At 39.7% G+C, this 72,089-nt stretch overlaps 3 protein-coding genes, 1 non-coding gene and 1 pseudogene across 4 annotated transcripts; all 5 read left to right on the top strand.

The window, feature by feature from the left end:
• The first annotated feature begins 14,940 nt into the window (after positions 1–14,940).
• Positions 14,941–15,047, top strand: LOC130045851 (U6 spliceosomal RNA). Its single transcript, XR_008795621.1, has one exon. It is a non-coding gene; the product is annotated as a U6 spliceosomal RNA (small nuclear RNA).
• Positions 15,048–23,618: 8,571 nt separating this feature from the next.
• LOC130045831 (olfactory receptor 1L4) lies at positions 23,619–24,554 on the top strand. Its single transcript, XM_056138715.1, has one exon. The coding sequence runs from the start codon at positions 23,619–23,621 to the stop codon at positions 24,552–24,554; it is 936 nt and encodes a 311-aa protein (XP_055994690.1).
• A 7,879-nt stretch (positions 24,555–32,433) lies between these two features.
• On the top strand, positions 32,434–35,605 carry LOC130045719 (olfactory receptor 1G1-like). The gene is made up of 2 exons (XM_056138557.1): positions 32,434–32,472; positions 34,670–35,605. Exons 1-2 carry the CDS (start codon positions 32,434–32,436, stop codon positions 35,603–35,605), a joined length of 975 nt encoding a protein of 324 aa, XP_055994532.1.
• Positions 35,606–46,909: 11,304 nt separating this feature from the next.
• On the top strand, positions 46,910–49,789 carry LOC130045718 (olfactory receptor 1G1-like). The gene is made up of 2 exons (XM_056138556.1): positions 46,910–46,948; positions 48,851–49,789. Exons 1-2 carry the CDS (start codon positions 46,910–46,912, stop codon positions 49,787–49,789), a joined length of 978 nt encoding a protein of 325 aa, XP_055994531.1.
• Positions 49,790–55,215: 5,426 nt separating this feature from the next.
• LOC130045717 (olfactory receptor 1J4-like) lies at positions 55,216–61,713 on the top strand (annotated as a pseudogene).
• Positions 61,714–72,089: the final 10,376 nt, after the last annotated feature.

Here is a 72,089-nt window from a genome sequence, read left to right as displayed (position 1 = left end):
TCAATTGGCAATTTTTGTCACTATTTGAATTTTTTAAAGTTATCTTATTCTTCCTTAACTTCTTTGTATTAATTATATATTGACGTATTCAAGTACCTTTTAAAATTCCCTTGGTGAAGCCATAGTACAGTAGGCATGTCATTTGCCTTGTACATAGCCATCAGGGTTCAATCCCCAGTATTCCATATTACCCCCCCAAACTCCACCAGGAGTAATTTATGAGTGCAGGGCCAGGAGTAACCCATGAACATCAAAGGGTGTGGCCCCCAAATTAGCAAACAAATAAATAAATAAATAACTGAGTGTTGAAAGTAGATAAAGGAGAAGGGATATACCTGATAACTTTTCAGTATCTGTATTGCAAACCAGAATGCCCAAAAGGAGAAGGAGACAGAGCGGTGGGGGGGAGGGACGGAGAGGGAAAGAAAGAAGGGGGAAAGGGAAGTTCCTGACATAAAGGCAAGGGCCAGGGTAGGGTGGAGAAACTGGAAACACTGGTGGTGGGAAATGTACACTGGTGAAGGGATGGATGGTGGAAAGTTATATTACTGAAACCCAACCATGAACAACTTTGAAACTGTGTATCTCACTGATCGAATAAAAAATAAAAATAAAGTAAATAAAATAAAATTCCACTGGATAAACAAAGGAAGCAATAGGAGGATCTTGGAATAATGTTGGAGAGAATTAAATCACTAATCACTAGTGGGGTAATTTTGGTAACTCTGCAACTATATGACTTCAATAGTATTGATAGCTATAATGCATCAGTTAAAATTTAATTAAAAATAAATAAAACTTAAAAAACAAACTGGTTATTGTCTAATTGTCTTATTAAAGAGATCTATTTTGTAATTTTTAAATCTTTATTGTTAGCCACCAGAAAAATGACAAGGTAATTTAACACAATTCAAGAGAAACAGAGAAATTAAATTCTAATCAATGTACTGTTGAAAGCTGCTTAATAAAAATTGATTTTTATAAATCAATGCTCAAAGGAGGTAAAATGTTATGCATGATACCCTTTCAGTAACAATATTGCAAACCACATTGCCTAAAAGGGGAGAGAGAGAGAGAGAGAGAGAGAGAGAGAGAGAGAGAGAGAGAGAGAGAGAGAGAAAGAGAGAGAGAAGAGGAGAGGACAGGAGAGGAGAGGAGAGGAGAGGAGAGGAGAGGAGAGGAGAGGAGAGGAGAGGAGAGGAGAGGAGAGGAGAGGAGAGGAGGAGGCAGTCTGGGAGCTGAGGAGGAGGAGGAGGTGGTGGGAGAAAAACTGGGGACATTAATGATGAGAAACATACAGTTGTGAAGGCATGGGTGTTAGAACGTTGTGTGACTGAGACCAGATCATGAACAGTTTTGTAATTGTCTATCTCACGGTGATTCAATTATTTTTAAAAAGTTAAAAACATTACTTCAAAAATTCAAAAATAAATGCATCTATGTTCAAAATTTTAACAAATAAATAAAATTATCTTGGATGTTATAATGAATGCATTGAGTTTTTTAATTTGAGAATTTTATTTTCCAGCTTTATTTATATATGATTGACATGTATAGTTTAAGTTTAAGGTATACATTGTAATACTTGCATATGTTTTATATGTTTTATATGTTTTTATATGTATTGTAAATTTTTGCAACTGAAAGGTTAATTAACATTTTGATTAGTGAAAGAAATTATATTTTTTGTGTGATAAAACTTACGATCTACTCACATAAGTAGAGCATTGCTTACCAGGAACTGAGGTAAGGAAACAAGAGATATTCTGTTTTATGGTACCAACTTGTAAATAATAAATAACTTCTATAGACCTAAAGTACTTCACAGTAGCATAGAAACTAGACATAACAATGTTGAAATAAATATATGCTTCAGAAATGCTAAAAGACTACATCTTAATTGGCTCACCACAAAAATATCACGTAATAAGATGAAGGTGTTGATAATGTCATACTCAAAATCCAATTGCAATATAGAAATCAACATGCATATACATGAAAAAACTTAATTTATAAATTAGGTGTAGAAGAGTTGCAACAATAACATAATAAAGTAGAATAATCATACAATATACCATAATAAAATGCCATATATAACATAATAATACATCATATGTTATATATTCATTCATTCATTCATCATCCTGTTATTCGTCGATTGCCTCGAGCAGGCCTCAGTAACGTCTCTTTTGTCCTATCCCTGAGATTATATTCAAGGCTCTTTAGGAGAATGAGACCCATCATTATTTACTGGTATTTGGCATATTTGGTACGCCACGGGGAGTTTGCCAGACTCTGCCCTGTGGGCAGGCTACATTCGATAGCCTGCAAGATATTAGACTCTGCCCTGTGGGCAGGCTACATTCGATAGCCTGCAAGATATATATTATATATTAATATATAATACTACATATTATATGCTAGAAGAAAATATATGTGAATACTTTCTTTCTCTCAAAATATATTATTGCATCTAATAAGTTGCACTACAATTAATCACCATAACTGAATCACATAAAGAAAATCTTGGATAAGAGAGCCTACTAAAAAATTATCTACATTTATTTAGATCATCATTTTATGTTGTATTATTCTTCCTTCAGATAGACACTTTAGATTTCTTTCATTTTTTTCACTCAGGATTATTCTAAAATATGTTCTAGATTTTCTTGCCATTATCAATTAAGTGAATACTTTTTATAGAGTAATGAAATTTTTTCTCTGTTAAATTTTATTATTTTCTTGGTCTGCGTTGGACAGGAACTGAGGCACACTTTGCGGAAACAAAGCTGAACCACGCCGGGCACTCTCTCCTCATTCAAACAGGAATCCTCCCAGTGCCCGACGCCAGGGACCCTTTCCAGAGCCGTGGCCACTAATGTGGCTATGAGTTTTTCTCCCACTATATATCCCATAGAAACCATGAGTTACCCTCTTAGATGGAACCTTCACTAGGTTAGCTTAACCAACAGAAACACATTAGCCAATAATTCATTAAGCCCAACTCTATTCAATTGGCATCTCAAGCAGAATAGAAACAGTGAATGTGAAGGTCTAAACCACACTGGTCACAATGGTAAAGCAACACAAAAGCCCACCAAGCTTTCTTATTGAAGAGGCTGGCCCAGAAGACACCAACAATATTGGAGTGGTAGACAACCTCTATGACAAGGAATTTAGAAGGGATACTGAGGATGCTTAGGGAGCTAAAAGAAACAATGGAAAGCAACGCCAATATAAGACAAGAGGATTTGAAGATAGAAATGAGGAAAATGCAAATGGAAATGTCAGACCTGAAAAACCTGGTAGACAAATTGAAAAACTCAATGGAGGGACTCAGCAGCAGAGTAACAGCTGATGAGGACAGAATCAGTGAGCTCGAAGATGAAGTCCAGAGACTCTCCAGAAAAGAGCAGAAAAATGGAAAAGAGACTCACAATTGGAGGGCAGATGGCAAGAGAAGATCGTGATGAAGACAAGAGGGGTAACATAAGAATTATTGGAGTCCCAGAGGGACAGAACGAAAACCCTGATGAAGAAGAAACTGTCAAAGACATCATTGCTACGTTTCCAGAGATGAAGAAAACATGTGACCACATTCAGGAGGCCCGAAGGGTACCAGCTAGAAGAAATCCGAATAAAAATACCCCAAGACACATCCTGATCAAAATGACCAAAACCTTAGATAGAGGCAAAATTCTGAAAGCAGGAAAATCAAAGAAATTTCCTACAAAGTAGCATCCATAAGATTCACAGCTGATTTCTCCGATGAAACCCTCACGGCCTGAAAACAGTGGTGGGATATAGTGAAAAAACTCAATGAAATAAAATGCCTCACCAAAAATACTTAACCCAGCAAGACTCTCATTCATAACAGAAGGAAAAACACACAGTTTCACAGACAAACAAGAGCTCAGAAACTTCATAGACTCAAAACCATGGTTACAAGAACAACTAAATGGGCTACTTTAAAACAAGACAGGCTCCTCAAATACACCAAAATTCAACATAAAAATGGGACAAAACCCCATAACAATAATATCTCTCAACATCAATGGGCTAAACGCACCAATTAAAAGACACAGAGTGGCAGGATGGATTAGAAAATTGAACGCAACATTCTGCTGCATGCAAGAAACACATCTCAATAGTCAAAGCAAACACAGGCTCAGAGTCAAAGGCTGGAAAACAATCCTACAGGCAAACAGCTCCCATAAAAAAAGCTGGGGTAGCCATCCTAATATCAGACCACATTGATTTCAGACTGAAAAAGGTCACAAGAGATAGTGAAGGCCATTTCTTATTGATCAAGGGATCTGTACAACAGGAAGAACTTACAATACTAAATGTATATGCACCTAATGAGGGACCAGCAAAGTACTTAAAACAACTACTCATAGACTTGGAGAAAGACATTGATAGCAACACAATACTAGTGGGAGACTTCAACACCGCTTTATCACCTCTTGATAGATCAACCAGACTGAAGCTTAGCAAGGACATATTTCATCTGAGGGAAACAATGGAAGAAAGGGACTTAGTAGATATATACAGGACACTTCATCCTCAAAAAGCTGAATACACATTCTTCTCAAGCATACATGGAACATTCTCCAAGATAGACCACATGCTGAGCCACAAAACATACCTCCATAAAATTAAGAAGATAGAGATTGTATCAACAATCTTCTCAGACCACAATGCGCTGAAATTAGAAGTAAATCACACACAAAAACAGAAAAGTAAATCAAACACTTGGAAATTAAAGAGTGCACTATTAGACAATGAGTGGTTTAGAAAGGAAATCAAAAGATTCCTAGAAATGAATGAAAATGAGGACACGAGTTACCAAAACTTATGGGACACAGAAAAAGCTGTATTAAGAGGAAAGTTTATACTCTACAAGCATTCCTCAGGAAGGAGGAGCGAGCCCACATAAATAACCTAACCTCACAGTTTAAGAGCTTAGAAAAGGAGCAACAAAAGGAGCCCAACCCAAACAGGAGGAAGGAAATAATAAAACTCAGAGCAGAGATTAACGAGATGGAAACCCAAAAAACAATCCAAAAGATCAATGAAACCAAGAGCTGGTTCTTCGAGAAAATAAACAAGATCGATAAGCCTCTAGCAAAACTCACAAAGAATAGGAGAGAGAAAACTCTAATAAATCGAATCAGAAATGAAAAGGGGGTCATTACAACAGAAACTACAGAAATTCAAAGGATCCTCAGGGAGTACTTTGAGAAGCCTTATGCCATGGAACATGAAAACCTCAAAGAAATGGATAAATTCCTATATTCCTACAGACTCCCAAGGCTGAACCAAGAAGAACTGGAATACCTGAACAGGCCTATCCCCATCAAGGAAATTGAAATGGTAATAAAAAGTCTACCCAATCACAAAAGTCCTGGCCCAGATCGATTCACTAGTGAATTCTTCCAAATCTTTATTTATTTATTTATTTGCTTTTTGGGTCACACCTGTCAATGCACAGGGGTTACTCCTGGCTCTGCACTCAGAAATCACTCCTGGCGTTGCTCAGGGGACCACATGGGATGCTGGGAGTCAAACCCGGGTCGGCCGCATGCAAGGCAAACGCCCTACCTGCTGTGCTATTTCTCCAGTGCCTCTTCCAAATCTTAAAAGAGGACTTACTCCCAATCCTCTTTAAGCTTTTCCACGAAATTGAAATATCAAAAACACTTCCGAACAGTTTCTATGAAACAAATATCACACTGATACCACAGCAGACAGTGATACCACAAAGAAAGAGAATTACAGGCCGATATCTCTGATGAATACAGACGCAAAGATCCTCAACAAACTATTAGCAAATAGAATCCAACGACTCATCAAAAAGATCATACACCATGACCAAGTAGAATTCATCGCAGGGATGCAAGGATGGCTTAACATTCAGAAATCGATCAACATAATCCATCATATCAACAAAAGAAAAGATAAAAACATTTGATCATATCAATAGATGCAGAGAAAGCATTTGACAAGATCCAGCACCCCTTTATGATGAAAACCCTAGCCAAAATTGGTACAGAGGGGACTTTCCTCAATATAGTTAAAGTCAAATACTACAAACTTACAGCAAGTTTCATCCTCAATGGGGAAAAACTGAGAGCCTTCCCTCTAAGATCAGGGATGAGACAAGGATGCCTACTCTATCCACTGCTGTTCAATATAGTACTGGAAGTACTTGCAATAGCGGTTAGGCAAGAAAAAGATATTAAGGGATATCATCACCCAATCATATATCATCATTAAGATATCATCATTAAGATATCATCACCCAATCAGAATTAACATTGTCAAAATGGCAATTCTTCCCAAAGCATTGTACAAATTCAGTGCAATCCCTATAATAATACCCTTGACATTCTTCAAAGAAATGGAGCAAACACTCCTGAAAATTCATATGGAACTATAAGCCCCCACGAATAGCTAAAGCAATTCTTGGGAAAAAGAAAATGGGAGGAATCAACCTCCCTATCTTTAAACTCTACTACAAAGCAGTAATAATTAAAACAGCATGGTATTGAAACACAGGAAGAGCTACAGACCAATGGAACAGGGTTGAATATACTGACATCTTCCCCCAAATATATGATCATTTAATCTTTGATAAAGGAGCAAGAAATGTGAAGTAGAGTAAGGAAAGGCTCTTTAACAAATTGTGCTGGCAAAACTGGATGGTACATGCAAAAAACAAAAAGTTGGCTTAGATCTCTACCTAACACCATGTACAAAAGTAAGATCAAAATGGATTAAAGACCTCAACATCAGACCGGAATCCATAAGGTACACCGAAGACAAAGTTGGCAAAACCTTCCATGACATTGAAGCTAATGGTATCTTCAAAGATGTCACGCCACTGGCCGAGCAAGTGAAAACAGAAATAGACAAATGGGACTATCTTAAAAAAGAAGCTTCTGCACCTCAAAAGAAACAATGACCAAAATACAAAGACAGTCTACAGAATGGGAAAGGATATTCGCCGAATTCACATCCGACAAGGGGTTGATATCAAGGATATATAAAGTACTGGTTGAAATCCACAAGAAGAGAACATCCAACCCCATAAAAAAAAAAAATGGAGCAGTGAAATGAACAGAAAATTTCTCAAAGAAGAAATCCAAATGTCAAAAAGGCACATGAGAAAATGCTCTACATCATTAATCATCAGGGAGATGCAGATCAAAACAACAATGAGATATCATCTCACACCACAGAGACTGGCCCACATCCAAAAGAACAAAAGCAACCAGTGCTGGCACAGATGTGGCGAGAAAGGGACACTCCTTCACTGTTGGTGGAAATGCCAACTGGTTCAGCCCTTCAGGAAAACAGTATGGAGGATTCTCAAAAAATTAGAAATTGAGCTTTCATTTGACCCAGCAATACCACTCCTGGGAATATATCCCAGAGAGGCAAAAAAGTATAGTCGAAGTGACGTCTGCAGTTGTTTGTTCATTGTAGCACTGTTTACAATAGCTAAAATCTGGAAAAATCCTGAGTGCCTGAGAAGAGATGATTGGTTAAAGAAACTTTGGTACATCTACACAATGGAGTACTATGCAGCTGTTAGAAAATATGATGTCATGAAATTCATATACAAATGGTACTACATGGAAAGTATCATGCTAAGTGAAATGAGTCAGAAAGAAAGGGACAGACATAGAAATAGTGCATTCATCTGGGGAACATAAAGTAACAAAATAGGAAACCACACCCAAGAATAGCCAAGATAAGTACCAGGAGGACTACTCCATGACTTTGATAACAGCTGCACATGCTAGGAGAAATGGAAGCTCAGATAGAGAAGGGAGCACCAAATAAAGTGTGTTGGGAGGTTCCTCTCAGGATGGGAAATACGTGATGAGAGTAGACTATAGACTGAACAAGATTGTCACTCAATGTCTCTTTTGCAAACCACAGCACTCAAAAGGAGAGAGATAACAAAAGGGAATGCCCTGCCACAGAGGTAGGGTGGGATGGGGGGATGGGAGGTGGGAGGGATACTGGGACTGGTGGTGGTGGAGAATGGGTACTGGTGGAGGGATGGGTATTCGATCATTGTATAACTGAAACCCAAGCACAAAAATTTGTAAGTCTACAACTGTACCTCATGGTGTTTCACTAATAAAAATTTAAGAAAAAAGAAAGATCAAATCATGAAATTTACATACAAGTGGTACTACATGGAAAGTATCATGCTAAGCGAAATGAGTCAGAAAGAGAGGCATAGACATAGAAAGATTGCATTCATCTGGGGAACATAAAGTAACAAAATAGGAGACTAGCACCCAAGAATAGCCGAGATTAGTACCAGGAGGTTTACTCCATGACTAGGAGGCCAGCCACACATGCCAGGGGGAAAGGCAGCTCAGATAGAGAAGGGAGCACCAAATAAAGGGTGTTGGGAGGATCCTTTCAGGATGGGAGAATCATGCTGAAAGTAGACTATAGTCCAAACATGATTGTCACTCAATTCTTCTTTTGCAAACCACAACACCCCAAAGGAGAGAGAGAACAAAAGGGAATGCCCTGCCACAGTGGCAGGGTAGGATGGGGGGAATGGGGGGTGGGAGGGATACTGGAATCCGTGGTGGTGGAAAATGGGCACTGGTGGAGGGATGGGTATTTGATCATTGTATAATTGAAACCCAAGCACAAAAATTTGTATTTCTACAACTGTACCTCATGGTGTTTCACTAATAAAAATTTTAAAAATGTATATAAATAAATTTTATTTCTTTATAAAAATCATTCATATTTGTATAGTTATCTTATATCCAGATACTTCAGAGAATATTTTCTAGGTTTAAAAAATTTTCTAAGTGAATAATTAAGCAACTTAAAATGATAATTCACCTTTTCTAATGTTTATCCCTTTCTCTGTTACTAATTTTTCCTTTCAAAGGATTAACTCTATATTTCAGATACGTATCTTACTATATACAATTTGGTCATATGGCTTGTCTTTTACATGACATTGGTAGAAATAAAATACCTACATTAAAAGTTTGACATTCTTATAATATTTTATGATGAAACCTTAACAGTTTTGTTCAAAAATAATAACAAATATAAATATTTCATTTATGTTTAAATCATAAACACAGTGCATTTCTCTTGGTATTCTGAAACAAATATTGATATTTAGGTTTCCAGACCAAATACTTCCATGTTAGCCAAACATAAATGCTTAAATAAATACTAACTTCGAATCTAATCTGAATATGTGAGTACTAAGGATGCTCACTTTTGTCCTATTCCCTTTGGCACCATCACCATATCTGGTCTATGGGTAATAAAACATCCCCAAGAAAGTTCTTCGTTTATGGAAATCCTTTGTATGACTTAGAGTTGGGACCTTGAAACCTCTTCTTGTAAGACCAGAGCGAATGAAAGTGAATTATGCATTATCTAAAATAATACTAATAACCTGCATAAATAAAACTGAAAAGCTTCAAATATATTAGGCTGCATAAAACTTCTGAGATATAGAAAAAATAATTTCTATTTAGTAAATTGCTTGTAATATTTGAAATTTCCCCTTACATAGTACTACCAGTTTCTCTGTAGGACATGAAGAAAATAATCTTTTAAAAATCCTAAAGCAGAACTGTAATCTTTGGCTGCCATGTGACTAAGGTTTAGTTTTGTGATATCCTATATTAACGTTTTCCTGTTCTGACGCATTAGCCTGTAGTCATGTCCATGACTCTTGTTGTCATTTCAACCATCTTCTTATGCCTCATCTACCTGTGAATCATCACCACTGTGCTCAGAATCACCATCTTTGAAGTGGAATACCTTTACCTACCTGTGATCCCAGTACCCTGGGACCTTGTTATAAGGAAAGTCATATTTTTCTATTTTAGGTCTTTGCCCATGTTCTCAGTGGTAAAAGATTGGACAGCCACAGTTTGATACACTGTAGTGACACCCTTGCTGAACCCTCTCATTTATAGCCTGAGAAATAAATATATAACTAAGAGTTAGAGGAGATAAAGGGACAGACAGAATTCACTCCAAAAAAGACCCTTAAAAATACTGTGGCATAATTGGGATATGATAAAAGAGATGATCAAGTTATCTTTCCTACCCATTTTTCACAATGACACCCAAACAGGTCATGAAACATTTGGTGTTAAATTTCTGTAAGAGTATTGACTTGAAAGATACATACATACTATTGTGCCATTAAAATGATGATAAAAATCATTAATTGAGGTGATTTTCTATTGAAATAACAAAGTGAAAGAAAATTATTGAACGTACTCCTTTGTGGGATATAAATAACTAAAAATGAACTGTAAAATATTACAGAGCTAGAACCAAAACCTTTCCCTCTGGCAGCTACTAGAGAGAAAGAGATTGGGGTGGGAGGGGAGTGGTTGTGAAACTAATGGACAGGGGGATTTTTGATGAGGAGAGGTCATTTGAAATTTTGGAAGTGGGGGTGATGAATATTATATAAATTTAGAGGTATAAAGCTAAATTCTTGAAATACCAAAATATTGCAACGTATGATAAATCAGGGCTGGAGCGATAGCACAGAGGGTAGGGTGTTGGCCTTGCATGCAGCCAAAATGGTCGATCCGAGTTCGATTCCTCCGCCCCTCTCGGAGAGCCCAGCAAGTTACGGAGAGTATCTCGCCCACACGGCAAAGCCTGGCAAGTTCCCCGTGACGTATTCGATATGCCAAACACAGTTACAAGTTTCACAATGTTACTGTCCCCGCTCTAGCAAACCGATGAACAATGGGAGGACCGTGACCCTGATGATAAATCAACCAATTATGAAAATTAAATTTTGAAAGTTTGAATATAATAAAAATTTATGCAAAACAATCCTGTAAAATGGGTCAGAAGCAGCAATAATATGATAATACTTGTTGACATGAGTAATGAAAATGGAGAATAAGTGTGAGGAGAGCCCTTAATTGGAGGTAAGATGAATAAGGAGATAGTGATTGTGATTTGTGTTAAGGTCAGTCCATTGCCTTCTGGATTGCTCGGCGTTTGAAGAAAAAAAAAATGCTATCTACTTTATCATTGTTCAATCTTTGTACAAAGGAATTTTTGGTCTGGCTGATCATAACTTAATTATATTTGTATTTCTGTTTATTCAACTTGGAGTTCATTGAGCCTCATGGACCTATGCGTGTGCATTTTTCTCTTCATATTTGGAAGCGGCATAATACTTCACATATATTTTATACCCAGTTACTCTTTTTTTTGAGGAGGGGGTGGAGAGGAAAGACAAGCCATTAACCTAATACTAGAACCCAAGGATGCAGTGCTGCTTGAACCCTGCAGTGCCAAGGACCACCAGGACCACCCAGTAGTGCTTTGGGACTCCAGGGCTGACTGCTCAGGAGGCCAGGTAGGACCAAACCTGAGTCACCCTAACCACTATACTGTCTCTGGGTCTCTCCCTACATTTTGTCAATGATATGTTTGTCAATGACATGCTTGTCAATGATATGTCTGTGAAGCCTCAAGTGCTGGTTTTGATTTTAATTCTCCTAGCCTCATAAATAGAACAACAAAGCCAGAGAAACAGTACAGGAGGTAAGGTGCTTGCCTGACATGTAATCGACTCCAGTTTTATCTCCAGCACTTTATATGGTTCCCTAAGTACTTCCAAGAGTTATTTATGAACATAGAATCAGGAATAAATCTTGAGTAACATCAAGTATGGCCCAAAACCACCAAAGAGATAGAGAGAGAGAGAGAGAGAAAGAGAGAGAGAGAGACAGAGAGAGAGAGAGAGAGAGAGAGAGAGACAGCAACCTAACTGGAAGATGCAAAACTATGATACTCCTAGAAAATAGGAAAAAAACTACATGACCTTGGGAATAGGAACAACAGTTTTTTAATAATTATGTATTATTATTATAATTAAATTTACATGGTTACAATAGTGTTAATATTAATGATTTTGGTGTATGTCCACCACCAACAATTGCTCTGCATCATATATAATCCCGGGTTATTGCCCAGGAACAGGGACACTTAGTACTTAATGACTTTGGGGAGATCCAAGAAGAAATCAGCCAGAACAAGTGAAAATTGATTCAAAAGTTGTACTATACTTTTGTGCTATACATAGTGGAAAATATAAATTAATAAAGCTAAATAACTCTAAATTCCCCATTTGTAATTAATGTACCCTAATCTAAAATAATTAGGCTGAAAAACTTGAAGCAATAAAGTGATTGCCAATCAAAAACTTCATGACAGCACTTAGAAAGATGGTTCTCAAGCGGGCCCAGTAACGTCTCCATCGTGAGTAACAGGTTGTTACTGTGTTTGGCATATCAAATACATCATGGGGAGCTTGCCAGGCTCTGCCGTGTGGGCTCGATGCTCTCGGTAGCTTGCCGGGCTCTCCGAGAGGGGCGGAGGAACCGAACTCGGGTCCGCCGTGTTGGCTACATGCAAACCAAAAGCCCTACCTACTGCGCTATCGTTCCAGACCAGAAAGATGGTTAAGATGTGAAAGCAACCTAGGTGTCTAAGAACAGATAAATGGATGATAAAGATGTTTCAGGAACACAGGAATACTATAAAACTATAATGAACAATGACATCATGAAAATCACTGCAATATGGATGGAACTGGAAGACATCATATTAACTGAAGTAAGCCAGAAGAACAAACACAGGATAATCTCACTTATATGTGGTATATAGAATAATTGAATGAGGGAATGCAATGTTTAAAAGTGGGAGCACCTAGATCATTCTTGGCCCGAGTATGAGGAGAGAAGGAAAGAGAAGGAAAGAAATTAGGGGGATGGGGAAGAGACTGATGGGAAGCAAACAGGAAGCAGCAGTCAAGGAGGTCCAAGTACATTGAACAACACTGAAAACGAGATCCAAATTTCAACAACTTAACTAAAAATGTGCCTGTCAAGGTGGCAGGCTGAGGATGGGGGTGGGTGGGAGAAAACTCGGGAATTTTGGTGGAGAGTAAAAGACATGAGTGGTGGGATTGGTGTTGTAACATAGTATGTCTAAAACTGAATATCTTTGTAAATCATGGTGTTTTAATAAGACAAAAATGAAAATAAACATATGACTTATAAACGTGAAAGACAAACGTTCATACTTCTTGCAAGAGGAATAGCCAGCATCTGAATCTATTAACACTGACTCCAAATTCTGGAGTAACATTCCCATAATGTTACTCTTGCACCTAGATACAGACATCCTTCAAGTTTAGAAGCTCAAAGGTCACAGGTCACCGCATCTCCTTCCAGGTAGGCTTGCATGTACTTTGCATGGATATTCACAGGAATGTACACACAGATATCACACAGATGTATACATACGTGGTTCACATTCGTGTGCATGAACACACATCCATCTTGCCACTGCCTTCCCTTCCCAGGTGTAAGGGCTTGTACCTCAAGGAACAGGTTCCCAGAGGGCTCCTGGACAATGCTCACTTAAGTAAAAACCTCTCTTGGGAAGACCACTAGACCCATCCCTCCAGGGATCTGCTGCAGGGAGGACAGCCCTTGGGTCTCAATTTCTATCACCAATTCCCACTGTAGTTGAGAGAAGAGTCAGCACATTGCAGAGGCTTGATCTGCACTTCAACCAGCTTCTCTCCTCACAGACACACCCTAGCAGGCCCTCGAGCCTGATCAGTACCCTGAACATAGGGTCTCTTCTCTTGGACCCACGGGTACGCAGTATACAGGTTTAGGTTTGAGGATCTTTGGGAACAGAAGCTGTTGGGTCAGCTCTCTCTCTCTCTCTCTCTCTCTCTCTCTCTCTCTCTCTCTCTCTCTCTCTCTCCTCTCTCCTCTCTTTCTCATACTCTGTCACTCTCTCCTATTGATAATATATTTGTAAAATCTATTCCTGGAGGTCAGCAGACACTGTCCTGAAGGGCACAGCTCACATCCTGTCACCTAAGAGCCATCAAGTTACTCTTGCAGGAAGCAGCCAGTCCTCAGGGAAACAATTGACAAGAAGGTAGGCTGAGGCAGGAGTTAATAGCACTCACTCTGAATCTGGATTCCACCAATAGATAGTTGTGATCTCAGAGAAGTCAGTTAAATTGCCTGTACCTCATACTTACTATTCTCACATAGGGCGCTGTAAAGACTATTATTAGTCAATGGAAGTTCTTACAGCAGTGCCTGACATTGCAAGCACTATGTAAGTACTATTATGTTACCTTGATTCAAAGTCATGGAAGGGTTTACAATTAAGTGGGTATGTCCCTCCTAATAGTCATCTGGGGGTTGTATTGTCAGATTAGCAGAGAACAACACAGAATTTAAATTTTTTCATGGCAATTTTCACTTGACACACCACTGATTCACAAGAGATAACAAAGGTGTGTTATTGTTCACAAGGGGTTTTCACTGGGCATATTTTAGCACTTTGCTCTAACTAACTGAGTTATGGGGTGACAAATGGGCATATTTTCAATGTCTTCTTGTCTTGGAATTACAAAGAGCAGCTGAGGAGGGCTAAGTAAGTTTCTCATGTGAAATGTAAGAACTGAACAGAAGAGACAATTCAGCTCTAAAGAAACAAGATAATCACAAAGACTGACATGAAAACTTCCAATGGAGAAACTTGAGTAAGTACAGAAATTGTCTACATATTTTGTCTGTCAACAATGGTAACAAAAGTACCTTAACAAAGGTACCTTTTAAGATGGGATAGTGAAGTTTAGAAGGCTTCCAAGGCCTCCATGTCACTGATGGTTCTTCCCAAACACTGAAGACAAGCTTCACTAAACATTACTCATCTACCTTATTTTTACCAATATAACTAACTGCAGAAAAGTCAAGTAACGACTCTAACTCAATGGTCAGTTATAGAATAACTTCCATTACATACCACGTAAAAATGTGTTTGTATTCTTTACATAAATTATTGTAAAATTTTGTGCTCACTTCGGCAGCACATATATTAAAATCAGAACGATACAGAGAAGATTAGCATGGCCCCTGCACAAGGATGACACGCAAATTCGTGAAGAGTTCCATATTTTTAAAATTTATAAGTCTATAACTGTACCTCATGGTGTTTCACTAATAAAAAATTTTTAAAAATTATTGTGAAATTTTGTATGTAATTCATACCAAAGTTATGAAGGCACACAATCCAATCACATTTTTTAATTGCATGCTTGAAAGAAATTAAGTGCACTAATATTTTTACCCTTAAATTGGCTCAAAACCTCATGTTTCTCATTAATCATTACAAAACATTAATGAAGCATCACCCTATCTCCACTTTATATGGGTCATGCAGAAAAAGAGAAATAGATAACATCAAAACCTCAGGGTAAACCACAAGATATGTAATAACCTGGCATAAGCTTGTATTTTCCTTGTTCAGTATGATCAAACTGACAAACAGTTATTGCATATAGAGGAAGTCATTTTCATTTGAGACTCTTGAATTGACAACGGGCTGGAGTGATAGCACAGCAGTAGGGTGTTCACCTTACAAGTGGCCAACATGGCCGACCCGAGTTCGATTCCTCCACCCCTCTCGGAGAGCCCGGCAAGCTACCGAGAGTATTTGATATGCCAAGCACAGTAACAACAAAGTCTCCAATGGAGACGTTACTGGGCCCGCTCGAGCAAATCGACGATCAACGGGAGGGCTTTGAATTGACAACAGTTAAAAAAAACATTAAATCTTTCCGTTGTAACTTTACAAATTATTCAGAAATTGTCAAATGAGCATTCCTCCAATTATCTGTGCAGATTTAGTCTACAAACATTCCAGACTCTGTAAATCTTCTTTCTCTACTTTTCCAGTTTTATTGTGGTGTGATAAGCATTATATATTAACATGTACTAAAAAAGTAGATGTTATACATGCGATTTTATGAGAAGACAAAATCCCACTCTTAGAATATATCAACTCTCATTAAGACAGAAAATGGAAGGAGAATATGTGGCATAAATCATCTCCATGTGATTGATGGGTATACTGAACTGACGACAAGGATATTAAAAAATATGTAATTCATCTCAATGGGAATGGGCTAAACATGGCCATTGATATATCACTTAGTTATTGGGGAGGGGGCTGGGGTTTCCAAACTCAAGACAAAGGGAATCACATCTCATCACCTGGGAAACTAATATTCCAGCAATGAGTCTAAAATCTACTTGTGTTGAAATGTAAACCGTATAAAAATATGCAAGAAACTGACCACAACTTAGCTCTAATTAGCTCAAACTTAACTCTGAAAGATAAATACAAATAGATAAAACACACACCACAAAAATACAATGTCCACTGGATGAATTTTTCTTATAAAAATGGAATTCTTCAAGGCTGAAGCAATAGCACAATGGGTAGGGTGTTTGCCTTGCACACAGCAGACCCAGGTTTGATTCCCAGCATCCCATATGGTCCCTGAATTACTCAGGAGTAATTTGTGAGTGCAGAGCCAGGAGTAACCCCTGTGCATCACTAGGTGTGACCCAAAAAAACAAAAAATATTGCAATTCTTCTATCTCCTACATGTCAGACTGTAGTATAATGTCAGACTGTAGTATATGGCTTAGTGATGAAAAACTACCACTCTGCCATCCAAATGCCTGGATTAAAATTCCAGCTCTATCATCTATTAGCTATGGTATCTAATAAATTATTGGATTTTGCTAAAAATTTTTTAATCCGTAGAATATTAGCCATTAACAATAATGCCCAGCTTTCAGGACATAGAGAAGATAAAATGATAAAGGGGACACAGAACACTTTGTCCAGTATGTGATATATCTTAAGTACTAGTAACTATTGCTTAACACTAGACATCTTATTTCTTTAGATACTGCATGTTATTAACTCATAAGAGAGTAAGATGCATTTGCTTAATGATTTGTCTATTTGTGGCTATATAGGTTGTTTTGTCTGGTGATTTTGTTTGCATTTGCTGTTTGGCATTATAAGCAGAGTTAAAATAAAAATGTGTGCATATATTTGCACTAAGTATATGACTATTACTTTATCAAGGCAATATTAGTTCACAACAACGTAGTATGAATCTTCATAAATTTTCCCATTTTCTAATAACCCTCCACCAATGTCCAGTGACCTCCCTTCTACCACACATTCCACCCACTCTCACCATCTTCCCAACTGAAATTCATCATTTTGTTGTTAGAGTCCAAGAGTTGGTCTTATTTTGATTTCTTTACTTATATGTCACTGTTTTTATCCAATAACTATTCCTATTTTGATAAATAATTTGTGCATGTAATAAATATTTGTGTTTGATTTCTTTATTCATAGATGAATGGAATAGGATATTTATCTCTCTAATTTATATTCAAATTCCATCCAAAATGGTACAATTGGCCATATTTGATTATTTTTATACCTGAGTAGTAGTTCATTGAGAATATATACATCTTTATCAATGGACACTTAAGAATTATTTTTTATGCCTTCACTATTGTGAATAAAGCTGCAAGGAATCTATGTGTGCTAGAATTAGTTTTTTCATAATTTTTATATAGATATCTAAAAGAAAAATTGTTATTAATTCTACTTAAATTTTTTTTTTGGAATCTCCATTGTTTTCCACCAAGTTGCACTAATTGTATTTCCAAATACCAGGTTGCACTAATTGTATTTCCAAATTCCTTTTTCTCTACACTTTCACTAAGACCATTGTCTCTTGCTTTTTTGATGCAGACCACTCTCACAATTGTGAAATGGATGACACTTCACTCTAGTTTTAATTTGAATTTTAGAAAAATATTTGATGAGCACTTTTTCTGTGCCAGCTGGACCATCTGTATGGCTTATTTGGAGAAATATCTATTCAGAAAAATTGCACAGTCTTAATTAGGTCATTTGGATTTTGTTGTCAAGTTGTAATAATTCTTTATATATTTTGCATCTTAATCATTGTTGAGTGTATATGTTAAAATAGCTTCTTCCAATCAACCTTTCTTATTTGTGGTCTTCTATGAGACAGGCCAATCTTTTGCTTTTGTCTCCTTTGTCATTGAAGTTTAATCCCAGAAGAGAATCTCAAAGTTGATATGAAGAAGCATATCTCTGATGTTCTCTTCTCAATGTTTTAATGTTTCATGTACATTTAAGTCTTTAATATATTTTGAATTAATTTTGTGCATGTTGTAAGGTAATGACTTCTTTTCATTCCCTTTCCTCTGTCCAATTTTCTCGACATAATTTGTTGATGCTTCCAATCATTGTTTTTATCATAAATTAATTATTCATATACATGTAAATCCATTTCTAGGTTCTCGACTCTATTCCATTGATCTGTGTAAATGTTTTAGCCTAACATCGTACTATTTTGGAACATAGTTCTTCATTATTAAATAGTATGTTTATTTATGTAATTATTGGATCATGAGATATATTTTTATAGTTATAATAGACTATCTAATAGTCCATACTGATTAACCACTCCTTGCCAGTGTATGTGTGGATCTTTTTCCTTTCAGATGTTGTCAACAAAACTGGTAGCTAATTTAATGTGTAAAAAACATTTTGAAATTTCTGATTATTAACATTTCGAGGGTTTCTCATATGTTTCTTCGGTAAATGTATTGTAATATTTTATTTTTGTGTATTAAGCCTTACTTTTGGTCACTTTTAGTGTTTTTTTTTACATTTTTAGTATTTTGCCATGCTTTTCTCTATTTTTAATTTCATGCTTGGGCTGGAATCCCAATTGAGATAATAGAAATATGCTACTTTATTTTAGATAACCCTAACTTAAGTTTGGTATCTTTCACTTGCGCTCACTTTTTTTTTTAATTGAATCTTCGTAAGCTATAGTTACAAAGCTTTTATGTTTTAGTTTCAGTCATGCATACAATAATCAAAGACCCATCCCTCCACCAGTGTATATTTTCCACCACCAATGTCCCCAGTAACCCTCCCACCACATTCCACACCTCCCCCGGCCTCTATGAAAGACAATTTCCCTCTTACTCTCTACTTTGGAGCATCATGGTTTGCAGTGCAGATACTGAGAGGCCATCATGTTTGGCCCTTTGTCTACTTTCAGCACACGCCTCCCATCCCGAGTGGTTCCTCCAACTATCATTGACTTAGTGATCCCTTCTCTATCCCAGCTGCTTTCTCTCCCCGTTTATGAGGCAGGCTTCTAACCAACTTCCTGACCCTTGTCTCTACTGTCCTTAGTCGTTAGTCTCATATTATGTTATTTTATATTCCACAAACAAGTGTGGTCATTCTATGTCTGTCCCTCTCTTTCTGACTCATTTCACTTAGCATGATAATCTCCATGAAAATCCACTTATAACCAAATTTTATGACTTCATCTTTCCTAACAGCTACATAACATTCCAATGTGTAGATGTACCAACGTTTCTCTAACCTGTCATTCATTCTTGGGCACTTGGATTTTTTCCAGGTTCTGGCTATTATGAATAGTGCTGCAATGAACATACAGGTGTAGATGTCATTTCTACTGTACTTTTTTTCACCCCCGGGATATATTCCCAGAAGTGGTATTGCTAGGTCATCTGGAAGCTCAATTTCTAGTTTTTTAAGGAATGCCCACATTGTTTCCAGAATGGTTGGACCAGTTGGCCACCAACAATAAAAAAAAAAGAGTCCCTTTCTCCCCACATCCATGGCAGCACTAGTCGTATACTTGTTCTTTTTGATGTGTGCCAGTCTCTGTGGTCTGAGATGATATCCCGCTGTTGTTTTGATTTGCATCTCCTTGATGATTAGTGATATAGAGCATTTTTTTCATATGCCTTTTGACCATTTTTATTTATTTTTTGAGGAAGTTTCTCTTTATTTCTTCTCCCCATTTTTAAACTCTTCACTTCCCTATATTGATATTGTCAGATGAGCAGGGATCATATACACTAGCTTGTGGTGTCACAGTTCAGCTGTGGTGCTAAACAGGATTCTCATTCGTTTACCTGTGCTACTTCCACACATGCTTACCAGGAGTTACACTCTTTAGTTGTGGTACCCTCACACGTTCTTTAATTCTTAGTGGGATCACAACTTTAGTCTGTGCTTATACATGTGCTCACCAATGGGTCTTGCTCCTGCTTTGGTGATTTCATACCTTTTGGTTGCAATTCTTCTTAGGTTACACCCTTTATGAGCAATACCTACACATAGATTGCTATGATGCATCTGGAAATTGTTAGCAGTGCCGAGACCACAAACAGTAGTGCTGCAACATAAACAGCAGGCTCCACTTCATACTAGTAGGCACTAGGAATCAAACTCAAGACCTCATGTTTGGCCAAACTTTTGCCTTCAAATCAGTTAATGCCCCATTTGTTCTTACTCTCTGATCACGTAACATGGGTTTATTTCTATGTGAGTGTGAGATATAATCATCTTACTTTTTCCAAATTGTCAGCCAATTGCCACTTCTCACAAATCTAGTATTCCATCTTTTCTCCATTGCTATAAATTAAACCATTCTGATACATTATACTCTATATAGATCAAGTCCTACTTACATATAGAAACATAAGTATACAGAAATCTTTCTTTTGAACCAGTAATTTGTGACTTTTGTATGTATTATCATTATTTTATTGTCTTCAACTAACATCTGTATTTTCAATGGAAAGGTTTCAGTCATTATTTTAGTTGTTTAAAATCTTGCCTCAGCCATTTACTATTCTCAATGAAATGTAATGATCTTTTTAAGAACAAGAACATTTTCATGAAATGTTATTATAAGCACAGTGAATTTTGTTAATTTGAAAAGAATTGATATCTTTCTAACTTTATTAGCTACATTTGACACACATATGTCAAATGTAGAAACATGATAACTTGATACACTTAATGTATAAAAAATAATTATTATTATGAGAGATGATACGGGTTTTTAACAGTATATTCTTAATCACATACGAATGCAGAAATAAGCACTGTATACATTAAAATTTTACATGTTGGTGGGGCTGGAGGGATAGCACAGTGGGTAGGGCGTTTGCCTTGCATGCAGCCAACATGGCCAACACAGGTTTGATTCCCAGCACCCCATATGGTCGGTCCCCTGAGCACCGCTAGGAGCTATTCCTGAGTGCATGAGCCAGGATTAACCCCTGAGCATCACTGGGTGTGATCCAAAAAGCAAAAAAAAAAAAAGTTTACACGGTGAATTATAAATAAAATAAATGTTATTAGTAAAATTAATATATTATATAATATTGTTAACTTTATTAATCATGCTATACATTCACTCCCCAAAGTTTATTTATCTAAAAACAGGAATATTGCACCATTTGGCAGATACCATCTATTTCAACCACCACCCAACTCTCAACAACCACTGTGCTACTTTTTGTGAGTTGCATTTTTCAATAGAAAGAGTCCTGGGATTTGAGAGGTTTTGTACTAAAGAAAAAAATGTCAGAAAGAGAAAGACAAATATCATATGATATCACAGATAAGTGAAATATTTATTTTTTTAGTTTTTGGGCCACACCCAGCTGTACTCAGGGGTTACTGCTGACTCTGCACTCAGGTGTCACTCATGGAGATGCCTGAGGGACAATATGGGATGCCAGGGATAAAACCTGGCATCAAGACTGGGTCAGCCACGTGTAAGACAAGCACCTTGCCCACTGTACTATCTCTCTGACCTCATATGTATGGGATCTAAAAGCTGATATTTTAAGTATTGAATATTCATTCTTTAAGAATAAAACTTCTCAATTTTTAACTGATTGTTGTTTTATATTATAGTTAGCACAGCACTGTAGCACTGTCTTCTCATTGTTCATCTATTTGCTAAAGTGGGCACCAGTAACATCTTCATTGTGAGATTTGTTACTGTTTTGAGCATATTGAATACATCACGAGTAGCTTCCCAGGCTTTGCTGTGAAGGCAGGATACTCTAAGTGACTTGCTGGGATCTTCGAGAGGGATGGAGGGATCAAACTCTGGTCAACCACATGCAAGGCAAATGTCTTACCTGCTGTGCTCCAGTTGATTCAAATAATTCTTTTATGGTTATTTTTCTTTCCTCTCTGACATGTTCCAAAGTATTATATAAATTTCTTTTTCTTTTGTCTTTGTCAATTAAAAAAAATTCTCCATTAAATTAGGAAGGGGCATGTCCAGCTGTACTCAAGTCTTACTCCTGACTCTTGGCTCAGGGTTAATTCCACATGTGGTGCTGGGTATTCAAACCAGGGTAAGCCACATGCAAGAAAAGTGTCTTACTTCCTGTGTCATTCCCTTAGCTCCTCCATTAAAATTTTTAGTTTTTTCCATTAAAAAAATTAATAGAGGGGTCTGAGAGATAGTAAGAGGTAGAGAGAGTACTTGCCTCACCTGTGATAGACTGTGGTTGAATCCTGGCATTCCCACTCCCCACCAGGAATGAACCCTGAGCACAGAGTCAGGAGTACGCCCTGAGCAGTAAACTTTAATTGGGGTGGATAAGAAACAAAACAGCTGAAAAATTCAAATAGGGTGAAGTATTATAGCTTTTACAAGGTTTAAACAATTTAACAATTTTCATGACTAACTGGATGCTTTTAGATAACAAATAGCTTACAATTATCATAATTTTATCTTTTTAAATGTTATGGTTTCTAATTCTTTATTTTTCCAGTAGATCAATTACCATACTAGCAATGTATCTTAATAGAGATAATAGAAATCACACTTTCCCTGTCTCATCCATGAGACTAGAAACAATGTCTCTCTTAAACGTAAAGTTTAATCTTTTTGTAATTTTGAGATGTTTAGAATGCAGACTGTCAGTTTTAATGAGAAAAAAATTAATGTATCTAAAGAATTCATCTCAGTAGCATTGGCTATTCCTGAAGTGCTTCTATTAAAAATGGCATCCCTCAAGCAGAATTCAAAATTAAGATTACAAGGGGCTGGAGTGATGATACAGCAAGGTCTTGCATGTGGACAACCAAGGTTCAATCTCCCACACCACCATATGGTCCCTCAAGACCCCCAGGAAAGAGCTCTTAGCACTTAGCCAGAAGTAAGTCCTGAGCACTGAGAGGTGTGGCCCCAAAACAAATAAACAAAGACTACAGATCATTTTAGCAAAATAAAAATGCCTACATAAACTTTAAGGAGGTTTGTCTAGCCAGGAAATCTCATCAAATCCTTCAAATACCAAGAAAGTGATTAAATCATGATTTTTATTTTCTGTCTCCATTACGACTGCCACCTCAGGACTCACGTGTGACGCCCTCTTCCATGAAAGCAGCCAGACTAAAGGTGGGACCCAAATATCCCTTTTCCCAGGACAAGCGGAGAAAGAGGCAAAGGAATTTATTGAAAAGGCAACAAAAGAAGAATCTCTATGAAGATTACTGAGAAGAATTCAGAGGAACTAGGCAAGGTACAAATCCTTAGAACACAGGTGAAAACTTTAGTATAATGTCTTTTAAAAAGGAAACTTGGAATTTTTTCACTCACCCTTCACTAAGTTTTATTTTCTGCTTCCTGCAGTGTCTTGAAAATATTGTTTTAAGTTCTTTTTGAAATGCCAGATTTGTTTGTTTTTATAGGTGCAAAGTGAGGAAAGAAGTGTGCCTCTCACTGCTTCTCCAAACCCTGCCAAGAATCTAACGCTATGGAAAATCAAAACAACAGTAATAGCTACTCAGACTTTATCCTTCTGGGCATCTCTTCCAACCCCAATCTCCAGACACCCCTCTTTGTCATCTTCCTTATCATGTACCTGGTCACCGTGGTGGGGAATGTACTCATCATCCTGGCCATCTACTCTGACACTCGACTTCACACCCCTATGTACTTTTTTCTCAGTAACCTTTCCTTTATGGATATCTGCTTCACAACAGACATTATGCCCAAGATGCTGGTGAATTTGCTATCAGAGACAAAGTCCATCTCCTACGTGGGCTGCCTGGTCCAGATGTACTTCTTCATGGCGTTTGGAAACACTGACAGCTACCTGTTGGCCTCTATGGCAATAGACAGGCTGGTGGCCATCTGCAATCCCTTTCACTATGACGTGGTCATGAATCCGCGGCGCTGTCTCCTAATGCTGGTGGTGTCTTGCACCATCTCCCACCTGCACTCCCTCCTCCGGGTGCTGCTCATGTCCCGTCTGTCTTTCTGTGGCTCCCATGTCATTAAGCACTATTTTTGTGACACCCAGCCTGTGCTAAAGCTATCCTGCACAGACACATCCGCCAGTCAGCTTGTGGTCTTGACGGAGACTCTGGCGGTCATTTCCACCCCCTTCTTGTGCATCCTCTTTTCCTACCTGCGAATCATTATCGCCGTGCTCAGAATCCCCTCTGTAGCTGGAAAGTGGAAGGCCTTCTCCACCTGTGGCTCCCACCTCACTGTCGTTGCCCTATTCTATGGGAGTGTCATTTATGTCTATTTCAGGCCCCTGTCCATGTACTCAGTGGTGAAGGACCGGGTAGCCACAGTTATGTACACGGTAGTGACCCCCATGCTGAACCCCTTCATCTATAGCCTGAGGAATAAAGATATGAAAAGGGGGTTAAAGAAATTATGGAACAAAATTCACTCATAGACAAATATATTCACTGATACAATAAGATATGACTTATGAGGAAATCATCTTGGCTACTAGCTTTTCACATAGCATCAAAATGGTCATAAAGCATTTGGTGTTGCTTTTAACAACCGTGACTAAATATTCATCTTCAGTTCAGATGCCACACGGAACTCAGATCTCAAGAAAACACCTACTAGTTCCCATACAGTGTGAGAAAGATTACCCCCTTAATTTTGTAAATTAAGCATGATCAGTGCTCACAGACATATCAAATTCTATTCAATTTGAGAGTAACAAATTTCCTTCAGGAATTCTAAAGACTCTTGGAAGAATGACCTTAGATTTTTCTTAAGGAGAGGCTGAAAATTGACAGAAGTTCAAACAATAAGAAATAGGCAGAGCATTTCAAATAGTGGAAATAGCTTGGGCAGGGAGAATAATTAACACTGGGCTATGTGTGTGGGACAGTTAAAAGTCCTGTGGGACTAGCTCATTTCGAGAGCATGCAAAATACATGAGAAAAGACAGATGAATCTGTGTATCAGTTATTCCTCTCCCAGCACTAAAATGCAATGGCTGTGAGAATTAGCATACTCAACTCCTTGTCCCGACCCTCTTAATTGTTCATTTTTTTCCCCACATGTCCAGACTTCTCACTAAAAACTCATTTTATTCTAGAAAAATAAAGGGCATATCAATGGTAATAAATAGGTCGTATTGCAAAAGCAAATAATCCAAATAACACTGGACTTTAAAATCAAATAACTTCTTTATTACATTACAGATTAGTCACAGTAAATGATAGAAACACTGTCCATTTTTAACATTCAAGAATTATATGATAAATAGTCACCATTTTAAATATTGATCATCACCTCTCAGAACCTGAGGGGATTTAGTATAGGCAAGCATTTTAGCACAGAAGTTATCCATAACACATGTAAACTCATTGTCCAAAATTAATCTCATGATGCCACCCAAACAAAAGGGAGCCAAGAAGCACATGCAATACTATATCTGTAAATTGGAGGGCCAGAAGTATTTGGTGAACAAAATTAAAGACTAGAATGTAATTCTAATAACACATAATGCCTAAATGTGAATTTATTGTTTTATCAAGGCTTCCTTGATTACATCATTTGTCATTAACAACAGTAGTTTAAGGTATATATTCTCTAGGATCCTTTTACATCAATTATTTATTTTTTATTTGGGGTCCACACCTAATAATGTACAGAGGTTACTCCCAGCTCTGTGCTCAGGAGTTACTCCTGGTGGTGCTCAGGAGACCATGTGGAATTCCAGGGATAGAACATGGGTCAGTCACATGCAAGAAAAGCATCCTGCTGTACTATCTCTCTGTCCCCTACATCACTTATTTAATCTAGTTTTAATAATAACTAACATAATACATTATAAGCTTGTATAACATTGCCTGAATTTAATATAAACCTTTAGCCTTACATATATAATTGGTACATAAAGTCCTAATGGGACACTTGGGCAGGAAGAATAATTAACACTGGGATATGTGTGTGGGACAGTTAAAACTCCTGTGGGACTAGCTCAATTCGAGGGTAACAGAGTCAAATCAAGTTTTCTGCTATTGCTGTCAGTAGGTCCTCTTTCAATCATCAGGAAGCAACCAAGAATCTAAGAAACAAGCTCAATTCGCAAGAGCCTTCATGACAGTACAGGCACTGAACTCACCAATCAGAGCCACAGAGTGGACAGATGGGTCAGAAAACGGAATCTACCTCTGCTAATCACAAGAAACATACATGAATGATTGTGGCAAACACAGGCTAAAAGTAAATTATTAGGAAAAAAATCCTACAAATAGTAGCCTAAAAAATATTGTGAACTGGAACTATGCAAGCTTAGCTTTAGAATAAACTTTAACTTATAATGCCTTAAAAAAAAACAACAATATTGAAATCACTATATTTCAAATAAAATGGTTAGGAGAGGAAAGAGAGAAATAGGATCTAAGGTGCTTGGTTTCCTGGGACTGTCCTTAATTTGGTCTCCAACACCACATGGTCCCTCAAGCACAGTCAGGAGTAAGCCTTGGGCATCAACCAAGAAATAAAAGTGAGACTCAATACACACCCCCTAAAAAATAAAACAAAAAATTTGCTTGCCTCTGAAGATATTGGACATTTGGATATTAGATATTTGGATATTATATAATGTCCAAAGGATCAGTAGATCAAAAAGATTTAACACTCATTAACACAGATGCACCAAATGAACCATTGAAATACATAAAGCAGCTGCTAACAGACTATAGAAATATATTAACAGCACAATGATGTTCGAGCAGGCCCAGTAACGTCTCCATTGGAGACTTGGTTGTTACTGTGTTTGGCATATCGAATACTTCACGGGGAGCTTACCAGACTCTGCCATGCAGGCGAGATACTCTCGGTACACATACCTCTCCCTCTCAGTTCTGGATAGGTCAACTAGATAAAAAAAAAATTATAAGAAAACATTGGTCTTCGGGAGGAAAAAACGGAAGAGTTGGGCTTTATAAACATGTATAGGTTTCCCCACCCTGAAAAAGTGAATTATACATAATTATCAAATGTACATGGGACATTCTCCAAGATATAACACATGTTGGGACACAGAAAATTATAAAATCAAGTATCTTCTCAGACTACAATCCCTTGAAGGTGGAGATAATCCACAATAAAAAGAGAAAACTTGAAACACTTGGAACCTAAACAACATAATATTAAACAACTAGATGGTCAAAGAGGAAATATAAAAGAAGATTCCTAGTAACAAATATGGGACACACCGTTAACATTGTTATAAAAAGGAAGTTACAGAACTGCCAGAATCCATCATGAAAAAAGAAAACCCTCAAATAAATAGCATAATTTTACATTATAAAAAATTAATAAAAGGTCCAGGCAGACTTCTCAAAATTCTAGAACACATGCTTTGCATATGGGAGTCCCAGATTAGTTCCCTTTTACTACAGGATCCCTCTGAACACCCTTTAGAATTGCCCCTCAAGCATCTAGTGAGACATAACCTCCAAGCAGCACAAAATGTAACCCAAAACACAACAAAAAGAATAGACTAAGAATAACAAAGCTAGCCCCAAAAGAAAAATAATAAAACATAGAGTAGACCAAAGCAGAGACATCACTTAAAAAAAAAAGGTTAGTATTTATGAAGAAGGGCTCAAGCGATAGCACAGAGGGTAGGGTATTTGCCTTGCACGCGGCTGACCAGGGTTCAATTCCTCTGCCCCTCTCAGAGAGCCCAGTAAGCTACCAAGAGTATTCTGCCCACACAGCAAAGCCTGGCAAGCTACCCATGATGTATTCGATATGCCAAAAACAGTAACAGCAAGTCTCAGAATGGAGACATTACTGGTTCCCGCTCAAGAAAATCGATAAACAACAGAAGGACAGTGCTACTTACAGGGTCATATAATTTTAAAAGTCAGCAGGATTCATAGAGCCAACTTTTATTTCATGGTAGAATACATTCATTTTTTTGGTTTCTGGGGCCACATCCAGCTGTGCTCAGGGCTTACTCCTAGCTGTTTTCAGGGACCATTCCTGGCTATGCTAAGGGAATGTGGTGCCAGGGATCAAACCCAGATCAGCTGCATGCAAGACAAGCTCCCTACCCATTATACTATCTCTTCAGTATCAAAAATATAATACTTTTTAATGTGACTAAATACAGTATTCTGTTGAGATAAAATTATATAACTAAAGTGCCTCTCTATAAATTCTTCTCACTTTCTTCAACTATTTCTCTCAATTTTATGTTGCATAACAATTGGCAACTATAAGTGCCAATAAAGACTCTGGAGTAGCCAGATCATAAAATATTCCATCTTGTGGTCTGAGCACTGATGATGCAAGCATGCTTATTTTGAAAAAACTCTTGACACAACACTTATGTATTTGTACACTTTCCATATGCTTCAAAAATATGTCTTCAAGAGTTCGCTCTAAAAGCATAACACATACAGAAAGACTGACAATAAATAGTTGTCAGTTGTCAAATACCTCATGCCATAAAAATATTGGCATAGCTCCATTATTTGGGGATGGGCTTCCCAAGTGGTACTCTGGAGGCCTTGGGGGTCCCACCAGTAATTCTCAGCCAACCAAGCCATTGGTTCAATGCAAAGGCCCAAGGGTGCTGTTGCTACTCTGATTCTGAAGTACTAGGTGCCTCCAGGGAACCCCCAGTCGTGTTGGGGGGCCTCTTGAAAGGTCTTCTCTAAAGTGGGAGAACAGGAAAATGATTCAAGAATGGTACACAGGAAATTCAAAGGGAATGAACTATAAACTACTAAAAATGAATACCAGGTGGAATAGAGAAGGGATCACTAGGAAAATGATGGCTGGAGGAATTGGTTGGGATGGAAGATGTGTGCAGAAAGTAGATAAAGGACCAAACATGATAATCTCTCAGTGTCTGTATTGCAAAAGTAGAGAGATTATGTGAAATAATGTCTTCCATGGATGCAGGGAGAGGGTGGGAAATGGGGGTATACTAGGGATATTGGTGGTGGGGAATGTGCACTGGTGGAGGGATGGGTGTTTGATCATTGTTTGATTGTAATCCAAACATGAAAGCTTGTAACTATCTCATGGTGATTCAATAAAATTTTAAAAAATTGAACACCAGGAGAATGGGCAAACATTTCATTAACATTCCTTAACAAGCAAGATGAATGATTTGTACCCTCTTTTATATGTTTTAAATAAAATAAAATAGACTTAAACACAATATTAAAATAAAGGAACTAGAGCAAATTTTATACTAAATAGACAAAATTCTAGAAATGTCTTACTGTAAACCTTTTCCAAAAGTGAAGCTGCATTATACAAACTTTAGAGATGCAAGCAATACCTGAATGCAAAATCATTATTTAAGGAAGCTTCTCACAGCAATGGAAAGGAAAAAACTACCATTAACACACCTTAATCTATATGAATCTCACAAAAAACACTAAAACATAAAATACTAAAAGCAAAAACTGTCAGGATAATGAAGCATAATGTATGAGTGTATTTACATAAAGCAAAACTAAAATAAGCAAAACTAAAATCAAATGGCAGAGAAAGAATAGGGATTATTTTACTTCAAGAAGAGAAAAAAGCATTGATTTATCAAGGCACACAAAAGAAGATCCAGAAATGCAGCTAGGCTCTACCTCTAAACTCGGGAAGTAGAACATAGACAACTGGTTTCTAATTATTTGTTGGGGGCAAAATTATGTTTGTGCACTTTTCCTTAAGTATTATGCACTGCAGCACTGTCGTCCCATTGTTCATCCATTTGCTCGAGCAGGCCCAAGTAACATCCCCATTGTGAGAATTGTTTTTACTGTTTTTTGCATATCGAATATGTCACGGGGAGCTTGCCAGGCTCTGCCGTGCAGGCGTGATACCTTCAGTAGCTTGCCGGGTTCTCCAAGAAGTACAGAGCAATCGAATCCTGGTCAGCCACGTGCAAGGCAAACGCCCTACCCACTATGCTATCGCTCTAGTTCATCATCATTGTGGAGAGGAATGAATTTACTACGCAACCTCTGGAAGTTTTATTAAGTATTATACTTCACTCTATTTTTTTTGGCTTGGAGGTAATACCCACCAATGCTCAGGTGTTACTCCTGGCTCTGCACTCATGGATCACTCCTTGCTGTGCTCAGGAAACAGTATGGAATGCCAGAGTTGGAATCAGCATCAGACACATGCAAGACAGGTGCCCTTCCTACTGTACTCTGGCCCCCACTGCTCTAATTTTTTAAAATATACAAAATTAGGGACTAGAGCCTTAACACAGCAGGTAGAGTGCTTGCCTTACATGTGGTGATATGTGTATGTTTTTTATGTTTTTTCTTGGGAGGGGGGGAGGTTCTATCACCAGTACCCCATATTGTCTTCTGAGTTCTTCAGGCATGATCCCTGAGTGCAGAGCCAGGAGTAAGCCATGGGCACTAATGTATGTGTCTCCCACAAAAAAATAATGAAATATAATAAATAAAATAAAATATACAATGCAATAAACTACATGGCTGCCATAGTGTCTTTCTACATTTTCTAATATAAAATGCTTTGACAAGGGGCCGGAGAGATCAAACATAGCCTGGTGCTGCTTATGGTCCCTTAAGCACCTTCTAAGAGATCCCTGAGTATAGAGTCAGAAGTAAGATTTGAGCACAGACAGGTATGCCCCAAATCCTCCACCCTACCAGAGAAAGCTTTAACAAGAGAAAGATCTCTACCACATGGTGAACTCATTAGAAAAACATGATGTGAGGGGTCAGAGCAATAATTCAGTAGTGAGGTATTTGCCACATACCTGGTCAACCCCAGTTCGATTCCTGGCATCTCATCTAGTTTTCAAGCATCACCGGGCATGTTTCCTGAATGCAAAGCCAGGAGTAAACCCTGAGCATTGCCAGGTGTGACTCAAAAACAAAACAAACAAAACAAAAAATACATGATATGAATTTACACAAAATTCACATTTATAGCAGTCATTCGTCATACACAGAATGGCTGTAGGATTATACTGTGAAGAAATACTACACATTTCATTATGGCATAGTGCTCTCAAAATAGATGTGTGAACCATAGGCATCATACACATGATTCCAACTACACAAGTTCTTGAAAGTCCAGGAGGTAGCCTACACAACTGTCAATGTGATTGCCCCTATGCTCTACACATCCCATCAGAAAATTTAAAACATTAACATGGGGACAATACAAGCAATTTATGGAAAAGTACAATTCCATTCACACAAAGGAATACTGTTTACAGTTCAGACATATGAGCATAAGTAGCATAGTATGGGTAAGGAAAAGTTATAGCTAAAGACCCAAACCAAAGAGTCAACTGCAATGAAAACATGAGACCCAAACTTTAACAACCAAACTTTAAAGGGTTCCTGTCAAGATTCAGGTTGGTATCAGGGTGGATGGAAGTGGGGTGCAGGGAGAGTACCTGAGGACACAGGTGGCGGGAAATTGACACTGGTGGTGGGATCAGTGCTGGAACACTGTATATCTAAAACTTAACTGTGAATGTGTTTGTCAATTATAGTGCTTTAATAAAATTAAAATTTAAAAAAGAAAATAGCACAATATTTACCCTCTTAAGTAGGAAGGCAAATTAATCACACTGGCTTCAAGTGTATTGAACCCCAAAATATTGAAAGTAAATGAGGGGAGAGTGAGTATCTATTTAATTAACGTGCTTTAAATATATTATACATATTATCTTATATATCTTGATATCCTTAAAACAAAAGTAAATCTAAAACAAGACAATAATAGCCTAATTTAGAGCATGTATTCCAGTCATCTCTATTGTCTAAGGTGACAGACACAAATAAGAAATGCTCACTTTTCTACATGGCATTTGAAGGCAATAATTCTGAGCTCTGATGATCTTGCCTATTTTTCACTTATTTTCTGGAACATGCTCTCTTCATGAATGAGGACTGGGCACTAAATAGGAAGTGTTAACTCCATGACACTGGCAGGGCCAGCTCAGGGTTAGGATTGGGAAAAATATATTAATTCACCATTGGATCTAAGTCCTGGTCACTCTGAAGAAGATTATTACTGACACTGCTGGTCTCAGGGGGCCATAATTCATAGGGAATAGCCTCGTTGTTGGACAATTGCCCCCTCCTATCTTTAACTAGGAGATCTGGGATTAGATCTCAAGAGGCATTATCTATGAAAAGTCAGCTACTCTGACAGGTCCCTATGCCTGAGTTACCATGAAAGCCCTGAGTACTTGCCCTTTGTTTTCCTACAAATTGAAAAAGGCTCGGTGACTCCAGACATGTCTTTTTGGGTTGATACTGAGCCAGCAAAACCCAACCTCCCTCATGGAAGTGTCAGAGACAGAGGATGTCCAGCATCTGCAGGTAAGAATTAGGCATAGAGGGGGCTGGAGCGACAGCACAGCGGGTAGGGCATTTGCCTTGCACACAGCTGATCTGCGTTTAATTCCCAGCATCCCACATGGTCCCAAGAGTAATTCCTGAGTGCAGAGCCAGGAGTGACCCCCTGTGCATCGCTAGGTGTGACCCCAAAAAGAAGAAAAAAAAGAATTAGGCATACAGATGGGGTGAGAGAATACAGTCTTCAGTGTCCCAGGTGAGAGCACCTGCATACAGTGTACATACAGTGTACATACAGTGTACACACACACACACACACACACACACACAGTCACTAAGCAGAAATTCTCCGTTTTTCTGTTGTCCTGGCCATTCTTACATCCTTGTCTCTCTATCATTTTCTAGCTTTCTGATCCAAATGAAAATTGCCTGCCCTGGTGATTTTACATCACCATCTCCTAATCATCCAGCCTGAAGGTATTGTGGCTGGTGGGCTTAGATCACACTTCCCCAAAACCCATCAGTGACAAGGACCTCACTCCTGTGCAATACTAATGCATAATTCACTCTAAGTTTATTCTGACAGCATGGATCCAAGAATTATTCTATTCCCACAACTATTCTCACTCTACGTAGGTAACTTATTCATTCATCTACATCCTTCTAAAGTATAACCAAATCCACTCACATACTTTACCTTAATATTGAAATAGCAAGGACAATTTAAGACAGAATGATTTGCATCATATAACCAGTACTTTGGGAAATCTGATTAACTTAGTGACCAAGTTTACACTTGGTTTACAAGTGCCAAAGCTAAAATATATTTTGCCACTGACAGTTCTGAGTAGAATATTAGCCATGGCGATGATCTTGAAGATGATGGTGAAGGTTATAAATATGAATATGAGATATGATACTGGTAATTTATAATATTCAAGTCCAACCTCTCTCTAGGCAGTGGCAAAGACACAGTTCCAAAGTGCTGTCATTTTATTTTAAAATATAATTAATATTCACCGAACACATGCATATAGTAGAAATATTTCCAAGACACTTCACATGTTACAGATTTGACCAACAGAGAACAAAGTCATCTTTTATTTTAATCCTCATAAATTCTATACAGAAAACTTTGATTATTCTATTTAAGCTAAAGTAGGCAATGGATTTCTCAAAATCACTTTCTCACAGTCTCACTGAAAGTGAAAAAGGGGGAAATTCTACCAGATCAGAGTTGATTTTAAATCTCAATACTAGAAAATTATGATTAGCACGTGTTGCCACTAAAGTCACTCATTCCTCCAAACCATCCAATAGAAATTAGAGTTTTGAGCTTCTCGTTTGATGGTACATCACAGTTGATAAAGAGACTTCAAAAATTCTATCACTTGTCCCATTCAGCAAAACTCTAAATTGAGATTTTTTTATCTGCATCTTAGATACCGGAAAAGCAAGATCAAAAGAAAGTAATAATTTCTCAAATGTTAGTGTTGTGGAAGCAACAAAATTCTGAGCCCTCATCCAGAGGAGGATTGAGACACATGTGTCCCAGGCTCACAATTAGAGTAAGACTGATTGTCCTTTAATGATAAAGTACTTCTCAGTTTGCAATATTCTCATATTCACATAAACACATTGTAGTGGTATTCAAAGGCAAAGTGGCCACAGCATTGCCTACACATCGAGAGACCTCTCAATAAAAGTTGGCTTCTCTGAAGAAATGAAGTCTTCTTCCATATGCCTCCATCTGCATTCACAGACTCACACACACACACACACACACACACACACACACACACGCATGCTGGATTACTCACACAGTCACAGCATCTCCATAAATATACAATGTGCTCCACATCAGACAATAAAAATAAAATTGTTGCTCTAAAGTTTTTTGGAAAGAACCTAAATGTAATTCTTCCAGCTGAACTCCAGAGCATTTTCCTTAAGATTAGTCTCCTAACATATATATATATATATATATATATATATGTGTATATATATATATATACTCAGTGTACTGCATAATTTAGAAATAAAATTACATTTTCAACCATGATGTCTTATTATCACAGTCCATGTTTGTGCATATTTAGAAAAATGTATTTATGCCACTAGCAGAAGTTTTCGAAAGAAAAAGGTCAAACTACTTGAAGTGTGTAAAATTTAGACTATTTCCTTCAAGCAAGGATCTCCTATAATTTCTCTCCCTCAAAAGGAAATAACAAACCTAACAATCATCTCTGACTTCCTGCTCCTGGGCTTCTCTCAACACCCCGAACAGCAGCCACTCCTCTTTGGACTTTTCCTGGGCATGTACCTGGTCACCATAGTGGGGAACCTGCTCATCATCCTGGCCATTGGCTCTGACCATCACCTCCACACCCCAATGTACTTCTTCCTGGCCAACCTGTCCTTCATCGACACCTGCTTCTCCTGCACTATTGTCCCTAAAGTGCTGGTCAACCTCCAGACACAGTATTACACCATCTCTTACACCGGGTGCCTCCTGCAGATGTATTTCTTCATGGCACTGACCCTGCTGGATGACTTCCTGTTGGCCGTCATGGCATATGACCGCTATGTGGCCATCTGCCTTCCTCTCCACTACACCCTCATCATGCATCCCCAACGCTGCCGGCTCCTGGTCACCACGTGCTGGCTCTGCTCCCACCTCCTGGCCTTTTCACTCACTCTCCTTATGTCTCAGTTCTCCTTCTGTGCCTCCCATGCCATCCCACACTTCTTCTGTGATCTCCTGCCCCTCCTCAGACTTTCCTGTTCAGACACCTGGAGTTTTCAGCTCATGATGTTTGCCGAAGCAGCCCTCTCAGGAGTGGTGCCCCTCACCTGTGTCCTGGTCTCTTATGTCCACATCATCCATACTATCCTCAAGGTCCCTTCAGCTGGGGGGAAGAATAAAATCTTCTCCACCTGTGGATCTCACCTGACCGTGGTCACTCTCTTCTATGGGGCACTCTTTCTGGTGTATTTTCAGCCCTCATCCTCTTACTCAGCTGATACTGGGATGATAGCATCTGTGATATATACAATGATTACCCCCATGGTCAACCCCTTTATCTACAGCCTGAGGAACAGAGACATGAAAGGGGCTTTGCGGAAACTCTTTGGCAGAGACAAGGCCCTTCTATGAAATATTATCACGACTGGAAGATCTTTAAGGAACAACTTCCTTTGAGGAAGGACCCTCTCTCTGGACCTCCCCAGTAAATTTTGATATGGCCAATTTAAGGATAGCTGTGGACTGGAAATCATATAGATATTTAATGAAAGAAGTATGCCTATTTTTGCGAAATTAGAATAGGACCAACTGGCCAAGGAGAGAGCTGCAGGATGAGGGAGTGCCCTCATAACGACTTGGTATTAAGTGTCTAAACAATTTCAAACCTGCAGGTGACAACCACCAAAAAGATAACATCAGACAAAAGTTAGGTCCTAGGAAACAATACAGTTCATAGCCAGTCCTTGTTAACATATTCTGTTTAACTAAACACAACGATGGAAAGATCTGAGTCAATTTTTCAAAAGACCACTTTTCTTTTTTGTTTGTTTGTTTGTTTGTATGCTCTTGTTTGTTTGTTTGGGTGCCTACATGAAAGTGGACAGAGTTTACTCCTGGATAAATACTCGGGGATCATTCTTGGTGGGGTTCAGGTGACATATGTGCATATGTGGCTTGTGTAACCAAAAGCATATCAACTGCATGTAAGACAAGCACCCTACCTACTACACTGTCTCTCCAGTCTTCCAATTCCAATTTGAAACCCGATTGTAAATAACTCATTCTTAGTAGCTTACCTCCACACAGAGAAGAAAAGTGGTACCAAGAAGAAGTGCCTTTCACTGGTACTAACTGAACAATAATTCTAGGAAAGGAACTAGGCACAGATAGATCAGAAGACTGACCCCCATCTCGAAATATACTCTAAAAATATGAGTGAATGATTCTTCTTGATTCAACAAATCCTTGATTTTGTAGTTTTTATCTCTAGTTTAATTTTGTTTGTCTCTGCTGAATTTTCATCGTGTTGAATGTATAAAACATAAACAAATTGAATAAAGAACAGTCACTATCCCCATTTAAAAGACAAACACTGGTGATATTTCATATCATTCCCTCTTGCTTATAGTTCTTTTATGTTCTCTGTTTTGTTGCAAAAATGCTTAAGGTACAGTTGTATATACATCTTGTTTACCCTTGAAATATAAGCTGTCTCTATTTTACCGACTCTGACATTCAAACATTCGTCTCTCAAAGAATATGTCGAAAGACTGTCCATGATTTACATTAACTTTCCTCATTGTTGGGTGATGGAGATTTTTGACCTTCACAATTACACTTAACAGAACAGTGAGAGTATATGAGTAAGCAGCAGATCTTTAGGATTATTTTTGATGTTGCCAAAATGTCTACATGTAGACCCCTTTGTCTACCTACATCTTTTCCATGTTCTTAAATCTCCTTCCAATATTGAAATCAGCATGCTATCCAAAGGAGTCTCCTCTTGACATAATTTTAATATATTTGATTGCTGATGAGAATTCACTTCTTTTAGTCTGTTGAGTATTTTGAATTTTCTTGTTTTTTCTTAATTGCATTGCTGTTGTATTGCTCAGGAAACATTTCAACCAGTATTTAGAAGGCCACTAATTCAAATTCTGTCGTTGTGTTCAGGGCACCACGGAGACTATTTCAAATGGTTCTGGAAGTGGGTGACAAGAAGTGATAAGAGTAAAGGACATCTGGTGGCATGTCCTGTACCACTTAGGTCATATGTGTTCATTGTTTTTTTTATGCAGTCTTCTTGCTCTTATAATTTATTGTATTATAGAGATATTTTATATTAAAGCTATTGTATCTTTATCTTCTTTGTTTTTAATGTTCTCAATTAATTCTTTATCACAACTTTATATATTGAATAAGGAAATTGTTATTTAAAAAATTCTCTGTAACATCTTTAACTTGAGTTATAATTTTAATTTCCTTAATTCAGGCTTGGTCTTCAAGTCTGTGTAATCTCTTGAACATATTCTTCCTTTCTGTCTCTCCCCTCACATCTTTCAAAGTAAGTTTCAATAAAAACGATGTTGCTTGCTCTCTGGAAAGAAAGATGGCGGCCGCACGGGAGCCTTGTGGACAGCAGGTTTGAGCCGGGGGCGGGGGGCGGCAGGGGCCTCATGGGAAGGGGGGGCGTTCTGGGCCGTCCTTCATGCCCGACCGAGGTCACCAGCTGCCCCCCACGAGCGGCTCTCCGGCACGGCCACGACCCTGGAGGCACAATGACTTAGCACAGAGAGCCACCCGCTTGGAGCAGAAAAGCAAATGAACTATGTGTTAAACCGCACCAGCATGCCTGCCCGGAGGGGGAAGGGTGTTGACCCACCCACCCACTCCTCTCTGGAAAGAAAGATGGCAGCCGCACCGGAGCCTTGTGGACAGCAGGTTTGAGCCTGGGGCGGGGGGCGGCAAGGACCTCATGGGAAGGGGGGCGTAATGGGCCGTCCTTCACGCCCGACCGAGGTCACCAGCTGCCCCCCACTAGCGGCTCTCCGGCATGGCCACGACTCCAGAGCACAGAAACCAATCTCTTAACTATCTAACTTTTAATAGAAATACTTCCAGGGTTAATAAGTAAAACAGCAGAAATCCAAAACCGCGCGGCTGCAATAGCGGCCGCACGACATCATTTTATTCTTAAACCCAGCTGTAGAAAGCAAATCATTTCGGAAGGACCACATGGAGGGTGCGGGAACCACAGATCCCGGAGGGGAAAAAAAAAAAAACAGGTTCCAAAAAGAGCCGAGATCACCGGCAAGTTCCAGATGGGGTAGGTGCCGCATCCCGCCTCCCCCAGATGGAACCCCGGTGACCAGAAGCCTCTACAAACACAGCTCGAGTATGCGGGAACGAGGACTTTTTCTCAAAACCGCGCGGCCGCTTATCCGGCCGCGCGACATCTCTCTATATACAAAGTGATCAATGAGAAGTAAACCACCCAATCTTTCTCCCTGAAAATCAGAGTTAAGTTTGGAGCACGGCCACAGCCCCAGAAACACAAGGACTTAATGCAGAACCCAGCAGCTTAGAGCAGAAAAGTGAACGGACGATGCGTTAATCCAGGCCATCATGTCTGCCCAGAGGGGAAAGGGTGTTGCTCCCTTCCGCCCTCCTCCCTCTGGAAAGAAAGATGGCGGCCACATGGGAGCCTTGTGGACAGCAGGTATGAGCCGGGGGTGTGGGGGCGACTAAAACCTCATGGGAAGGGGGGCGTTCCGGTCCGTCCTTCACGCCCTACCGAGGTCAACAGTTGCCCCCCACGAGCGGCTCCCCAGCACGGCCACAGTCCCAGAAGCACAAGGACTCAATGCAGAACCCGGCAGCTTGGAGCAGAAAAGTGAAAGGACTATGCGTTAATCCAGGCAATCAAGTCTGCCGGAGGGGAAAGGGTGTTGCCCCATTCGCCCTCTCTTCTCTGGAAAGAAGGATGGCGGCCACATGGGAGCCTTGTGGACAGCAGGTATGAGCCGGGGGTGTGGGGGCGACTAAAACCTCATGGGAAGGGGGGCGTTCCGGTCCGTCCTTCACGCCCTACCGAGGCCACCAGTTGCCCCCCACGAGCGGCTCTCCAGCACGGCCACAGCCCCAGAAGCACAAGGACTTAATGCAGAACCCAGCAGCTTGGAGCAGAAAAGTGAACGGACGATGCGTTAATCCAGGCCATCATGTCTGCCCAGAGGGGAAAGGGTGTTGCTCCCTTCCGCCCTCCTCCCTCTGGAAAGAAAGATGGCGGCCACATGGGAGCCTTGTGGACAGCAGGTATGAGCCGGGAGCGTGGGGGCGACTAAAACCTCATGGGAAGGGGGGCGTTCCGGTCCGCCCTTCATGCCCTACCGAGGCCACCAGTTGCCCCCACGAACGGCTCTCCAGCACGGCCACGACTCCAGAACACAGAAACCAATTTCTTAACTATCTGACTTTCAGTAGAAATACTTCCAGGGTCAATAGGTAAAATAGCAGAAATCCAAAACCAACATTTAATTCTTGAACCCAGCTGTAGAAAGCAAATCACTTCACAATGCTTTTTCAGCATGTCTGATTTGGGGGGGGGGTAAACTCTAAATAATAGTGGTGAATCTTTTATTGAAACAATGAATCTAATCAAAGCAGATAGAGTGTTAACTAGAATTCATCTGCCCCACAGGGACTGGGAGGGGTGGGGGGTGGGGTTTTATTGGGGTTCTTCATGGTAAAAAATAAGTTTTGGTAAAGGGAAATGTGCTTGATATTTGCATGACTGAGACCTAAACCTGAAAGCTTTGTAACCTTTCCCACAGTGATTCAATAAATAAATTAAAAAAAAAAAGAAAGCAAATCATTTCACAATGCTGTTTCAGCATATCTGATTGGGGGGGTCATAAACTCTAAACAATAATTGTGCATCTTCTATCGAAACAATGTATCTAGTCAAAGTAGATAGAGTATTAACTAGAACTCATCTGCCTCACAGGAATTGGGAGGGGTGGGAGGTGGGATTCTATTGGGGTTCGCTGTTAAAAATAAGTATTGGTAAAGGGAAATGTGTTTGATACTTACATGACTGAGACCTAAACCCGAAAGCTCTGTAACTTTTCCCACAGTGATTCAATAAAGAAATAAATTATTAAAAAAAAATGATGTCGCTTAACAAAAAAGCAATTAATTAAAATCATTCATTCAGTAAATGTTATTTCTTTTTAGTGGAATATAGTACTTTTTATATGGCAAAGTACAGTATTATGTTATAGTGAACTCATGTGAATAAAATATCTCTCCACATATTTCTCTCATTTTTGCAAATATTTATTCTAATTTTAAATTACACAGTGATTAAGAAATATAAGTGTGTCTGAGCAAGGATGTGAAGAAGGATTTTGGGGTTGCCAGTCATGTTGCAGTTCATGACTTGACTATGATCATGTAAGAGTGTAGAAGCAAAGTATCTATTAACTACTAGAGCCAACACTACTGTAATCATGGGACCCAAACTACAACAATCAAGCTTAAAAATGTGTCTGTCAAGGAGACAGTGGGGGTGGGAGAGGACCTGGGGACACTCGTATAGGGACTTGGACACTGTTGGTAAGACTGGAGTTTGAAAAGAGTGTACCTAAAGTTCTATTGTCAACAACTTTGTAAATAATAGCAGATAAATAAAAATATAAAATAAAGAGAAATGGAGAAAATATCTGAGATCTATGGAATTGTCTGAAGAGAAATAACTTCCAAATTAAAAAAGAGGAAGAAGAAATTGAGGCAGATTTGGAGAGAAAAAAATAATGGCCCAATGCTCCCCTATCTGAAGATCAACATAAGTCCCAGATCCAAGAAGCTCAGAGTTCCAAATAAGAATAAACCCAAACACAGAAACACCTTAAGACACATCATAATAAAAATGGCAAAAGATACTAAACTGAGAGCTGCAAGAACAAAGTAAAAACTAATACCTATAAGGGATCCCCCATAAAAATCAAACATATATTTCTAATAAAACCCTCATGGACTGAAAGAGAATGGCATGATATAACCAACACACTGTGGTATACATCAAAACAATGATACATTATTGAACTCGTAATACTTTATTTTGAATACCTTATTCAAAATATCATGCAAATTTTATGGTGCAACAGGAAACTTCAGAGACACACAATTAAAGAAGTTCTTGGTCATTAAACCAATACTGTAAGGTGCACTAAATGACCTCATAAACGTCTACAGAGACAAATATTAATTACTGAAACATTCAAATTCCATATAAGAAGACAACATTAAATTCCATCCTTTCAATTCTTTTGTTTTATGTCATGCCCTGCTATACATGTAATCATCAATGAACTTGTATCTGGAACACTTTTAAACTTTCCAAATTAATCAGAATAAAACATAACTCAATAAAAGATTGAGGGGCTGGAGTGATAACACAGCGGGTAGGGCGTTTGCCTTGCATGCAGCTAACCCAGGTTCGATTCCCAGCACCCCATATGGTCCCCTGAGCACTGCCAGGAATGACTCCTGAGTACAGAGCCAGGAGTAACCCATGTGTATTGCCGATGTGACCCAAAAACAAAAATAAATAAATAAATAAAGTAGACTATAGACCAAACATGATTGCCACTCAATGCCTCTTTTGCAAACCACAACACCCAAAAGGATAGAGAGAACAAAAGGGAATGCCCTGCTACAGAGGCAGGGGGGGGACGGGGTGTGGGGGGGTGGGAGGGATACTGAGATCCATAGTGGTGGGAAATGGGCACTGGTAGAGGGATGGGTATTTGATCATTGTATAATTGAAACCAACTGGCCCCCTGGTGCCGTGTAATCCCATCAACGGCCAAGACTCAGAGACTATAAAAACCAGCTCCTGGAAGAGAACAGTGCAGTCTCCTGCCCCTGCGCCTGACTGTCCTCGCTCGCCGGGATCCCTTGGAGGGGAGCAGGTTGAGCTTTCCTCCCCACCCCCACCAGGTCCCGGCCCCAACCATTGGCGGCCGCGCGACATCTTATTATGACATCTCATTCCTACTTTGACAAACTGGCAGCCTACCGAATATAGCCTGCCCACACGGCAGAGTCTGGCAAACTCCCCGTGGCGTACCCAATATGCCAAATACCAGTAACAATGATGGGTCTCATTCTCCTAAAGAGCCTTGAATATAATCTCAGGGCTAGGATGAAGGAGACGTTACTGGGGCCTGCTCGAGGCAATCGACGAATAACAGGATGATTTGTGATTGTGTGATTGTGATAATTGAAACCCAAGCACAAAAATTTGTAAGTCTACAACTGTACCTCATGATGTCTCACTAATAAAAATTAAAAAAGAAAAAAGTAAAAAAAAAAGATTGAGCAAAAATATTAAGGAAGCATTTTCAAACTTAGGAAACCAGAGTGCCAAGCATTTCAAAGTTCTTGAACTCTTTATTATTAACTACTGAAAAACAAAATCAAAACAATGTAAGTTTCCACCGGCCAATAAAATAACAATAGTGACAAAGATGGACACCATAAGATGGTATCAATATTGTAGTATGTGATGGTTATCCTCCCAGATGAAATCTCTGGGTACCCTAGGGAGGGGTCTGAGGTTGAGTTCCCACCCTGCAGAAGCCCCGGAAGCTGCACCCACACCCCACCACTGCAGTCATACCAACTACTCAACTCCACTACTTCACTAATAATCTCTGAAGAAAAGCCAGACCACAAAAAGATTCAGATATTCCAGTGTCCAGGCTGAGAACTCTGGGGTCTTCTTGAACTGGGGACCGGCAATCTCCCCCTCCCCTCTCTACTTCCTGAAGCCCCAGCAGCCACATCCACCTCACACAGCCACCACCATGTCCACTCATGGGCCAAGACTACAGATTCTGAAGTCTCTGGACCTCTTGGCACAAATTCCACAACACTGAAATTCCAGTTGGAGCACATCAAATTAGATGAAAAAGTAACATAGAAGCCAATTAAACTCAATAAACAAAAACGATTAACACAGGAGGCTCAACTAACAATGAACAGCTTAGTAAATTCTTAGGCAAGGACTTAACTACTCTGTGGTGAGACATAAAAATTTTCAAAAATGTTCTTTCACTGAACTATTTTTTATAATTCCTTGAGCTATTTAGTTGTAAGCAATATAAAGTAAATTATTGTGCACCTGTGAATAAAGGTAAAAGGTAAAGGTAAAGGCCCTCCCGTTGATCATCGATTTGCTCGAGCGGGCCCAGTAACGTCTCCATTGGAGACTTTGTTGTTACTGTGTCTGGCATATCGAATATGTCACGGGGAGCTTGCCAGGCTCTACCGTGCGGGCGATATACTCTCGGTAGCTTGCTGGACTCTCCAAGAGGGGCGGAGGAATCGAACTCGGGTCGGCCATGTTGGCTGCATGCAAGGCAAACGCCCTACCGCTGTGCTATCGCTCTAGCCCTGTGAATAAATAAAAATAAAATATTTTTAATTATTAAAAAAAAGATTGTAGCATAGCTGAAATTCTCACCTGCTGCTGGTAGAAATGCCAGATCCTTTGAAGCTGTTTTGACTTTCTTTACTAAAACAGAAACTCTGGATATCCTGGAAGTCAGCACTCCTAGTTATGAAGAAAAATGAATAAATATGTATGTCAAAAAATAGCAAGAATGATCACTATTTCTAACAGCCAAAAATTTAAACAATGACCTGAAGAGATATCACAGAGGGTAGCACACTTACCTTGCACACAGCCAACTTGGGTTCAATCCCCGGAATCCCTCATGATGTGAGCACCGCCATGAGAATTACTGAGTGCAGAGCCAGAAGTAAGTCCTGAGCACCACCAGGTGCTCAAAACAAAACAAAACAAAACAAAAAAATTTTGCAGTAAACTATTGTTTCAGCAATAAATAATATGGTAAACACTGGTTTTCCTTACTATTCAGAAGTCTATATTTCCAACTAAGCCATTCCAAGCAGAAATTGTATAAAACAAAGAAGCAATTCCATTAATTTGATTTTTATTTATCTATTCTATAGTGTCAGGGATGGAACATAGGACATTTTTGAAAGACAGGTGATTTATACCACTGAGCTTTATTCATAGCTTTGCCATTAATTTATATGGGGGGAAAAATGTAACGATTACCGAAATAATGACAGCACAGTTGTAGGGCATTTGCCTTGCACGCAGCCAGCCCGGCCGAGCCGGGTTCAATTCCTCCACCCCTCTCAGAGAGCCCGGCAAGCTACCAAGAGTATCTCTCGCACATGGCAAAGCCTGGCAAGCTCCCCTTGACATATTCAATATGCCAAACACAGTAACAACAAGTCTCACAATGGAGACGTTACTGGGCCTGCTCGAGCAAGTCAATAAACAACAGGAGGACAGTGTTGTTGACAATCCTACCAAATCATAAAAATAACAAACCAAAACAAAGACACTAGTCCATAGTACAAACAGGAGTGATATGATACACACAACATTCTAAAAATGGTTATCCAGGAAGGATCTAGGTGGTGCAACTCTTGTCCCGTAAGGCACATTGCCTCTAGAATGACCTGCCATAAAACCAATGGTGAGTGCTGCTTACACAGTTCACCATGTATGAAAATTAAAACTCCTTTCCCAATTTTTCTCATACAGCTAATTCTGGCACTAATGTAAGATTTTTGAGAAAATTAAACAGCAGAATGTGCACTTTCAGAAAGTAGGGGACATCTGGGTATGGCGTCATGCTATAACAGAGTGACTCAGAACTTGGAAATGAACAAACTAACACTATGCACTGCAATCAAGAAGACCCCACAAACAAAATACAGAACAAAATAAGAAAGGGGAAGCAAAAAAGCTAACATAATGGTGAGTGCACATACATAAAATTCAAAAACAGGCAAAATTAAGACAGAGATAAAAATGGTGAATGAAAAATGACAAAAAGCTTCACATGCTAACAAGTTTGTCTTCTAAAGTTGAAAAACTATACAGAGATAATCATTTAAAAATTTTCTCTTCTGGGGAATATTTGAGCTTTATATAGCTATCTGTGCCATTTTTTAAAAACTTTAGCAGATTGTAATTGATTTCTTCCAATTGTTGCATTTATTTCTTTAACATACAAAATGAAATAATACTAAATACAGAAAAAAACATGCTGTGGATTTATACTGGGCTATTGTCAGTCTTTAATATGTGTATTAAAGTAGTATTGTATTATTTAATCTTTTTAATTAAAACAAAATTAGTGAATATACATTCTACCGATTGTGGAAATACTAAGCATTTTACTGTAAAGTGCTACCCTAGAAACTTCTGAGAGAATCATAAACATTATACACATGATTCCAAATATGAACTTCTAAAATTTAAAACTCAATGGAAAACAAGAATGTGGAATGAAAAGCAAAGTCCACCATAAGTACGTCAGCAGGAATGCCCCTGGACTTTATGCAGCCTATGAAAGAACTGAAGAGCTACTTTGAACAAAATAATCAATTTATAGATGGATGCAAAAAAGTAAAGTTCCTTGTACAGAAAGGACAAAATGTGCAAAATCAAAGAATACTGTACACATTGAAGACAGAAGAGCATAAGCAGCAAACTACAAACACAACAAAATGGCACATTACATGCAAAATATTGATTTATCTAAAGGAGAAGGAAAGGAATATGAAAAGAGGTTCACTCAAGGAATTCTAAAGGAGTGAAACCATCAGCTCTTTAAAGTGCATGGTGTGGGAGACTAACACCCAGGAATGGCTGAGATTAGGACCAGGAATTTTGCTCCATGACTTGGAGGCCAGCCACACGTGCTAGGGGAAAAGGAAGCTCAGATAGAGAAGAGAGCACCAAATAAAGGCTGTTGTGAGAATCCTCCCAGGGTGGGAGAAGCATGCTGAAAGTAGACTATAGACCAAACATGATTGCCACTAAATTCCTCTCTTGCAAAACACAGTACCCAAAAGAAGAGAGAGAGAAAACAGGGGAATGCCCTGCCACAGAGGCAGGGTGGGATTGGGGAGTATGGGGGGTGGGAGGGATGCTGGGACCGGTGGTGGTGGAGGATGGGCACTGGTGGAGGGATGGGTACTTGATCATGGTATAACTGAAACCCAAGCACAAAAATTTACAAGTCTATAACTGTACCTCATGGTGTTTCACTAATAAAAAAAATTTTAAAAAGTGCATGGTGGGAGAGTGGACATCCATTTCAATCAAGTTCCTTAAATAATACGTGTTATTTATATTCACTTTTATATATTGATATAAAAAACTTAAAGCAAAAATGAATCTGAAACTCCAAACATAGCACCTTATCTAGAGCTCTGTGGGTAAGTCAGCTCTATCTCTAGGGTCATAGCACTACGCTGTAGCACTGTGCTCCTGTTGTTCATTGATTTGCTCTAGGGTCATACAAATGAACAATGCTTCCTTTTAGACATGGCGTTTGAAGGCAATAATTGTGTTCTATTATGGCTTTTGTCTATTTTTCACTTATTTCCTGGAACACACTCTCTTCCTGCATGAAGAGTGTGCTCCAGTTAGAAAATGTCAGGTCCATGACAGTGGAAGGGACAGTCCAGGATTGGAAATATGCATCCAAGCTGCCTTCTCCCAAGAGAAAAAAATTCACGACTGGATCCCAGACCTGGTCGTTCTGATGGAGATTTTCACTGACAGTGCTGGTTTCAGGAGACCACAGCTCAAAGGGAATAGCCAGGTTATTGGACAATTGCACCATCCTTTCTCTAACTAGGAGGTCTGGGATTGAGTCCCAGGGGACACTGTCTATGAAAAGCTGGTTACTCCTCCTGGGTCCTGTGAAAGCCCTGAGTCTTCAGTCTATGCTGTCCAATAGATAGGACAGGGCTGTGTGCCTTCAACTATGTCTTCCTGGGTTGACAGTAGGTCAGCAGAGCCCAATTGTCCTCATGGACATGTCAGAGATTCAGGCTGCTCAGCAACTCCAGGTAAGAACTAGACACAGAGATAGTTAAAGAGCATAGAGGCTACACACAGAGACATGCTTAAAGCCCAGAGAGCATCTCCATTCTTTTTTTTTTATCATTTAATTCCTCTATCCCTCTTTATTATTATCTTTCTGTTCATTGTGAAGAATGTCTATGTCTGTGATCATCACATCCCTCACAGCCTAACCTAAAAGCATACAACTCATTCTCAGGTCACCTTTCTGAAAGTCCATCAGATACATGAACCCATGTTAAAATAAAGCTAAGGGCTGGAGCGATAGTACAGTAGATAGGGCATTTGTCTTGCATGCGGCCAACCTGGGTTCGATTCCCAGCATCCCATATGGTCCCCTGAGCACTGGCAGGGGTAATTTCTGAGTGCAGAGCCAGGGATAAATGCTGTGCATCGCCAGGTGTGACCCAAAAAGCAAAAATTGATTAATTAATTAATTAAATAAATAAAATAAAGCTAATCTTTCTTAGTCCATTCGGTGCAGTTACCAGAAACTCTCTCAGGAACCATGTTCAGTTAATACCAGTAATATGCTCCTCCACATATATTTATAGTTTACCTATATTTATAGTTTACCTATTATTTAACATTCTTTTAAAAAAAAAGAATGGAAATGTATCTTATAGGACTGAAAGGTATGCTTTGCATGCAGATGCCCTAGGCTCAATATCCACCACTGCATGGTCCCTCATTCCCACCGCCACCCCCTGACCCCCACAGGAATAAGTAAGTCAGGCACTGCAGATTTGACCACAAATAGAAAATCTCATTTATCAATAATTTTTAATTATTAACAAAAGGCTACTCCATATTTAATATCACAACTAATTATTTGAAACATCTGATGAGTAAGTTGTTTAACCAAGTTTTTACTTGCTTATAAAAATGTCACTACAAATACTCTGCCATTGGCAGTTCTGAATAAAAACATGACCACATAAATGTGATAGCAATGATGATGGCTTTGGGTACTAATTCCTCCATAGTGTGCAAGTCCTGGCAATGATTTAGACATGAAATAATTTTGTCCTCACTTTTTAAAGCAGCAATAAACAACAATTATACAAAATGATGAGCACTCACTATATTCCAGGCATAGTCAATATATAATAAAAATCATCATTTAATTTATTCCTCATGAAAAACACTATAGAGTACATGCCATTATTGCAAATGAATAAAGACACTGAAGCCAAAATGGTTAAACGGTTCCTGGGCCATGCCAAGAAAGAGTAAAGAGGGTCAAATTAGGTCAGATAAGAAAGATATATTGAGAACTTGTTGCAATTGTCTTCATGGCACTAATTCAAAGTAATGTTTGGAGTCTCTCATTTTGATTATACATCATGCTTGATGAAGAAACTTAAAATGATTTGAGCGATTGGCCCACTCAAGAAAACCAGCGGGTGAGGGAAACAACTTTTATCTTAGAAAAGCAAGGAAGTCAAAAATTATCTTAGATGCCAGAAAAGCAAGGAAGTCAAAATGTTAGTGTCATGTGAGAGCAGAACAGTACGCACCCCATCCAAAGGTCTGAAGCTACACTGTGTTCCCTAAAGTACATCTCATCAACTCTTATGCACAATGACAATAGTAATACAACCCTTCACAGTAGCTGACCGGTATCTGTTATCTCAGTAAAAATGTCATGATTCTGTTAGGCAGTTACACATGCTGCCAAGTGGCAAACACTCAGACCAGGTGGCTTGCAACCTTGGGAATTTCTCTGGGTAAATATAAAACTGGCCTCCTTACACTGAGGGCAGGGAAGGACCAACCAGGATGCACACTTCTCTAGAGCAGAAGATAGAGAAAACTCAGAGTGTGTTATATTTAGACGCCCAGCTTCCATAAATTAACAGACTCCTCTCATCTCTCTGCCTTGCAAGGAAACTACAAACTTCACCCCAATCTCTGACTTCCTCCTCCTGGGCTTCTCTCAACACCCTGAACAGCAGCCACTCCTATTTGGGCTCTTCCTGGGCATGTACCTGGTCACCATAGTGGGGAACCTGCTCATCATCCTGGCCATTGGCTCTGACCATCACCTCCACACCCCAATGTACTTCTTCCTGGCCAACTTGTCTTTCATCGACACCTGCTTCTCCTGCACTATTGTCCCTAAAGTGCTGGTCAACCTCCAGACACATCATTACACCATCTCCTACACTGGATGCCTTCTGCAGATGTATTTCTTCATGACATTGGCATTGCTGGATGACTTTCTGTTGGCCGTTATGGCATATGACCGCTATGTGGCCATCTGCCTTCCTCTCCACTACACCCTCATCATGCATCCCCAACGCTGCCGGCTCCTGGTCACCACGTGCTGGCTCTGCTCCCACCTCCTGGCCTTCTCACTCACTCTCCTCATGTCTCAGTTCTCCTTCTGTGCCTCCCGTGCCATCCCACACTTCTTCTGTGATCTCCTGCCCCTCCTCAGACTTTCCTGTTCAGACACCTGGAGTTTTCAGCTCATGATGTTTGCTGAAGCAGCCCTCTCAGGAGTGGTGCCACTCACCTGTGTCCTGGTCTCTTATGCTCACATCATCCACACTATCCTCAAGGTCCCTTCAGCAGGGGGGAAGCACAAAATCTTCTCCACGTGTGGATCTCACCTGACAGTTGTTAATCTTTTCTATGGAGCTGTCTTTCTGGTCTATTTCCAGCCTTCATCCTCCTACTCAGAAGACACTGGAATGATGGCATCTGTGGTATACACAATGGTTACTCCCATGCTGAACCCCTTTATCTACAGTCTGAGGAACAAGGATATGAAAGGGGCTTTGTGGAAACTTCTTGCCTGGAATAAATGCTCCAATACATGAGGGGTTTTCTCCAGAAAAGACTTTTCCAAAAGCCTTCCGTTTTGGGTTTACTTATTCAATAACTAAAAGCTAATTTCAAGGCAGAATGAATGATGAGTGTCTCACACATAATTAGCAAGCAAAAGGTGGATGGACTGGAGTAGGATCAATGATCATGGACCGGGTTGCAGTCTAGAGAGATGGAGTGGTCAACAACCCCTATAGGGTATTAAAGCACAAATTGCATCAAAGTATAGAGACAAGGAAAACTTCAGATTCAAACTATTGCTATAAGGTGAGAGACCAGAGTTGAGTGTAATCTGCAGTGCACTGAAACAAGGGTGCAGAAAGCATAGGCCATCTGCATTTGAAAATTGACTCTAAAAAAAAGAAAGAAAACAGAATACCCAATTTTTATGACAGTAGGCCTTTTTTTACAACTTGGAAAAAAATTGTTGTCTTTTAAAGTTCCTACTTCCTCCCCAAAGCCTGGGTTTAAAGTGTGCATCTTCCCCGATCCTTACTTTCATATGCCTCTTCGGGGAGGCATTCCTAAGCTGTTCACCCAAGTGTATTTCTGAAATATTTGCATCTCTCTAATCACACAGGTTTTGGGGGGTTTTTTATGCATTTTTTGGCTGTTGCTGTTTTTTGAAATTACACAGTTTTTATTTGGAGGTTTTGAAGGGAAGGAGGAAGAGAAAGTGAGAGAGAGAGTGACCTACTTGAAAGAGAGCCTTGGCTTCTCCAAGGGCAGAGAGAGTCCCCACACCCATCCCAGCATTAGACATGAAAACATGAAAGTACACATCTCAAGAGGGGAGATGCAGGCAACACATGTGCTCAGGCAGCATGTGCACCAAATCACAGTTTTTATTTATTTATTTATTTATTTTTCTTTATTTTTTTCTCTGCTAGTCTATTTAGATGCTTTGCACTCTGCCATCTTTCAATTCTTGAAATTAGCTCTTATTTTTATTTTTTTATTTATTTATTTTTTGCTTTTTGGGTCACACCCAGCGATGCACAGGGGTTACTCCTGGCTCTGCACTCAGGAATTACTCCTGGCGGTGCTCAGGGGACCATATGGGATGCTGGGAATCGAACCCGGGTTGGCCGCGTGCAAGGCAAATGCCCTCCCTACCTGCTGTGCTATCGCTCCAGCCCCTCAATCACAGTTTTTAAGTGAATGTTCTAAGATGTTAGAGATAAAGTGCCAAGGAACAGGAAGATAATCAAAAGTTGAGAGACGTTGGGGTGGATGTGGGCAAAGGGAACCTTAAGAAGGAAGTAATGTTTTCAATAATTACTTCCTTAGTTGGTAGGGGTCTCCAAGAAGATTCCAATGAGACAGTGGAAAGAACTGAGAGAATGAACTCAAACAGATTCAACAACACAGTTCAGTGAGTCTTTAACTGACAGGTCCCACCCAACAAGCGCTGACAAGACCTTCAAAGGCACTAAGATTCAGGAACCTTTCCAAGATCAGCTTTGAAAACAACTCACCCATGGGTACTAACCTCTACATAGAAAAAAATGAACCAAGAAGAGACACACTAATTTGCTTGGATTCGTGAACAGAAAATATCAGTTGTAAAAGGCACAGATGGCTCAGAGCTTGTTCTAAAATCACACAACTAAGATTAGATCAAAGACTCTAACAGTGAGTAGGGTCAGAGATTTAGCTCAGTGCTAGAGCATCTGTCTTGTATGTGTGAGACCCTGGATTCACTCCCCAACACCCATCTGCCAAAATACTCTAAGATTCTGACAATTTTGGCAGTAAAAGATTATTGATTGGGGCTGGAGCAATAGCACAACAGGTAGGGCATTTGCCTTCCATGTGACCAACCCAGGTTCAATTCCCAGCATCCCATATGGTCCTTCGAGCACTGCCAGGAGTAATTCCTGAGTGCAGAGCCAGGAGTAACCCCGGTGCATCCCCGAGTGTGACGACGAAGAAGAAGAAGAAGAAGAAGAAGAAGAAGAAGAAGAAGAAGAAGAAGAAGAAGAAGAAGAAGAAGAAGAAGAAGAAGAAGAAGAAGAAGAAGAAGAAGAAGAAGAAGAAGAAGAAGAAGATTAAGGGCTGGAGTGATAGCACAGTGGGTAGGGTGTTTCCCTTGCACGTGGCCTACTGAGTTTGGTTCCCAGCAACCCATATGGTCCCCAAGCACCACCAGAAGTAAGGAATTACTCAAGAATGAATGCAAAGCCAGAAGTAACCCCTGAGAATCGCTGGATGTGACCCAAAAAGGAAAAAAAAAGATTGATTGACAGGACAACTCCTTGGTTCTTGGTTTTTGATTTCTAGCTAATTTCTTTTTTCCTCACTCAAAATAATATATGTTGCATTATAATAAGAATGTAAAATGTAAAGAAATTGAAAGGAAAAGAAGAGATCTCTATTTAAAGACAATCACTGATGAAATTTTTCACAATTGCCTTTCTGTCTTCAATTTTTTTGTTGTTGTTTCTCCTTTGAGTAAAAATGCTATAGTTGCAATTATAGATACATAAAAAGATAGATAGATAATAGATATTTTACTTAATCTAGAGCCTGAATATCTTTGTTTAAATATATCTTCCATTGTTTTTTTAGAAATATTAAGAGGACAATGTGCAATATGACCACTCTTTTATTGAGAAAAATGCTAAGCAAACCAAATCTTTTTTGAAAAGAAGAAACACCAGCACCACCACGTAAGCATATCTACCAGCCTTGCTCAAGAGACTCATAAATAAATCTCAAAAGAGATCAACTAGTCGCAAAATTTCTTGAATACCCATTCCTGGTTGAATATCTGAGGCACACTGGAGGGGGGCAAGCCAGCATCCACACAAACAGAACCCCCACAGCTGTTCACTGCAACACTCCAATGTCATCACCATGCTTCCAGCCAGCCCCCAATGTCTCCAGATCGAGCCTCACAGAGAAATTAACCTTTCAAGAACTCAGGTATATGACAGGTCCCTGTGACAGAAATTTCCAGGCTTTCTCAGAGTCAGAATGAGCTACCTCCCTCCACCTCCTTGCACTGCTGGGAGTCCAGCAGTCATGTCCACATCCAAAAGCCACCACCCAATTAAAAATTTAACTCCAGTTGTACTGCCCAGTTAAATATTTTGGATATCCTAGAGTGCACAGCCATTACTCTACAACTCTTATAATCCAATAATAGCACACCAGACTGGATAGGATATAACATGGAAGCCAACCAATCAGCTAACAGAAACATTAATACAGAAACCTTAACTTTTAGCAACATCTTATTAAGCCCTCATACAAGGACTTGTTTCCATGGTGAGATACAATAATTTATACTTTCTTCTAAAGAAATCACTGTCACTGTCCTCTCGTTGTTCATTGATTTGCTCAAGAGGGCCCAGTAACATCTTCAGTGTGAGACTTGCTGTTACTGTGTTTGGCATATCGAATACATCCTGGGTAGCTTGCCAGGCTTTGCCGGGTGGGCAAGATACTCTTGGTAGCTTGCCGGGCTCTCAGAGAGGGGCGGAGGAATCTAGCCTGGGTCGCCGGGCCAGCTGTATGCAAGGCAAATGCCCTACCCACTATGTTTTGATAATTTCATTAGCAATTTATTGGTAACAAGCAATATAAAATAAATTATTGTTGTGGGTCTGTTAAGGGGCCAGGTTTGAGGGATGATTGGGAAAATTGAAGACAATGGTGGAGGGAGAGTAATAGTGGTGGTGGGGTTGGTGTTAGAATAGTGAATGCCTGTAACAAATCATCATGAACAACTTTATAAACCACAGTGTTTCAAAAAGTGTACAGGAGAAATTTGCATACATAAGTCTGACCTATTTCATGTAAACTCCAAAAATTATTAACAGAGAATTTTTTGTTTTATTAATGACAGGTAAGACATGATGATATCTAAGTGCAAAATAAAATTTAATGCGATATATTTTAAATACCAGAGTTGAAAACTTACTTATGCAAATGAGAATAGGCATTTCATTTTATTGTATTAAATGGTTTTAATTTCCTTATCAGTTAAAATCAGATAGCAGTCACAAAGTGGCTTTACTGAATTATTTTCTGATCATTTTATTTGCCATTTAAGTTTATTTTATTGTATTAAATGGTTTTAATTTCCTTATTTACCTAGGTTAAAATCAGATAGTAATTACAAATTGGCTCCTACTGATTTATTTTCTGATCATTCTATTCGCCATTTCAGTTTTGTTGGAGCAAGGAATACAAAGTAAAATTTTATGTGACTCGCGAGTGGCTCTCCAGCAGGGCCACAGCCCCAGAAGCACAGGGACTTAATGCAGAACCCGGCAGCTTGGAGCAGAAAAGTGAAAGGACTATGCATTAATCCAGGCCATCATGTCTGTCCGGAGGGGAAAGGGTGTTGCCCCAGTCGCCTTCTCCTCTCTGGAAAGAAAGATGGCGGCCGCATGGGAGCCTTGTGGACAGCAGGTATGAGCCGGGGGAGTGGGGGCGACTAAAACCTCATGGGAAGGGGGTGTTTCGGTCCGCCCTTCACGCCCTACCGAGGCCACCAGTTGCTCCCCACTAGCGGCTCTCCAGCACGGCCACGACTCCAGAACACAGAAACCAATTTCTTAACTATCTGACTTTCAGTAGAAATACTTCCAGGGTCAATAGGTAAAATAGCAGAAATCCAAAACCAACATTTAATTCTTGAACCCAGCTGTAGAAAGCAAATCACGTCACAATGTTTTTTCAGCTTGTCTGATTGGGGGGGGGGGGGTAAACTCTAAATAATAGTGGTGAATCTTTTATTGAAACAATGAATCTAATCAAAGCAGATAGAGTGTTAACTAGAATTCATCTGCCCCACAGGGACTGGGAGGGGTGGGGGGTGGGGTTTTATTGGGGTTCTTCATGGTAAAAAAAAAAGTATTGGTAAAGGGAAATGTGTTTGATATTTGCATGACAGACCTAAACCTGAAAGCTTTGTAACCTTTCCCACGGTGATTCAATAAATAAATAAAAAAAAAATTTATGTGACTAAGAGGGCAGGTTGGTGTTGGGAGAGAAACTGGGGACATTGGTGGAGGGAAGGTCACACTGGTAATGTTGGAACTTAAATCCTGGAACAACTATATCATGAAAAACGTTGTAAATCATCGTGTTTTAACAAAAAAAAAATAAAGATTTAAGTATATTTTAAAAGAAATAAAGGTACATAATCAGAAAAAAAAAATGAGCCAGATAAATAGTCCAGTGGGTAAGGTGCTTGTGTTGCATGTGACTGACCTGGGTCAGATCCCCAGCTCTACGTATGTTCCCTAAACACAGAGTCATGAACAAAGTCCAGTTTGGCCCAACCACTCCCTCAAAAACAACCCAAAGAATCAGAAAAAAATAGAAGTGGTTAAAGGAGGTAGTACTTTTTTTACTTTTTACTTTTAAAGGAAGTAGTGAAGAGAAAGTTGAGTAGAAAGCAGAAATGGAGGTGGGATTCATTTTCTTCATTAAATTCTCTCAGTTCAGAAGAAGGGAACACAGACAGGTGAGTTTCTCTGGACAGGAAGGGGCCACCGATGAGAATAGTACTAGCATAGCTGAAACACAGGATTAGGAGTGGTAAGAGCCTCACCTGAAAGTCAACTAGTATCAATATTACCTTATATTAAATTGCATTGGCTTTTCATAGGTTAAAATATACATTATAAGGAAGCTATAGTAACTTAAAATTAAATTGATTTTAAGTATAATGTCCTTGATCTCTTTATTTTTCTGACATTTCCAGTTAATTTGCCTTATAAGTTTTATTTTTTTTATGTAGGAGTACTGCTATTTATTCAGCCACTGATTAGCTAATTGAATTGGGCATGAACTCCACCTTACTTTTTTTTTCATAATTTTATTTATTTATTTTTCTTCATATATTTATTTATTGAATCACTGTGGGAAAAGTTACTAAGCTTTCAGGTTTGTCTCAGTCATACAATGATCAAACACCTTTCTCTTCACCAGTACTCATTTTTCACCACCAAGAACCCCAATATATCCCCTCCCATCCCTCCCAATGCCTGTGAAGCAGATGATTTATACTTAACTCTTCTCTACATTGATTACATTCATTATTTCGACAAAAGATGCACCATTATTGTTTAGAATTTCCCCCCCAACAATCAGAATTGCTGAAAAGGGATTGTGAAATACTTGTTTTTGATAGCTGGTTATGAGAATCATATAATGTCATGCGGCCACAATTTTGGATTTCTGCAAAGAGCCAGATAATTCCGAGATTGGTTTCTGTGCATCTGGTGTTATGGCTGTGGCAAGAGCCACTCGTAGGGTGCAACTCATGACCTCGGTAGGGCGTGAGGGAAGAGCTGGTACCGCTCCCCTTCCCATGAGACTGCAGTTGCCCCATCACCGCCAGCTCATACCTGGCTTTCCTATAAGCTCTGAGGCGGTGGCCATCTTGCTGCTGGCGGCGGGGGAGGGGGGAAGGTAGAAGGGAGCAACACACTTTCCCTCCCTGGGAGGCATGGCGCTGTAGTTTAACACATGGTCCATTCACTTTTCTGCCACAAGCTGCCGGGTTCTGGATTAAGTCCTTTTACCTCTGGAGCCATGGCTGTGCCAGACAGCCGCTCGTGGGGGGCAACTCGTAACCTCGGTAGGGCATGAAGGACGAACCGGTACTGTCCCCCTTCCCATGAGACTGCAGTTGCCCCGTCACCGACGGCTCATACCTGGCTTTCCTATAAACTCTGAGGCGGCGACCACCTTGTATGTGTTAGAGATGCATTTCTGTTAAAAGCCACTGGGTTTCGAGATTTGTTTCTGAGTCTCTGAGATCATGGCCATTAATCAGCTTGATCAGTAGCCAGAGAGGCCATTTGTAGGCGGCAACTCGGGATCCCATTGGGATGGGGAGGAAAGGGCCAGTTCCACCCCCATCTGGTGAGGCCCCGTTTGTCTCATCACTGCAGGCCCAAACCTGACTGTCCAGTGGCCTCTGGAGGATGGCGGTCACTGGGCCGCCAAAAGGAACAGGCCAAGGCACGAAGCCTATTCCCACCTGGAGTGGCCCAGCGCCAGTAACCTACTGCAGGAACAGGACGCATTTCTGCCAAACGCCTTTGGGTTCTGAGATTCGTTTCCGAGTCTCTGGGATCATGGCCGTTAAGCAGTTCGATCAGGAACCAGAGAGGCCATGCCTCCAATTATATAGCTGAGCCGGAGGTGATTTGTGGGTGTGTCGCCCACATACCTAACTTTTGGCTGTTTACTTTCTTGGTAAACTTTGCCCCAAGTTTTTGGAGTCTGTCCAAAGTCATAGCAGCAATTTTGGGGTATCTGAAAGTCTGACAGTACCATCAGGATGCTGATGCACTTGCCTCACAGGTACAGATTGACCTGTTGGCGGCATCATACCCCCAGTTTGTGATTTTTTGATGGAAAAATGTTGGCAATTTCTCTATTACCAAATACTGTCTTTCTTTATGGCCTTTTCCACTAGTAAGATTCTGGGGAAATTCTTCTGTATGAAGGGAATTGCTTGAACAATAAAGTTCCTGTTGGTCATCATGATATATGACCGCTATGTGGCTATCTGCCTTCCTCTCCACTACACCCCTCATCATGCATCCCCAACGCTGCCTGCTCCTGGTCACCATGTGCTGGCTCTGCTCCCACCTCCTGGCCTTCTCACTCACTCTCCTCATGTCTCAGTTCTCCTTCTGTGCCTCCCGTGCCATCCCACACTTCTTCTGTGATCTCCTGCCCCTCCTCAGACTTTCCTGTTCAGACACCTGGAGTTTTCAGCTCATGATGTTTGCCGAAGCAGCCCTCTCAGGAGTGGTGCCCCTCACCTGTGTCCTGGTCTTTTATGCTCACATCATCCACACTATCCTCAAGGTCCCTTCAGCAGGGGGGAAATACAAAATCTTCTCCACATGTGGATCTCACCTGACAGTTGTTAATCTTTTCTATGGAGCTGTCTTTCTGGTCTATTTCCAGCCTTCATCCTCCTACTCAGAAGATACTGGAATACACAATACACATTGTGATACACACAATGGTTACTCCCACACTGAACCCCTTTAACTACAGTCTGAGGAAAAAGGATATGAAAGGGGCTTTAAAACTGGGCATTCAAAGATGCCACACCACTGGCCGAGCAAGTAAAAACAGAGATAGATAAATGGGACTATCTTAAACTAAGAAGTTTCTGCACCTCCAAAGAAACAGTGACCAAAATACAAAGACAGTCTACAGAATGGGAAAGGATATTCACCGAATACACATCTGACAAGGGGTTGATAACAAGGATATACAAAATACTGGTGGAACTCCACAAGAAGAAAACATCCAACCCCATCCAAAAATGGGGCAATGAAATGAACAGAAACTTTCTCAAAGAAGAAATCCGAATGGCAAAAAAGCACATGAGAAAATGCTCTACATCATTAATCATCAGGGAGATGCAGATCAAAACCACAATGAGATACCATCTCACACCTCAGAGACTGACCCACATTCAAAAGAACAAAAGCAACCGATGCTGGCGCAGATGTGGCGAGAAAGGGACACTCCTTCACTGTTGGTGGGAATGTCGACTAGTTCAGCCCTTTTGGAAAACAGTATGAACGTTTCTCAAAAAATTAGAAATTGAGCTCCCATTTGACCCAGCGATACCACTCCTGGGAATATACCCTAGAGAGGCAAAAATGTGTAGTCGAAGTGACATCTGCACTTGTTTGTTCATTGCAGCACTCTTTACAATAGCCAGAAACTGGAAGAAACCTGAGTGCCCAAGAACAGATGACTGGTTAAAGAAACTCTGGTACATCTACACAATGGAGTACTATGTAGCTCTTAGAAAAGATGAAGTCATGAAATTTACATACAAGTGGTACAATATGGAAAGTATCATGCTAAGCGAAATGAGTCAGAAAGATAGGGATAGACATAGAAAAATTGCATTCATCTGGGGGATATAAAGCAATAAAATATGAGATCAATACCTAAGAATAGCTGAGATCAACACCAGGAGGATTACTCCATAACTTAGAGGCCAGCCGGATATTCTAGGGGAAAGGGCAGTTCAGATAGAGAAGGGAACACCAAATGAAAGGTGTTTGGAGGATCCTCCCAGGAGGGGAAATGCATGTTGAAAGTAGACTATGGACTGAACATGATTGCCACTCAATGCCTCTTTTGCAGACCACAACACCCAAAAGGAGAGAGAGAACAAAGGGGAATGCCCTGCCACAGAGGCAGGGTGGGAGGGGGGGTGGGGGGAAATGGGCACTGGTGGAGGGATGGGTATTTGATCATTGTATGACCGAAACTCAGGCACAAAGATTTGTAAATCTACAACTGTACCTCATGGTGCTTCACTAATAAAAAAAAAATACTATGATCAGATATGTGCTTGATAGGGACCTAAAAGTTAGAAAGCATAGTTTTCTAGAGAGAAGACAGACTTTCCAAGTCATATAAGAAAGGCACCGTTTATTGGCCAAGACTTGAGCTATATGTCGAACATATTTAACATGGGGAAAATGTGTAATCAATAAAGTTTTAATTATCAAAAAAAAACTGGGCAAGTTATTCCACTCCATAAAAGTTCACCCTTGGATTGAATCTAAGATTTCTAACATGCCTTCTTCCCTGGAACTTACTTGTTATAAAATTAGGAACTCACCTGGAGTCAGAATGGATTCTTAGGCTTAAAAATAGTTGTAAGGAAATGAAGTCTGCTAACATTAATTGGAAATGATCATTCTGGACAGGAACTGAGTGTTGAAAGTAGGGATATACATGATAACCTTTCAGCATCTATATTGCAAATCATAATTCCTAAAATAAGAGAGAGAGAAGAGAGATCAGTTGAGTTGGAAGCATCCCCCAAAACCTCAGAAAATGTACAAGGAAGAAGCTCCATTGAAGCACAGTACATGACTCTAAATTCTTCATCAAAAGAAATCTAATGCACAGGACAGTGACTGTGGTTAGCAACATGTTTTTGTATATGTACTTCAAAACTGCTAAAAGATCAGAGTTTCAAATGTTTTATCAACACACAAAAAGGACTTAACAGTTAATTAACCTGTTAAAAGTGACGTGATAATAGGGTGATACACAAATGCACAATGCAAAGCATTGCATACCTACACAAACATTGTATGTCAGCTCTATATCTCAATTAAATGTGTTTTCTAAGTAAAACAAGAAATTCTGGCAAGATAAGACAAGTTAAGTCTTTGGGTTTCGGGGACCAATTTTGATCCTATTTTGGAAGACACTCATTTATGTGGATTGACCTCTTCTAGAAAATAACTACAGAATCTGTGTATGACCAAAGAGGGTAAGAATATTCTAGAAAAGGAAATACATGCAGAAAGATAAAGATTTGGTTTTGTTGCATATTTGGAATCAGATTAATGTCTCTAGCATGTAAACTGGCTTTATTTGTAAACTGCAAAAGGTAATTAGAATTTACTTTTAACCTCCGATTAAAACTTTATTTTTTTCCATCTGAAAAATTGTTCCTGTCTTTATAGTAAATGTCTAATATATAAAGAAAAATGTGTAATCCCTTTATAAGAGTAACCACTATAAGGACTGGAACTATCGTAAAGTGGCTAAGGGGTTTGCCTTGCATTCAACCCATCCAGGTTTGATCCCCAGCATCCCATGTGTTTCCTGAGCCCATCAGGAGTGATCCCTGAGTGCAGAGCCAAGAGTAAGCCCTGAACACCACTGGGCATGGATCGCCACTAAAAAAAAAGTGTAACCATTGTGAATATGTTAAACAAATTCTTTTTCTCCTTTTCTCTTGGTATGTAGGTTTAATTTTAAGGTGCTGTGTTTTGCGTAGTCTTCTAACTGTTTTGAATACTATGGTTATTAAATTTTCATTAACATCTTGTAATTAATACAGTGGAAGACGGTACCACATTTATACATCATCCTTCATTTTGGATGATTAGATTTACTAATTGCTCTTACTCTTATAAATAATGATGCAATTAAGATGTTTGTGAATAAATCATATTATAGGTTTCCCACATTATTAGAGTAAATATTAAGAGTAAAGTTTCTGGGTGGTACATTTTTTCAGCCTTATTAAACATGCTTCCAAAATAGCTCCAAAGCTGTTAATCATCTCTATTTCAACCGACTTTGTGTGAAGTTGCTCCTTTCTCTGCATCCTATCAGTACTACTTTATCCAAATTTTTATCTTATTATTGCAAACATACTAAGACAAAATCCTTTTTCTGAATCTTTTCTTATTAAGTTACTACTTTCTTCAGACTAAATAACATGAATGGAGCTAGAGATCATCATGTTAATCAAAATAAGTCAGATAGAAAGGACAAATGCAGAATGATCTCATGTGAGGTATATAAAGAAACAGAGTGAATGGAAAGTGTCTGATAATACCAAATACTTGGAGTTTGACTACAGACCTGAGACTACCAAGTGCTGAGGACCAGGGTAACTGTGTAGGGGTAAGAGGCAGAGCAGAAGTGAAATAAGGATACTGATGGTGATTCAGCGAAGGCTCAGAGGCTCACTAGACAAAAAGTCTAAATGCTAACATTATTGTAACCATGTTACCTCACCTACAATAAAATTAAAAATACGATTTTAAAGAAGTGCTATTATTTTGTTAACTATTCAGATCATTTGACTATTACCTCTTTTGTTTAAGAAAAACCTCATTTGAGTGCAGAGCCAGGAGTGGCCCCTGAGCATTGCTGGGTGTGACCCGAAAGACAAAAAGAAAAAATGAACAATTATTTTTACTGTAGGTGTGAGAAAAATGCTTAAAATGTCTTTGCCTGAAAGTAAGGATAAAGTAATTAAACTATGCTCTAACTATGAGCCTTAGGTTAAATCAAACACTAAAAATAGTTTAAGACTGTAAGGAGGTTCTTCTCTTTCTAGGTCAATGAGCAAGACCTTAATGAAAATTAAGGGTGAAAAAAAATGTTCCAATACTCCAGTATCCAATCTTCCAATACTACCCACTTAATGCAAAGTCAATGCGAAGTACAGTCACTCTGAAATACAGGATGAATATGAAGACTATGATGAACACTGCAACTAACTACAGCAACTAGTAGCAGGTATGATTTAATAACCCCCGAGCAATAACCTTATAGAAAAAGACGTGGAGCCATTCCCCAGGATAAATATCTACCTTAATCACTAATCGTCTGTTTTACACAGTGTATACAATAAAAACATTCTAAAACTCAACCTGCAAATAACAAGAAGCCATTGTCAGAATATAAACAGTAACAGAACAAGATACAAAGATGACCAAGATGTCAGAATAACAGAAATATATTTTTAAACAACTAAAATTATAAACAAATGAAATCACTATAAATAAATTGTACTTATAAAAGGACAGTTTAAATACAGGCATGGGAAAAACATGTGAGATATACAGAATCTTGAAAATAAACTTCAAGATATACATTTTTTACTGAGAACTGGTCTTCAGTAGGAAGCTTACCACAGAGGTGGGGTAGGAGTCATATGATGTGGGGTTGGCGGGACACTGGAACAATAGTGAAGGGAAGCAGACACTTTGGTGGAGGGTGTGGTGATGTTTTGTACTGGAAGCCCTACCAATAATAGTATTGTGAACTGCAGTGTATAAAATTTTATATATATGTAAAATATATATGCAAATATATACATATATATTTCTTTCTTTTTTTTTTTTTGTTTTAGAATCACACCCAGCAATGTTCTGGGTTACTCCTGGGCTCTGCTTTCAGAAATTACTCCTGGTAGTGCATGGGGAACTGTATGGAATGAGGTGAGGCATAGAACCCAGGTTGGTCACAGGCAAGGTAATAGCCCTACCCACTGTACTATTGCTCCAGCCTCTACACACACACACACACACACACACACACACACACACACACTTCTTTAAAATATATTTCAATAAATGCGAAATATGCTTATATGTGTGAAATAAACCCTCTAAAATAAATCTAGGTGGGGTACAGAGAGATAGTAAGGTGTTTGCTTTGCATGCAGCTGACTGAGGTTTTGTTCCTGACACCCTATAGGGTCCCCTGAGTACCACCAGGAGTTATTCCTGTGTGTAGAACCAGAAGTAAACCTTGCACATTGTCAAGTATCGCCCAAAACCCAAAGAAAAAAATCTAGAAATATGCTGAAAGGCTCCTCTACAACAAGAGACCAACAAAAGGATCACACCAAAATGGGTAGGAAAAAACAGAAGTGTCAACTGACCAACTACCCCCAACACAATGACCCACAATGAGGAAGTATTACATCCGGGTGAACTTCTCCCTGCTGATTGAGGAGTCTGTGCCCTATGTTAGCATTCCAACCCATGAGACATGCACCAGAGAGACAGCTCCTTCCCACAAATATCTAACTCTGAAAATCACAGGAACTTGTGACTAGGAGACTCCAGAGGTAACAGGTAATAAAGTTTATGCTTTTTTATTATTATTTTTAGGTCACACTTGGTGATGCTCAGGGGTTACTCCTGACTTTGTACTCAGGAATTATTCCTGTTACTCCTGTGATGCTCAGGGGACCATATGGGATGCTGGAGTCCAAACCTGGGTCAGCCACCTGCAAAGCAAACGCCGAACTATCACTCTGGCCTCCAGAGTTTACTCCTGAAGCAAAAAGTTAGCACTATTGTAAACTTGTGACACAAACCATAATAATTAAATGTTTAAAAAAGTGATTTGAAAATGGGATGGGAATTGGAGGGTGAGACATTGGCTGACACGGGTAGGTGTGCAGCTGGAACTCTGTAAACTTGGGAAGTGTACTTTCCTCTCTGGAGAAGCCCGTGTTCTCCTTTGAGCATGACTGTCCTATCTCCTTCCCTCCCTTTATTTCCAAAATAATTTTTTTGCTTTGAAAAGAATACAAAGTATGGTGGGTGGGTAATAAAAGTGTGGTTTGAGAATAAGTACAAAACTTCAGAGAGGGGTCCCTCCACCTGCTCCAAATGAACCCCTTGCAGCCGCAAGCCTCCAGATCCCAATCTCTGTGACACTCATGGCCAACCTTCACAGGCTCGTCCCGAGCCCACCACTCATGAGAATGAATCCATTGAAAAACCCAGGTAAGTGGGACTAGTAACTGAAAACTCCAGGCTTCATGGAGTTGGAGAATGAGCTCCTCCCCCCATCTCCCTGGCCTTCTGGTTCCCTGGCAGTCATTTAGAACTGCCTCTGGGTGCCATTTAAGCACATTTACAACCATGATTCAGAGACTCACAAATAAATCTTGGAAGAGAACAGCACACCACAGAGATGCCTCTGAACCCCAAATATTTAAACAATTTTAGAATTTCAGGCGCGTGCAGCTGCTTTTGTGGCCACACAAAATCTCATACTATTTATAACGAGCCAATACAAAATAAATTAGTTAGCCTCTGTCTATGAGACAGACTTAGGTGGTGGTGGAAAAATTCTATATAGTGGTGGTGGAATGGTAGAATGGTCGTGGGATTGGTGTTGAAATGTTGAGTGTAAACAATTATTGTGGACAACTTTACAAAAATAAAATTTAAAAATTTTAAAAATGAATGAGTACAAAATTATGTAGCTATCAATTTAAAACATAATGTTATACATGGTCACAGAAACAAATATCATCGAGAACCAGATAAAATATCTTTCAAAATGAAGATGAGATAAAGGAAGATAAATTTTTATTAGTACAATAAAAACTCACTGGAACAGGGGGGAATGCCCTGCCACAGTGGCAGGGTGGGATGGGGGGGATGGGGAGGGAGGGATATTATCCATGGAGGTGGAAAATGGGCACTGGTGGAGGGATGGGTATTTTATCATTGTATAAATGAAACCCAAGCACAAAATTTGTAAATCTACAACTGTACCTCATGGTGTTTCACTAATAAAAAATAAATTAAAAAATAAAAATATAAAAAAATAAAAACTCACTCATCACTAGGTCTGCTTTTCAGACAGTAAGAATAGGCTACCAGGAGAAAATTTGCATCTTCACAAAGAAATAGACTGCCTGATGTCAAAAGACAGGGTAAGTAAAAAGGATACAGCCCCAGATCCACAACTGAACCTAAAGTCTCCAAGCCACCAAATCAACCCATCTTCACAACTTAGCCCACGATCACATACACATTCTAGGTTTCACCCCCAATTTTCACAGTTCTAACAGCCCAGTAGGAGCACAGCAAATTTAATGGGAAAGTTGCATATAAGACCACCAAGGTCAATGAGTTAAAAAAAAAAAAAAAACACAGAAGACTCTACTAGCAACAACCAGCTTAGTAAATCCTCAATAATGACTAGTCATGCCATTGTGAGATATAACAATTACCACAAATTGATTTTTTACATATCTTTTGATAAGTCCATTTGCCTTCTTGTTGTAACAAGCAAAATGAAGCAAATTTGTTTGTACCTGCTAAGGGGGTAGATTTGGGAGGGGGAAGAAAACTGAGCATATTGGTCAAGGGGAGGAAGGTCACACTAGTGGTAGAACTGGTGATGCAACATTGAATGCCTGAAACAACTGTATCATGAACAACTTTGTAAATTACAGTGTTATAATAAAAATAAATAAAAGATAATGATTATTTTTAATCCTTTAATAAAGTTGATTATCTATTGTAACACTATTGATGCTATGTCTGGAAACTTAAACCATATATAAAAATATAATTCCAACAACCATAACACAAGGGATAGAGCGAGGAAGTAGAAGCATACTTTTGTAAGTTTCTTATGTTGCAAAAATTCCCACCACAGCCAGTGAAAAACCAAGCAGCATGCCTTGAGAAGTGGGAAAACGCTGCTATATTATGCAAGCAGACCCAGTCAACTTGCACTCTAGAACTGGGTTCAAAACAAAGGCGAGAGCTCTGTTTTATAGAGTATGAAGTGGAGACTTTTGCAGGCAGCTGACAGGAGTACAGAAGTAGACATTCCAAAGCATGTTAGTTTGCAAAGCTGGACCCGGACCACCTCAAGGACATGAGCACATTTTGCGTACGTTCCCAGGTAACCAAGGTTACAAAACAAAACTCTGACCCTCTCAAGGACATCCCAAACACACTTTATGGTTATGTCTCCCAGATTCAGCTGCTCTTTGGCAGGTCCTGCTCACTGGTGTTCGCCTGCTTGAAGGAAGCTTGCTTGAAATAAAGAGGTCTCTTTTCCTCATCACTTAAACTATATGTAATGTGTGTCCAAGGCACTCACCTTAAATATAAAGTCACAGACAAGTTAAAAACATATACCTGCAGAAAGAGTGAAAAGAAACATAGAACAGCATTGTTAATATCAGGCAGCGTTGAAAGACTGAAGATTCCAAGATAATTATTACACTCATCTCAGTAGATTCCATCCCACTAGTCATCTTTCAACTCAGTTTTCCATAAGCATTCCTACCTCCAGCTCTTTGCATATTCCATGGCTTTTACCTGTGTCGCTTTCCTCTGTGTTTTTAATTCTGACTCTTTTCCCTGCTTACTCCATGAAAAGGAGAGAAGGGACTGTGACTATTTGTCTCGTCATTAAGCTCTTAACATAGGCCTAGAACACAGTAAAGCATGGTCAAGAAGTTATCTGAATGAATGAAAACAGTGATAAATGTCAGTAAAACACACGGTAAATGTGATACTGGGTTGCAGTTCCTCAGAATCAACCTACTCCCTGTAGTCTGAGCTACCAGCACCAATATGAGGCTTTGTCTCCCTTGTGATCACTTAAGGAGCAGCTCTCATTTTTAGATGGACACTCAAGTGGTTTTCAGTCCTGGTACTGTTCAAAAATCACCTATGCCTGGGTGCACACCAAGAGTGCTGATTTAATGTCTCATACCTGGCTGGTGTTGACTCCATTGCCTTAGGATGCTCCCTATCCATCACAGTATTAGACTCAAGCCTGTATTTCCCCTGTCTTGGATCCATGCTCTTGCATAAACATCTCAAAGAAACATGCGGGGGGTGTGGGGGAGAAGCAGTTTTGCTGTAGAGACAGAATGTCTTTTCAAGACTGTGACATTTGCAATGGTTCCGCACAAGAATTTTCCAGGTAGACAAGGAAGAAGCTGACATTTCAGGCAAGAAGATGAAGGTGAAGTGTTAGAAGAACACACAAGAAAAATCTGTGTTTCAGAGGCAGGAGGTGGGAAAGGGTGAGGGGTGGGGGAGGGATACTGGGAACATTGGGGATAGGGAATGGGCACTAGTGGAGGGATGGGTACTTGGACATTGTTTGACTGAAACACAATCACGAGAGTCTGTAAGTCTGTAAATGTATCTCACAATGATTCATTAAAATAAAAAATTTAAAAAGAAAGAAAAGTCTGGGGCTGGAGCAATAGCACAGTGGGTTTGCCTTGCATGCAGCCAACACGGGTTCGATTCCCAGTATCCCATATGGTCCCATATGGGACCATCCCATATGGTCCCCCAAGCTCAGCCAGGAGTAATTCCTGAGTGCAGAGCCAGGAGTAACCCCTGAGTATCACCAGGTGTGATGCAAAAAGAAAAGGAAGGAAGGAAGGAAGGAAGGAAGGAAGGAAGGAAGGAAGGAAGGAAGGAAGGAAGGAAGGAGAAAGAAAGAAAGAAAGAAAGAAAGAAAGAAAGAAAGAAAGAAAGAAAGAAAGAAAGAAAGAAAGATCTGTTTTATGTAGAAGTATTTGAGAATTTTTCTTGTTTGCTTGTGTGTGTAGCACAGCGGTAGGGCGTTTGCCTTGCGTGCAGCCAGCCCAGCTGAGCCGGGTTTGATTCCTCCGCCCCTCTCAGAGAGCCTGGCAAGCTACTGAGAGTATTTCGCCCACACGGGAAAGCCTGGCAAGCTACTCATGATATATTTAATATGCCAAACACAGTAACAAGAAATCTCAAAATGAAGACATTACTGGGCCCGCTTAAGCAAATCAGTGAACAACGGGAGGACAGTGCTACAGTGCTTGTGTGTGTGTGTGTGTGTGTGTGTGTGTGTGTGTGTGTGTATGTGTGTGTGTTTAGTAGTTTGAGGAGCCACACTCAGTAGCACTTGGGGCTGCTTCCAGCTTGGTGCTCAGGGATCACTCCTAGCTATATTCAGGAAACCAAGTGGTATCAGAAATCGAGTCCAGGGCACCTGCTTGCAAAACACATTCTCTCGCCCATTACGCTAGCTCTCTGGTCCCTGTGGAGTTTACAAAACATAATAAAAAAAACATTCAGTCCCAAAACATGCAGGAACTAAATGAAAGGGACTTCTCTCATTAAAGATTATAACGTCTTCCTCTCACAGAGCCTGGGGACCCCTTCTAAACTTTTCCAAGATCCCCAGGCACTAAACAGGGAGTCATCCTTGGTATTCCCCTGATGCCATAAAGTCCCCAAAGGGTTGGGAGTCTCCATGGAGTCCCGAAGAGCAGAGAGAGGAGGAGTGAGGTGGAGGAGACAAAGAATCATTTCCACAGGGTCCAGAAAGAATTTAAATGCTCCTGGCCCTACTTCATGGGTGGGGCACGTCCCTGCTACCTTCCCCTACCATTCTCTCACCAAAGACTTGGCTGAAGCTTCTCTACTCCCCAGCCACCTCCACCTACTAGGTAAGTTACTATCAACTCAATAGCCACACTGTCATGGTGACGGCAGTTACTGTCTGTGTGCTGGGGAGGACCAAGCTAAGAGGTTGGGCTTGAGAGGAAATGGGCAAGATATACACTGAGGGGGCTGGAGCAATAGTACAGCGGGTAGGGCATTTGCCTTGCACATGACTGACCGGGGTTCAATTCCCAGCATCCCATATGGTCCCCCAAGCACCACCAGGAATAACTTCTGAATGCAGAGCCAGGATTTACCCCTGTGCATTGCCAGATGTGACCCAAAAAGCCAAAAAAAAAAAAAAAGATACACATTGAGACAAGATAGGAGGTCTCTCCAGGTTACATGTGTTCAGGAGCAGAGTGGGGCGTGCAGGGAGAGACAAGGGGATCAAAGCAGAGAGCTCAGCAGACATAAAGTAGCTAACAGGAAGAGTCTACGAAAACCATCCAGCAAGCTAGAATCCTAAAACATAAGAGTTTGAAATGCTGACTATTCAGAGCTAGGGCCTAGCTGCTCAGAGTGAGGTGCTCAAGCCAGTAGAGGCAGCAGAAGCATCCAAGGTGTTTTAGAAAGTCTCAGACCCTTCCCCAATGTCCTGGGGCAAAATCCACTGACCATGCTTAGAGGTGATTCCCGTGCACATTAAAATACTGATACTGGCAAGAACCACTCAATTAAATCACACTCGATTGTGGTTTAAATAACACAAACTGCAGCACCGGCATCAGTGTGTTAAAGGCTGAAAAGCACTGGGAGTCCCAGGTGAAGCTGCTTATCAGAATCACCTGGAACATTTTTCTTCGAGTAGCTGTTTCTCAATCCTGCTCTAGGTCAATTGAATCTGAATGTAGGGGTACAATGCAAGGTTGTAGACTTTTGTACAAAGCTTCACAGGTTGTTCTAATGTCAAGGTTGTACAACCTTCGTACAAAGTTCCACAGGTTGTTCTAGTCCAAAAAATAGACCAGGGTACACTAATGTGGTCCCACCTTCTCAACCTACAGATGAACCGATTGAGGAAAGACAGCAGAAAGAGCTTGATTGGTTTATATAAGATCTTTGCCTAGAGACAAAAAGTAATTTGAGGCAGATCTGAGTTTAAGCCTCAAATCAATCTCTTCATAGCTGTGTGGCTTAGGACAAATTAGTCCTTTTCTCTGAAACTCAGTTTTCTTACCTACAAGAGAAGATACACTAGGATGTGAGGATTACTCCTTATGGGGTAGTGAAGCAGCAGAGAGAAAATTAAAGTGTACTAACTGTTTTGTGCCTGAGCACATGCATGTGTACATGTGCACACACACATACACACACAATTGCCCACACTCCATAAAAGCAACTTACTGAATTAGGGTAGTCTCATATCCCACCATTTCAAAGCAACTTAAAAGCCTTGAAGTCTCATGCTCCACATTTTACAGATGGAGAAATGGAGAGACACCAGAAGCAACTCTTTCCCTCCCTTTGTGAAGGTAAGTCATGTTTGTTTTCCACATGGACAAACAAAGGTTACAGTTGCAAACCCTTTGCAGGTTGGCCACTTTCATTCATGGAGAATATGTACTTGGGTAGAACTAAAACCTTAGTTTTCTTCTTCTTTTTTTCTTTAACAAAGCTGTTCATGATTGGGTTTTAGTGATACAATGATCCAACACCCATCCACCCACCAGTATACATTTCCCACCACCAATGTCCCCCGTTTCCCTCCAACCACCCCCCAACAACCCAGCCCGCAACCTCAGCCTCCCTCTATGGCAGGCACTTTTCTCTTTTCTCTCTCTCTCCCTCCTTTTTCTTTTGTGTATTATGTGAAACCTCTGTTTTCTCTGCTTAGAGAAGCTGTCTGCTATCCACCATTGACCCCAGCAAGGAGGAGGAAAAGAAGCCAAAAATTCTGTATTCTCAAAGATAGAGGAAAGAATTAAGATGGTGCATATGCTTGAAAAGGCAGAAGAGAAAACCAGTGTAGATTATAGCAATACACTAGGGCCATAATATGGAGGACCAAGTGGGTGGGGTTCAGTCGAGAGGGTGGGTCATTGGGTATTCAGATAAAGTTTCCTGGGAAAAAAATGACAACAGAGCAAGGAACCTAAACTATTAAAGATCCATTCTGGAGATGAGATAGGGCAAAGGAGTCAGCCTGAGATGCTTTTATTGGGACCTCATCTCTGGTTGGAGTACCTGGTGATATGTTTGATGAATATATACAAAAAACCCCATATATTATTATTTTGCATATTTTCATTGATCCATGTATTTTTCTTATTTTTTCATGCCAATATGGTTTCAAGATCTCTCCATTTTGATTTATATAATTTGACTCTGTTCAACTACCATGAACCTACCTATGAATAATCAATAAGTTCATAAATAGGTATAGATAATGTTGGACCATTACAAGCAGTCCTGGAAGTAGCATTGTATGTGTGACCCTCTGTACACATGCCTGAGAGTTTTCAAAAATAAATACCAGAACCAGAAAGATAATATAGGAATTAAGGTGCTTGTTGTGCATGCAGACAACATTTGTTCAATTCTCAACAATGCATATGGCTCCCCCAGAACCACCAGCATTAGTCCCTGAGTCCAGAATCAAGAGTAAGCCCTTACCTGAATACCACTGAGTCACTGTCACTGTCACTGTCCTCTCGTTGTTCATTGATTTACTCGAGCGGGCCCACTAACATTGTGAGACTTGTTACTGTGTTTGGCATATCGAATATGTCACGGGTAGCTTGCCATGCTTTGCCATGCAGGTAAGATACTCTCGATAGCTTGTTGGGCTCGCTGAGAGGACAGAGAAATCAAAGGTGGAGGAATCAAACTCGGGTGGCCAGGTTGGCCGCATGCAAGGCAAACGGCCTACCCGCTGTGCTATCGCTCCAGCCCACCACTGAGTATGACTTAAAAATTTTTTTAACTTAAATTAATTCATTTAATTTTATGTGTGATAGACTGAATGTATGTCCTCTCAATTCGTCTATTGATAATATAGGAGCTAAGGCATTGTCTTGCACATGGATGATCCCAGTTTAATTCCAACATTGCCTATAACTCAGCACTACCAGGAATTATCCTGGAGCACAGAATCAGGATTAAGTGCTGAGAACTGCCAGGTGTGACCCAAAAGTCAAAAACACAAAGAAAAACAAAACAAAAAAAAAACAATTATCAGTTTAAACACCCTCATCCCCCCAATAATAATACTTGAATAGTAATAGAATAGTCTCTGGGGATGATTAGACTTGGATGAGGTTATGAGAGTGGAGTTCTCATGAAGGGATTAATACTCCCATAAAAGAGATCAGAGTTTGTTTTATCTATCTCTATCTCTATGCCTATACCTGTACCTCTGCCTCTGTGCATGTCATGTCTAGGTCTGTGTGTACATATCTCTAACATGTGAGGATACGGAAAGAAGGAGACTTCAGTAAACTGAAAGGAGGGCTCTAGCCAGAATCCCATCATCTAGTAGTACCCTCATCTCGGACTTATCAGCCTCCAGAGAGAAATAAATGTCAGTTCCTTGGGCTAGTTCTTTGGTGTTTTGCTATAGCAACCCTATAAGACTAAGACACTGGCGTAACCATAGCAATGGTTGCTAACCACCAACTTGTCCTTCCAAAGTACCAGTTTCCATTTCCCCGGGCACCATCTCAGCAGCATGTAATAGAGTCGGGTTTTGTTTATTTTCTTCCATCCAAGCTGAACTTTGCAAGACAGTCTTCATTATTCTGATCAG

The sequence above is a fragment of the Sorex fumeus genome, unplaced genomic scaffold (assembly GCF_029834395.1).
Source record: "Sorex fumeus unplaced genomic scaffold, SorFum_2.1 ptg000129l, whole genome shotgun sequence".
Classification (NCBI taxonomy): domain Eukaryota; kingdom Metazoa; phylum Chordata; class Mammalia; order Eulipotyphla; family Soricidae; genus Sorex; species Sorex fumeus.
This window is presented reverse-complemented; position numbering and strand designations above follow the sequence as displayed.

Bases quoted from the DNA above. Each gene is read 5' to 3' on its own strand.
- LOC130045719 (XM_056138557.1), top strand. From the start codon at position 32,434: ATGGAAGTGTCAGAGACAGAGGATGTCCAGCATCTGCAG. The intron at 32,473-34,669 runs GTAAGAATTAGG...CTCCCTCAAAAG, and splicing joins AGGATGTCCAGCATCTGCAG to GAAATAACAAACCTAACAAT.
- LOC130045718 (XM_056138556.1), top strand. From the start codon at position 46,910: ATGGACATGTCAGAGATTCAGGCTGCTCAGCAACTCCAG. The intron at 46,949-48,850 runs GTAAGAACTAGA...CTGCCTTGCAAG, and splicing joins AGGCTGCTCAGCAACTCCAG to GAAACTACAAACTTCACCCC.
- LOC130045831 (XM_056138715.1), top strand. From the start codon at position 23,619: ATGGAAAATCAAAACAACAGTAATAGCTACTCAGACTTTATCCTTCTG.